General features: G+C 37.4%; 5 protein-coding genes and 2 pseudogenes across 5 annotated transcripts; all 7 read left to right on the forward strand.

The window, feature by feature from the left end:
- Positions 1-1,376: 1,376 nt before the first annotated feature.
- On the forward strand, positions 1,377-2,309 carry LOC102272894 (olfactory receptor 5AC1). Its single transcript, XM_005905421.3, has one exon. The coding sequence runs from the start codon at positions 1,380-1,382 to the stop codon at positions 2,307-2,309; it is 930 nt and encodes a 309-aa protein (XP_005905483.2). The 5' UTR covers positions 1,377-1,379.
- A 17,804-nt stretch (positions 2,310-20,113) lies between these two features.
- LOC102269485 (olfactory receptor 5H2) lies at positions 20,114-21,064 on the forward strand. Its single transcript, XM_005905415.2, has one exon. The coding sequence runs from the start codon at positions 20,135-20,137 to the stop codon at positions 21,062-21,064; it is 930 nt and encodes a 309-aa protein (XP_005905477.2). The 5' UTR covers positions 20,114-20,134.
- An 11,392-nt stretch (positions 21,065-32,456) lies between these two features.
- On the forward strand, positions 32,457-33,377 carry LOC102272608 (olfactory receptor 5H2-like; annotated as a pseudogene).
- An 11,031-nt stretch (positions 33,378-44,408) lies between these two features.
- On the forward strand, positions 44,409-45,335 carry LOC102272321 (olfactory receptor 5K1). Its single transcript, XM_005905420.1, has one exon. The coding sequence runs from the start codon at positions 44,409-44,411 to the stop codon at positions 45,333-45,335; it is 927 nt and encodes a 308-aa protein (XP_005905482.1).
- A 2,416-nt stretch (positions 45,336-47,751) lies between these two features.
- Positions 47,752-50,952, forward strand: LOC102272033 (olfactory receptor 5H1-like; annotated as a pseudogene).
- Positions 50,953-62,999: 12,047 nt separating this feature from the next.
- On the forward strand, positions 63,000-63,956 carry LOC102271746 (olfactory receptor 5H8). Its single transcript, XM_005905419.1, has one exon. The coding sequence runs from the start codon at positions 63,018-63,020 to the stop codon at positions 63,954-63,956; it is 939 nt and encodes a 312-aa protein (XP_005905481.1). The 5' UTR covers positions 63,000-63,017.
- A 4,764-nt stretch (positions 63,957-68,720) lies between these two features.
- LOC102271464 (olfactory receptor 5H8) lies at positions 68,721-69,800 on the forward strand. The gene is made up of 2 exons (XM_070370554.1): positions 68,721-68,930; positions 69,039-69,800. Exons 1-2 carry the CDS (start codon positions 68,763-68,765, stop codon positions 69,798-69,800), a joined length of 930 nt encoding a protein of 309 aa, XP_070226655.1. The 5' UTR covers positions 68,721-68,762.
- The last annotated feature ends 2,289 nt before the right edge of the window (positions 69,801-72,089 follow it).

Consider the following 72,089-nt stretch of genomic DNA (forward strand, 5'->3'; position numbering starts at 1 on the left):
TTAATAACTTTTGACCTAACTATGAAATTTGGAAATATCAATTATAGGTTGAGAGTTGATAAGAAATATAGATAGGGTTAGTCAGAACAAAATGTCCACTTTGGAAGTGAAACAATCTGAATCTGTACTCATTGTCCATATGGCCAGTTTTCAGTGGAGATATATCATTCAATCTTCTTGCTATTTGTATTGTGTTTCCATGTCTCTTTGCAGGTATATACTTTAAAAGATATATTCTTAAAACTAACATTTGTTCATGTAAGTGAAGATGGAAAATAACTAAGATCTATCTTAAGATTAAACTAATACAATTTTGGTAAATAGGTAAATTTTTGTATATATCTTAATCAACAAAAATATGTATATAAATTGTGTTATTTATTTCATTTTGAGAAACAGCTTAATTTTCACACTAAATTATAGGTGGATTTTCCCCTTCTAAGTAATCTAAGAATCTCTATGTTCACTTCCAAATATCTTAGTATCTTTTTTTTGGATTTACTTTTAGGCAAAATTTATATGTCACAGAAGAAAGTATAGTTATTTAAAGATCATGTCAAATATTTCATTTGCATTATTGACAAAAAATTAAACACATCAATATATCCAAAAAGAAAAGTACTTAGTTATAAAAACAAAACCATAAACTTACTGTACTTTATTTTTTTTAAATTTTATTTTATTTCCAAACTTTACATAATTGTATTAGTTTTGCCAAATATCGAAATGAATCCACCACAGGTATACATGTGCTCCCCATCCCGAACCCTCCTCCCTCCTCCTTCCCCATACCATCCCTCTGGGTTGTCCCAGTGCACTAGCCCCAAGCATCCAGTATCGTGCATCGAACCTGGACTGGCAACTCGTTTCTTACATGATATTTTACATGTTTCAATGTCATTCTCCCAAATCTTCCCACCCTCTCCCTCTCCCACAGAGTCCATAAGACTGTTCTATACATCAGTGTCTCTTTTGCTGTCTCGTACATCGGGTTATTGTTACCATCTTTCTAAATTCCATATATATGCGTTAGTATACTCTATTTATGTTTTTCCTCCTGGCTTACTTCACTCTGTATAATACTGTACTTTATACCTAATTTTATTCATTTAGAAAATATTTTTTGAATATTACAAAAGAGAGAGAGAAAGAGAAATCACTCTCAATGGTTGAAGTCAAATATCACTGAAAATATTGAAAAGTGTATCTACATAATCCAAAACAGTTACTGAACTGAAGATATATTTTTACAAATGTCCTGATTAAAGGGGATATATAAACAAGGAAGATGCATTTTTTAAAAAATAAAATAGAACTATTTTCATGGTCTTTTATGACTATGTTCTTCACCTACTCTTTTCACTGCAGTGATAGTCTGAATGGATATGATGGAGGCAAACAAGACTCTGGTGATGGAGTTTGTTCTCACAGGACTCACAGATCTCCCAGGGCTGCAGGTCCCCCTGTTCCTGGTGTTCCTGGTCATCTATCTCACCACCATGGTGGGCAATCTTGGACTGATTTTTCTCATCTGGAAGGACCCCCATCTTCACACCCCCATGTATTCATTCCTGGGCAGTTTAGCCTTTGCAGATGCTTGTTCTTCCTCTTCTGTGACTCCCAAGATGCTAATTAATTTCTTATCTGTGAATCACACGATATCCCTGGTTGAGTGCAACTCCCAATTTTATATTTTTGCTTCCAGTGCAAACACAGAATGTTTTCTCCTGGTGGTGATGGCCTATGACCGCTACGTAGCCATATGCAATCCCTTGCTTTACCCAATGGTGATGTATAATATCTTCTGCACCCAATTAATAGGTGTTTCGTATATTATTGGGTTTCTTCATCCCATGATGCATGTGGGTTTGTTATTCAGATTAACTTTCTGCAAATCCAATGTAATACATTATTTCTACTGTGAAATTTTACAAATATTTAAGATGTCGTGTACTGACCCTAGAGTTAATATGCTCCTGATCTTTGTATTTTCAGTCTTTATACAGTCTTTCACTTTTATGAGTATCATTATCTCTTACACCCATGTTCTCCTTGCCGTCCTGAAAAAGAAGTCTGCAAAGGGCAGGAACAAAGCCTTCTCCACCTGCAGTGCCCACTTGCTGTCTGTTTCCTTGTTCTGTGGCACTCTTTTCTTCATGTATGTGCGTCCTGGGTCTCGATCAGCTGAAAAGCAAGATAAACTATATTCTTTATTCTATACAATCATAATTCCTCTGCTAAATCCTTTTATTTACAGTCTGAGGAACAAAGAGGTTATAGGTGCTTTGAAGAGAATAATAAATAAATAAACAGATTTTAAGGCAAAATTCGAACTGTTCTTTTCAAACTTTGCAAAATCAAGGGGTCTGCCTGCAACTGTTCTTTTCAAAACAGAGGGTTTCTAGCAAAAAGAGGTCAAGAGGTCAGGACATGGATAACCTGCAGTTAAAAGACCTCGCAAGGGCCTACAACCCTTGGGACCTTGGCTTTAAGAGAAGAGCATTTAAACAGACACCCGGGTCCTGGTGTCCGAGTGTGCCCTGGAGGGCAGTGTCTAAGAGTACTGTGTGAGTTTCTGAAATGGCTTGTGGCTGGCTGGCAATCATGTCTCGAATTTTCTGGCAAGAGAACTGTTCAGACGTAGGATCACAGAAAACTAATTTTTAATGAAAAATCTTCTGCCCCAAATCCAGTTTACATTTGAGCCTTGGAGTCAGTTCCCAGGACCACTGCTCCAGAAGATGGGGCAAGCCATCTACAGGAAACTCGTGAGCCTATTATACAGAGGCTGTAGAACTAAGTCCAGAAAGAAAACAGACCCCAGCGAAGGCACCTGGCACAGTATACTAATTTTTAATAAAAATTAAATCCTTTACATTTGAGTCATTTAATGAATGAAACTGGAGCCTATTATACAGAGTAAGTAAGCCAGAAAGAAAAAACACCAATACAGTATACTAATGCATATATATGGATGTGAGACAGACAAAAAGAGACACAGATGTATAGAACAGTCTTTTGGACTCTGTGGGAGAGGGGAGGGTGGGATGATTTGGGAGAATGACATTGAAACATGTATATTATCATTTGTGAAACGAATTGCCAGTCCAGGTTCGAAGCATGAGACAGGGTGCTCGGGGCTGGTGCACTGGGATGACCCAGAGGGATGGGATGGGGAGAGAGGTGGGAGGGGGGTTCAGGATGGGGAAACATGTACACCTGTGGCGGATTTATGTCAATGCATGGCAAAACCACTACAATACTGTAAAGTAATTGGCCTCCAATTAAATAAATTTATATTAAAAAAATAAAACTAAGGATTTAGGGTTTGCAGTGTTTCACTCTGTAAATTCCATCTAAATTAGATACAGTAGTTTGCAATTTACTGTGGCAGACATTTGCATGTTTCTTTATTTGAGACTGGAGTGAGTGAGTGAAGCTAATTCTCTAAGCTTGAATATCAAAATTCTGGCTGTTTCTCAACTGTTCAGAGACTCAGATGAAATGACTTCTTGTAGGAGATTGTCGCTGAAGAGGAAAATTTCTTTGAATGAAGAAAAGGTTTAAAAATCACAGAATAGAAGAGATTGGTGTATTTTACTGGAGAATAATGGAAGTCAGGATAAAATTAAAAACGGACATTGAATTTGGCTCAAATATATGCAGATACATAGTGCATTTTACTGGGAAATTATAGGCAATAGTGATATTCAAGAATTTCCAGATATTACAAGATTTCAGAATATATTTCCTTAGATATTAGTAGTCTACTGTATTAATCTTTACATGTTTAATAAAGTATAAACATAAATTCATATAATTTTCATACTTCTTATACTCTTGTATGTTTACTATTTAAGTAAAAATTATGATGCAATTATACAATGCAACATTTCTTGTGTAAGTGCCAAGCTGGAATGAGTCTCATTTCCAAAATGATTGTAAAACCTGTAATATAATATTTATTGTTCTTTCATTGATCACTCTGTATGGAATGTGTAGTGACTTTCTCTATTGGCCATATTCTAAATTTAATGGAATTCTAAAGTAGTAAATGTAAAATTTGTTTTCACTTATAATAATATTGCTAGCTAACCACTGCTGTTGCAAAATCCTCAGGTGATGACCTGGTATTGCTGATCAATAAGGAAGAATTAAGAGGAAGAAATATGTAGACAGAAAATCTGATGTGTGGATACAACAGGTATGCAGGGTAGGAGGATGCAAGGCTGAGAACTGAAGCCAGCAATGCAGCTCCTCTGCTCTGTCTTAGACTATCTTCAATCTTTCACAGGGCACCGAGAATAAGTGAGCTTAAAATGATTATGTGAATGTAGTCAGCCATCCAAACAGGCAGTGACAAGAAGAATGAATACACCGAAGGCAAATGAATTAGAAAGTTCTACAAATCAAATCAGTACTGATGGTTAGCATATTCTTTAGTACTACCGTTCTTAGGAACTGGGGTGAGGATTGACCTTTTCCAGTCCTGTGTCCACTGCGGGGTCTTCCAGATTTCCTGACATAATGAATGCAAAACCTGCTTCTTGGCAGGAAACCCATGACAAACCTAGACAGTGTGTTGAAAAACAGAGACATTACCCTGCCAACAAAGGTCTGTGTATTCAAGACTATAGTCTTCCCAGTGGTCATGTACAGTTGTGCAAGTTGGACTGTAAAGGCATAACGCTGAAGAACTGATGCTTTCAAACTGTGGTGCTGGAGAAGACTCCTGAAAGTCCCTTGGGCAGCAAGGAGATCAAAACAGTCAATCTTAAGGGAGATCAACCTGAATATTCACTGAAAGGACTGATTCTGAAGCTGAAGCTCTAGTATTTTGGCCATCTGATGTAAACAGACAACTCACTGGAAAAGTCACTGATGCTGGGAAAGATTGAGGGCAGAAGGAGAAGAGGGCATCAGAGGATGAGATGGCTGGACAACATCATCAATGCAACAAACATGCACTTGGGTAAACTCTGGGAGATGGTGAGGGACAGGGGTGTGCTGGCGTCCATAAGGTCGCAAAGAGTCAGACATGACTGAGCGACTAAACAACGACATTTCCATTTTTACTGTCCTACATATGAATACCAGCCTTCAGTTAAAACTTGTGAGACAAATAAGCAAACAACAACAACAAACCAAGAAAGAAACAACCCAGTATCAAAATAGAAAACACTAAAAAGAACTAGTGTCAGATATGACTCAGAAATTGGGATTATCAATCAGGAAATTTAAAATGACCATGATTACTATGTCAAAGTTTCTATGCATTAAGAGATTTTAGAGAGAATTTAGAGAGAGAGAGAGAGAGAGAGATAGCATTTTTTAAAAGTCAAGTGAAAGTGCTAGAAATACATATTTTTTAAAACATGAGAACAAAGGTAAGGATATTTTTGGTGAGCTCATCAGTAAATAAGACATGGACAAATCTATGAACTTGAATATACATCAATGAATATTATCAAAATTAAATATAAATAAGAAAAGAGTAAAAAAAAAAAAACAACCCAGGACATTCACATACCATCAAGTTATCTAATATGTGTGTAACTGGAAACTGAGAAGAAAAGAGTAAGAGTGGAGCTAAAGAAATATTTGAAAACATAATTGTCAAGAATTTTTCAAAGATAGTGAAAGTCACCAAACCAAAGATTCAAGAAGCACACAGAACCTGAGACAGAATAACCGAAACAAACAGAAACCAAATCACAGCAAAATAAAAATGCAAAACAACAATTATATTAAAGCAGCTAAAAACTAGAGATAAAAAGAAAAGTTTGAAGGTAGCTAGAGGGGAAGAAAAAGTATGCAGTCAGAAAATAACTGAGTATTGAGTGACATATTTCAAATTGTGGGGGGGGGAAAGACCTGCCGACTCAGAATTTTACCTAATAAAAAATAACTTCCAAAAACGAATGTGGTCCCAGTCCCCAGTTTGGGGGAATTTCCTCCCCGCTGAGGGACATGCACGTGCTTTTGAGATCTGCCTCTTTACTCCCACAGATGTAGGGGTAGGTTTAGATGATGGGCCAGGAAGCTTGGAGCTGGGTGGGTTGACCCTCTTAACTGGCTGGGCCTCCAACACCCCTCTTCTGTGTCTCCTTCAATACAAACCAGGAATGGGGCAGGGAAGGACAGTGGCTGACGTTTCTGGGTTCCTGGGTACTCACTGCTATGTGAGTTGTGCAGAGGAATGGCATGGTGGGCCCTTTAGGGTGCAATGAAGTTGGAACCTCAAGGCAGCTGGACTTCTCAGCCTGAGGGCTAGTCTGGGGCCATGGTGAGAGTGACTCTGAAGGGGCCACCCCCAAGCCTTAGGCCGTCTTCTTGGCGCAGCAAACAGGACAAGGTGAAGCTGAGGCAAAACCCAGAGGGGTTCCTGGATATCAGAATTTCTAGAAGCTCGGAAGCAGAAGAGGATCACCCTCTGGGAAGGTGTTTTAGGATCTACTGTCTTGAGACTTTGCAGCTCAGTGTCAGTATCTGTGTAGCTGTGTCCCCTGCTGCAGAAGTAGGTGGGGGAAGCTGACAACAAGAAGGATCTTCAGGGGGAGGCAAAGAGGAGTCCTTCCTGTAGCAGGCTCGACAGGGAGAGCAGATGAGCACTGAGAACTAAGCGGCTTGGCATTGACGAGCACGTGGTCTGAGTGTGGCTGTGTACCTGCTGCTGGAAGGAAAGTCAGTCAAGCAGGAGATATGTCCAGTGAGATGCTGCTGAGTCCCCTTTTATTGGAGCACCAGTATGCCCTGTGCACCAGAGCCCATTGCAGTAGCTTAGACTAGGGGCTCCCACTTCACTATTCCGTACTCCTTGGTCACTTTGACCTTTGGGTGTGAAATGGTCCCCTTTGTCCAGGTCACCACTCTGGGTTTTCCCATACTTTCAAACTGAGGTGGGGAAAGAGGAAAGGCAGGGAAACAGGGAACAAGGCCCTGGGATTTGTGCTGGGGCTTTTGGAGTTAGGTTTTTCATTTTATACATGCTACTGCTGCTAAGTCGCTTCAGTCATGTCTGACTCTGTGTGACCCTATAGACAGCAGCTCACCAGGCTCCGCCATCCCTGGGATTCTCCAAGCAAGAACAGTGGAGTGGGTTGCCATTTCCTTCTCCAAAGCATGAAAGTGAAAAGTGAAAGTGAAGTCACCTAGTCATGTCTGACTCTTTGTGACCCCATGGACCACAGCCTACCAGGCTCCTCCATCCATGGGATTTTCCAGGCAAGAGTACTGGAGTGGGGTGCCATTGCCTTCTCTGCATTCTATACATAGGAAACAGTAAATTGGGGACAGGAAGAATGGGGGCAGAGAGTTTTGAGGAAAATGGCTGGAAGGAGGGTAAAATTCATTAACACTCTTGATTTAAAACCCCATGCCAATCATTGCTTTGTTCTTAAACAAAGAAACCTGGGACACAATAAAAAAATAGAATATAAAATAAAAACTTTTGTGACAAAAACTGAAAAAAAATCATTATCTGAAGTCCTAGAGGAAAAGAAAACATTAAAGGAAGTTTTTTAGGCAGAAGGAGTATGATACCTAAGAGAATCTTGGTGGTACACAAAAAAATATTACTGAAAATGGTTAAAATGTTCATATAAAAGGCTCTTTCTTATTTTGGATTAATCTAAGATGTAACTGAATGCCAAAAAAGAGTAGCAATATATCATACTTTTACAGATAAAATATATGACAATATAGCAAAAAGATTAGAGGGAGAATTTGCAAGTATATTCTTGTTAGATTATTACCCTACAAATATAGTGGTATAATAATATTTGAAGGTAGATGTGATTAAAGTAATATATTGTATATCCTAAGAGAATCACAAAAATAGACAATGTATAAATAATCCAAATAAAGATATAAAATGGAGTAATAAAGTTTCTATACTCCAAAAGCAGGCAAGGAAAGAACAGAAGAATAGAAGATAGAATAGAACAGAGAATAGAAGGATTGACCTGAATCTCCTGCGGCTCTCACGGTGGCAGGTGGATTCTTTACTACTGAGCCACCCGGGAAGCTTCTTGAGAATAACTAGATAGCCTGAATATTTGTACACTTTAAAACATTTTGAATTTTTAGTTAAAAGTTTTCAGAAAAAATCCAAGTACATATATTTTATATAAAACAGATAAGCAGAAATAGCTAAATCATCTTCTAGGAATTTTTTGAGAGAAGTATCCAAATATTCTTTTAGACATTCTAGGGAAAGATATAAGTGCAGGGAAAAGACAGCAAAGTAAAATATATAGCTGTCTGAGCTTTGGTCAAAATAAGACAATATTGTGGCTTACACTAGAGGTCCCAGGAATTTTTCTCTATTAAGCTCAATGTGAATATTGATTTCCAGTACTGGAAGAGATGGAGTCAAAGGTGTGCAAAAGTTAACCCTTGGTGCACAAAGCTGGCCTGCATTGGCCAGACCAAAGCCTGGTGGCCAATTTGGAAATGAGAGTGAAGTGGAGTTGGCCATGTTTGGAAAGAAAATCCAGGGTGAGCTTATTTCTCTGGTCAGGAAGAAAAGATGACTAGACGTTTTTAAAGGGAGCATGCCCAAGAACTACTTAGCATTGCTATTAAAAAAAGAGAGAGACAAATCAGACTGTCATAATCAAAGTCCACAGTCTGAAGTTTAGATACCCCTTAAGCCCATATTTGTGGTCCCATCAGAATCTTGTCATTTCATACATCACATTAACATCTCCTTACTTTGGGAGAAGGACAAAGGTAAATGAAAAGGGAATCAGAGTAGGAATTTAAACTCCTTTCTCTAGAGTTACTACTCCAAACATATTAAACAGGAAAAGCAGGTTGCAAAACTGCATAATTTTCTTATCTGCAAACATGCAGATGTATGTGTATTTGTATAATACATGATACAAAAATTTTAAAGATTTATACTAAAATATTAAGAAATCTGTATGCAGGTCAGGAAGTAACAGTTAGAACTGGACATGGAACAACAGACTGGTTCCAAATAGGAAAAAGAGTATGTCAAGGCTGTATATTGTCACCCTGCTTATTTAACTTATATGCAGAGTACATCATGAGAAACGCTGGGCTAGAAGAAACACAAGCTGGAATCAAGATTGCCGGGAGAAATATCAATAACCTCAGCTATGCAGACGACACCACCCTTATGGCAGAAAGTGAAGAGGAACTAAAAAGCCTCTTGATGAAAGTGAAAGAGGAGAGTGAAAAAGTTGGCTTAAAGCTCAACATTCAGAAAATGAAGATCATGGCATCCGGTCCCATCACTTCATGGGAAATAGATGGGGAAACAGTGGAAACAGTGTCAGACTTTATTTTTGGGGGCTCCCAAATCACTGCAGATGGTGACTGCAGCCATGAAATTAAAAGACGTTTAGTCCTTGGAAGGAAAGTTATGTCCAACCTAGGTAGCATATTCAAAAGCAGAGACATTACTTTGCCAACAAAGGTCCGTCTAGTCAAGGCTATGGTTTTTCCAGTGGTCATGTATGGATGTGAGAGTTGGACTGTGAAGAAGGCTGAGCGCCGAAGAATTGATGCTTTTGAACTGTGGTGTTGGAGAAGACTCTTGAGAGTCCCTTGGACTGCAAGGAGATCCAACCAGTCCATTCTGAAGGAGATCAGCCCTGGGATTTCTTTGGAGGGAATGATGCTGAAGCTGAAACTCCAGTACTTTGGCCACCTCATGCGAAGAGTTGACTCATTGGAAAAGACTCTGATGCTGGGAGGGATTGGGGGCAGGAGGAGAAGGGGATGACAAAGGATGAGATGGCTGGATGGCATCACTGCCTCAATGGATGTGAATCTGAGTGAACTCCGGGAGATGGTGATGGACAGGGAGGCCTGGCGTGCTGCGACTCATGGCGTCACAAAGAGTCGGACACGGACTGAGCGACTGAACTAAACTGATTAGTCGTATATATTTTTGTGCTGTAGTGTGCTTAGTCGCTCAGGTCGTGTCCGACTCTTCGCGACCCCATGGCCTGTAGCCCGCCAGGCTCCTCTGTCCATGGGGATTCTCCAGGCAAGAATACTGTAGTGGGTTGCTCTGCTCTCCTCCAGGGGATTTTCTCAACCCAGGGATGGAACCCAGGTCTCCTGCATTGCAGGCAGATTCTTTACTGTCTGAGCCATCAGGGAAGCCAGTATATATTTATAGATGATTATAAAATATTTTATTTTCCTATGTTTATCAACATTTTCAAATATTTCTGCAATGGACAGCTGTATTTGTGAAATAAAATAATTTCAGAGTGAGTGAATGAAAGATACTGATAACGAGTCTGTCATTGACCAAACTCTATTCAGTTTACTTTGAGTTCTTTTTCAACCAGGCTTGATTTTTGAACTTTCATGTTCATCCCTGAATTGTCCAGTTTTAGCAAGAATCCTGCTAAGTCAGTTGGACCAGTACCGCCCCTACCCTTGATATCTGATCATCCTTGATACATAGTTAGGTTCCTTATCCTCCACCATCCCCCAGGTGAAGTCTGATCACTCTAATCTGCCTTCAGCAATACTGTGAAATAGCTTCAGCCAAAATTCCCCTTATTCCTGATGTTTCCTCTTGGTAATTTTTCACCCACTGCCTCCCTCCCCACTCCTTGGCTGTAAGTACTCACTTGCTTATGCTATATTCAGAGATGAGCTCAACATTTCTCCCCTATTGCATGATCCCATTGAAGTGGTCCCTGTATCTATTAAAATGTGCTGTTTCTTAGTTACTAAGTCATGTCCAACTCTTTGCAACCCTATGGACTGTAGCCTGTCAGGCCTCTCTGTCCATGGGATCCCCCAGGCAAGAATACTGGAGTGGGTTGCCATTTCCTTCTCTAGTGCATCTTCCCAACCCAAGGATTGAACCTATGTCTCCTGCATTGGCAGGCGGATTTTTACTTCTGAGCCGCCCAGCCACCCACATATCAACTAAAATATTCTACCCTTGAATAAGGTCTTCCTTATCAGCTTCAGCAAGTGTCATTAAATTATTTTTTCTTCATAGCATCCAGATTGGAGAAGAAGAAATAAATATATTTTAAACAGATGGTTTTTCTTTACTTCTTTGCCTTTCACTAGCAAAATTCTAAGAAAGCAGAATATGGATTAGTGAGTCTATCAAACAATATGCCTTTTTCCCTCCTATGTTGCCAGCCACATTTGAGTTTTTTTAACCTTTTAGATATAAAACCAAGATGTCACAAGTAAGTAAATTAAGGTTTATTATATAATATATAAATGTTCATGGATAATTCTCTCTGTTAATGCACAAAAAGAAAATCTGAACTTGTTACCACTTTGTTTAAACTCCTTTAATAGTCACTGTTTAAGTTGGGGGTGAAGAACAAAGTCCCTCACCTTCCCTCCAAGGCCACATGTTACCTACATGTACCGGCCTCTCTGACCCCACGTGGCTCCTCCTCGCTTCTCTTTTTGTAAACCACATTTGCCATGTTGTGATTGTCCAATTATCTAGGCTCTTTGATAACCTGACAGTCCCTCCAATGATGAAGGCACTGTGGACGGCACCTGTCTACAAGCAATAATCACCTTGCTGCAGATGAATATCCCTAGGCCCCACACAAACCTACTGAAACAAAATCTGCATTTTAACCAGATTTCCAGGAGATTCACAGGCAATAAAGTTTGAAAAGTACTGTCTAGGTCTCCTCCCACTGTGGTCTTTTGTTTTGTTTTTCTTTTGCTTCTCCTCTGAACATTGCTTTGTAAGATTTCTCATCAAATTCCAGCTTAAAGCTAGAGGTTAGGTGTGATTCTGGAATGTGAGCTACAGTTAACACGAGGAGGACAACTTGGGGTTTGCCCCTTAATGGAATCTAGAACTTCAGAATCATTAAAATCATATCTGATTAGCTCAGACAACAGGATACTAAGCAGAGCATCAAAATTTATAGATAAATGGAAATTTTCATAAACGTATCAGAAGCGTTACCTGTGGTGGAAGGTAATGGCATAAAGTATGATTTTTATTGTTAAAACTAGAGCTATCTACAATGATTGACGTTTGTAATTGTAAGGCCTACAATGCTCCATGGGACAACTGTATTTCTCATACATGTCCATGTCCACCATACACAGTAAATGCTTTGTCCTAAAGGAAATCCTTGGGTGGTATCAGGGGAATTTTAGTCCTTCATTCCTCCTTCTTCTGGCAAAAACATACACCTGTATAATTGGTTGACCGTTCTGACCAGAGAAATTAATATCAACCATAATTTCTTGAGCTTGGGAAGTGAAGTATTCAAAATGAATCAGTGTGCAAAGAATTGCTGTCTGTGTTATTGTCATTTCTGTGCTGTTGTAGATTTTTCTACTCTAGAAAGCCAAAGTATTGAAAGGATATCTACAATTTCTCGTAATTTATGGGTAAGAGAGCAATGATTTGTATAATAATAGCTATTCTTTGTATAAAAATACTGTTTAATTTATAATCATTTCAGATTGGGTTCAAAAGATGTCCAAGTAGCCAGGTAGAGAGGAAAAAAATTAATGAATTAATTGTGTATTTTTGTGACTAAAAGTTAGATATGTAAAATAGCTCTTAGAATTGTTCCTTTTAAATTAAATGTTTTATTATTTTTTAACTATAAAGATTTTATAAGGTAAATTTTGGTGAGCCAGAAAGTTAAATAATTTAAAATTAGGTTTAATGTTTCAGGTCATATGTTTCTTATATAAGAAATCATTTTAATGATTCCGACAAAAAGAATCACTCTGATTAATTAAATGCTGATTAAAACTTTTAAGGTAAATCACTTAAACATTAATTCCTCTATTCCTTCACCTACTTATAAGAATAATTTTAATATATATAGTATAGAAATATATATGTATTCAAATACAAATGAAAAATATATATCATATATGTATGTTATAAAATATACATAAATATATGTAAAATGTTTTTACATATGAAAACATATGTAAAACATGTCTTCATATGAAAAATATAAGTAAATCATATATAAGTATGTTATAAAATACATAGACAAAATTTCCCCATTGTGTTTTCTAGTATTTATGAATTAATAAGTACTTGTGGGATGATTCAATGGTAAAAAATCTGCCTGCAATGCAGGAGACACGGGTTCAGTCCCTGGGTTGCAAAGATCCCCTGGAGTAGAAAATGGCAACCTGCTCCAGTATTCTAGCATGGAGAATTCCATGGACAGAGGAGCCTGGCGGGCTGCAGTCCATGGGGTTGCAGAGTTGGACATGACTGTGAGGCTGAGCAAGCATGCAAAGTACCCCCACACATATTAAATTTGATAATTCTCAATTACTTATTGATTAGGATTGAACGAGGAAGGAAATTTTGTATACAAATCTACTTAACTGAAATTATTGGTGATCATTATATTGCCTGTATTCAAGATCCAGTTTTTTGGCTGTTTTTGATTCCCTCTCAAAACTAAATACCCCACAACTGATAGAGAGTAAAGTGCTCTCAAGTTAAATAAACAGGATTTCTAGATAAGGTCAGTTCTAATCACCCTAATAACAAAGAGAAAGCAATTTTCAATATGGAATTTTCTGACAGTACCAATATATTTATGATCAATACAAAATTTGTAAAATAAAATACAAAATTTGTAAAATAAAATTTAAAATTGAAGTCTCTTTTTCATACACAAAGTCTATAGGAAAATAAACTTTGAATAAAAATAGGTTTTCAGGACAGATAGCCTCAGGGCACACCAGTTAAAACACTCACTCCTGAGTCTCTGAACCTTTCTCTTTACAACTTCCCCTCGCTATCCGAAAGTTGAACATTCCTATGAAACCTTTTAAAAGCTGAAATGGCATAAACAGAAGAAGCTATTACCTTAGGACCTAAGATGGACAAAATAAATCAAGATAAAGTACAGATGTTCACAAACACAGTTCAGAGCTATGATGACTTGATGATAAACAGATAAATATAGTTCCCTGAGGAAGGAGCTTGGTGGCATCACTGGCTGCTGGGGGTATGTGTTGTCTCTATAATTGCTTGCTGCAAAAGAAATGCTGAATTTTGTCAAAGGCTTTCTCTGCATCTATTGAGATAATCATATGGTTTTTGTTTTTCAATTTGTTAATGTGGTGTATTACATTGATTGATTTGCGGATATTGAAGAATCCTTGCATCCCTGGGATAAAGCCCACTTGGTCATGGTGTATGATCTTTTAATGTGTTGTTGGATTCTGATTGCTAGAATTTTGTTTAGGATTTTTTGCATCTATGTTCATCAGTGATATTGGCCTATAGTTTTCTTTTTTTTGCATCTTTGTCAGGTTTTTGGTATTAGGGTGATGGTGGCCTCATAGAATGAGTTTGGAAGTTTACCTTCCTCTGCAATTTTCTGGAAGAGTTTGAGCAGGATAGGTGTTAGCTCTTCTCTAAATTTTTGGTAGAATTCAGCTGTGAAGCCGTCTGGACCTGGGCTTTTGTTTGCTGGAAGATTTTTGATTACAGTTTCAATTTCCATGCTTGTGATGGGTCTGTTAAGGTTTTCTATTTCTTCCTGGTCGAGTTTTGGAAAGTTGTACTTTTCTAAGAATTTGTCCATTTCTTCCTCGTTGTCCATTTTATTGGCATATAATTGTTGATAATAGTCTCTTATGATCCTTTGTATTTCTATGTTGTCTGTTGTGATCTCTCCACTGTCATTTCTAATTTTATTGATTTGATTTTTCTCCCTTTGTTTCTTGATGATAAAAACTCTCCAGAAAGCAGGAATAGAAGGAACATACCTCAACATAATAAAAGCTATATATGACAAACCCACAGCAAACATTATCCTCAATGGTGAAAAATTGAAAGCATTTCCTCTAAAGTCAGGAACAAAACAAGGGTGCCCACTTTCACCATTACTATTCAACATAGTTTTGGAAGTTTTGGCTACAGCAATCAGAGCAGAAAAAGAAATAAAAGGAATCCAAATTGGAAAAGAAGAAGTAAAACTCTCACTATTTGCAGATGACATGATCCTCTACATAGAAAACCCTAAAGACTCCACCAGAAAATTACTAGAACTAATCAATGATTATAGTAAAGTTGCAGGATATAAAATCAACACACAGAAATCCCTTGCATTCCTATACACTAATAATGAGAAAACAGAAAGAGAAATTAAGAAACAATTCCATTCACCATTGCAACGAAGAGAATAAAATACTTAGGAATATATCTACCTAAAGAAACTAAAGACCTATATATAGAAAACTATAAAACACTGGTGAAAGAAATCAAAGAGGACACTAATAGATGGAGAAATATACCATGTTCATGGATTGAAGAATCAATATAGTGAAAATGAGTATACTACCCAAAGCAATTTATAGATTCAATGCAATCCCTATCAAGCTACCAACAGTATTCTTCACAGAGCTAGAACAAATAATTTCACAATTTGTATGGAAATACAAAAAAACCTCGAATAGCCAAAGCGATCTTGAGAAAGAAAAATGGAACTGGAGGAATCAACCTACCTGACTTCAGGCTCTACTACAAAGCCACAGTTATCAAGACAGTATGGTACTGGCACAAAGACAGAAATATAGATCAATGGAACAAAATAGAAAGCCCAGAGATAAATCCACGCACATATGGACACCTTATCTTTGACAAAGGAGGCAAGAATATACAGTGGATTAAAGACAATCTCTTTAACAAGTGGTGCTGGGAAATCTGGTCAACCACTTGTAAAAGAATGAAACTAGAACACTTTCTAACACCATATACAAAAATAAACTCAAAATGGATTAAAGATCTCAACATAAGACCAGAAACTATAAAACTCTAGAGGAGAACATAGGCAAAACACTCTCTGACATACATCACAGCAGGATCCTCTATGACCCACCTCCCAGAATATTGGAAATAAAAGCAAAAATAAACAAATGGGACCTAATTAAACTTAAAAGCTTCTGCACATCAAAGGAAACTATTAGCAAGGTGAAAAGACAGCCTTCAGAATGGGAGAAAATAATAGCAAATGAAGCAACCGACAAACAACTAATCTCAAAAATATACAAGCAACTCCTACAGCTCAACTCCAGAAAAATAAATGACCCAATCAAAAAAATGGGCCAAAGATCTAAATAGACATTTCTCCAAAGAAGACATACAGATGGCTAACAAACACTTGAAAAGATGTTCAACATCACTCTTTATCAGAGAAATGCAAATCAAAACCACTATGAGGTACCATTTCACACCAGTCAGAATGGCTGCGATCAAAAGTCTACAAATAATAAATGCTGGAGAGGGTGTGGAGAAAAGGGAACCCTCTTACACTGTTGGTGGGAATGCAAATTAGTACAGCCACTATGGAGAACAGTGTGGAGATTCCTTAAAAAACTGGAAATAGAACTGCCTTATGATCCAGCAATCCCACTGCTGGGCATACACACTGAGAAACCAGAAGGGAAAGAGACACGTGTACCCCAATGTTCATCATGGCACTGTTTATAATAGCCAGGACATGGAAGCAACCTAGATGTCCATCAGCAGATGAATGGATAAGAAAGCTGTGGTACATATACACAATGGAGTATTACTCAGCCATTAAAAAGAATACATTTGAATCAGTTCTAATGAGGTGGATGAAACTGGAGACTATTATACAGAGTGAAGTAAGCCAGAAGGAAAAACATAAATACAGTATACTAACATGTATATGGAATTTAGAAAGATGGTAACGATAACCCTGTATGCGAGACAGCAAAGAGACACTGATGTATAGAACAGTCTTATGGACTCTGTGGGAGAGGGTGGGAAGATTTGGGAGAATGTCATTGAAACATGTGAAATGTCATGTATGAAACGAGATGCCAGTCCAGGTTCAGTGCGATGCTGGATGCTTGGGGCTGGTGCGCTGGGAAGGCCCAGGGGATGGTATGGGGAGGTTGGGAGGGAGGAGGGTTCAGGATGGGGAGCATGTGATTTTTTTAAAAATAAAAAAAAATAAAAAAAAAAAAAAAAAAAAAAAAAAAAAAAAAAAAAAAAAAAAAAAAAGAAATGCTGAGCACTGCTTTTGCCTTTTTATTGGTAATAGCAAAATTCCTCTTCAGATCTCACTCGGTTATTAATATGGTTCTTTCACACAAGAGAAGTGGCAGTAAAGCAAACTTTTGAATAGAGAGGCATACCTGTATTTCCTCTTTGGTCTTTCTTGGATACTGCCTCTCTCAGATACTTCCTTGTCAGCTCTTTGGGTTGTCTTTCCTATACTTATCCATCTATGTCTCTGATATTTTCCATCTATTACCACCTCTCTGCTGTTTTCCTTTCATCAATATATACTGCCTTCCCACTTTTCCTGTTTCTTTTCTCCTCTCAATTCCTTCCTTTCCCATTTTTGGAAAACTTTCATTAAAATGTTCTAGAGAAAAAAGAAAACCCTGTAAGTGTCTAGAAGTACAGAAAAGCCAATGGTTCTCTACCTTTCTTGGGGTACTCCGTACCCTTCCCAGAGAAGGCAATGGCACCCCACTCCAGTACTCTTGCCTGGAAAATCCCATGGACGGAGGAGCCTGGTAGGCTGCAGTCCATGGGGTCATGAAGAGTCGGACACAACTGAGCGACTTCACTTTCACTTTTCACCTTCATGCATTGGAAAAGGAAATGGCAACCCACTCCAGTGTTCTTGCCTGGAGAATCCCGGGGACGTGGGAGCCTGGTGGGCTGCCGTCTATGGGGTCGCACAGAGTCGGACACGACTGAAGCGGCTTAGCAGTAGCAGTCTGTCCTTCATGTAGTTCTCTTTGAGTATCTTTTCTCTCTTTAAGTTCACAACACTCAGCTTTCCAGTTTCCATCCTGCTTTTCGGCTTAGAACTCTTTTCTGGTCTCTCCCTAGTCTTTCTCTGTTGTGAACTAGGACTCTTGGTTACCACAGGAAGTGAGTTAATTGAATGGAAACGGCTCCAGCATAGCAATGCAAGAGAGAATGGAGAAATTGGGTGAAAAAACAATCTGGAACAGAAGGAAGGAAGCAAAGGAGCCAATCGACAGCCAAAATCATGTCCCAACACCAGCTCAATGAGACCTGCTGTCACGACTGTTGAATTTGGAATGCCAGCTGACACAATGCCACGGCCATGGATGCAGGATGCATTTGCTGGAGTCTTGATATTGCTCTTTGCAACCAATATTCTCTTTTGTTCCTGTACCTTTTCTCTTTTATTTCCATATTCTAAATGGAAGTTTTGTGGATTTGGTTTGCCAAATCTAGATCAAGTTCCCTCACTCTGTGTGCAACAGGAATGGAAAAGTCAGATTCTAGCTCTGTTGGCTTCTATTTTAAAATTAAAATTAAGTTTTACACATAGTTGGTTTACAATGTTGTGTTAGTTTCTGCTGTACAGCAAAGTGAATCAGTTATACATATACATAGGCATATACCTAGTCTTTTTAAATTCTTTTCCCATATAGGTCATTATGGCCATCATCTTTTGTCTTCTTGAATGGGTGATACCTCTACCAGCCACCAAGACTATGTGGCAGAAAAATAGATCAGATGTTGGCTATCAAATATATGCTGTGTATCCACTGTGCAACCTCTTTAATATAACTTCCTCAAGTTTCTTTCCATGTCCTTCTTTATGCACACTCTTCAATTGATAGGTTATTAATAAATATACTTTCAGCTACTCCCCAAACTCCTAAGACATTACTTATATTAAGGTATAGTAAGAAAGTTATGACCAACCTAGATAGCATATTAAAAAGCAGAGACATTACTTTGCCAACAAAGGTCCGTCTAGTCAAGGCTATGGTTTTTCCAGTGGTCATGTAGGGATGTGAGAGTTGGACTGTGAAGAAAGCTGAGCACCAAAGAATTGATGCTTTTGAACTGTGGTGCTGGATAAGACTCATGAGAGTCCCTTGGACTGCAAGGAGATCCAACCAGTCCATTCTAAAGGAGATCAGTCCTGGGTGTTCTTTGGAAGGACTGATGCTAAAGCTGAAACTCCAATACTTTGGCCACCTCATGCGAAGAGTTGACTCATTGGAAAAGACTCTGATGCTGGGAGGGGTTGGAGGCAGGAGGAGAAGGGGATGACAGAGGATGAGATGGCTGGATGGCATCACTGACTCGATGGACGTGGGTCTGAGTGAACTCCGGGAGTTGGTGATGGACAGGGAGGCCTGGCGTGCTGTGATTCATGGGGTCACAAAGAGTTGGACATGATTGAGCGACTGAACTGAACTTAACTGAGGCTCATATTACTAAGTACATCTCCTCTTAATGTTCAGAGGATGCTCGCTCCACAAACTGGCCTCTGCAGCTGAGATCTTGATTTCAATTTTTGATGATTATCTAGTCATCAGGACCTAGTGTCTGCACTTTGAATTCTTTTGCATCTATCTCTTTGTCTCTCTCATAACTACCAAAGTTATATTGCCAATGGACTAGGCACTATACATGCATTTGAATCACTTGTGCAGCATTTTTAAAAGTACAGATTGTTAGAACTCCATCTTGATCCACTGAATTAATTTCTACAGTAATATCTCACAATATATATCCTGCATAAAAAGCTCCACAAACAATTCTGGTGGATAATCTGGTTAGAAATCCCCTGGACAATAGCAACTTTTTCCTGAAGAGTATCCCTGACCCCAGCTTCTCCTCCATGACATCTATTTTCTGCACTAATGAAAAACTAAATTAAAATACTCTCCAGTGTCTTTCCCTGTCTTGAAAACTTTCACTACATACATATTACCTGAGGCAAAGAGTTCAAGATCCTTCACATGGTATTCAATTTATTTTATAATCCTGCTTCTTTTAAACATCTGTTCCCTTGACTGATAATCCATATCCCAGACTCAGAATTTCCCTACCACAGTCTATCAAGTCCCCACAAATTTAGCAAATAGTTAGAATGTCTCTTTTATGTAAATGTATTAATTCCCACACATTATTTGAACTGAAATTATTGTACTGACTGGCATCTCTTCAGATCCCCCAAATAGTTTACTATAGTAATATTTTATGAAAGTAAAAGGACATTCTGGTAGACGTATGATTTATTTTGACTCCACTTTCCAAGCTTTCATTTCATGAAACCGTAGTGAATGTTCTTTCTACATTTTTTGCATTTTATTTCAGGAGACTTCCAGTGAAGATATGGAAAAGGAAAATATAACATTGCTGACAGAGTTTGTTCTCACAGGACTAAAGTATCAACCACAGTGGCAAATCCCCTTGTTCCTGGTATTCTTGGTGATGTACCTCATCACCACTGTGGGGAACCTTGGCCTTATTGCTCTCATCTGGAATGACTCTCAGCTTCACATCCCCATGTACTTATTCCTTGGGAGTTTGGCACTTGTGGATACTTCCATATCATCCACAGTGACTCCCAAGATGCTGGTCAACTTCTTCATCAAAAGCAAGACAATATCTCTCTCTGAATGCATGGTACAATTTTTTTCCTTTACAGTCAGTGCAACCACAGAATGCTTTCTCTTGGCAAGTATGGCATATGATCGCTATGTGGCCATATGCAATCCTTTACTTTATCCAGTGATTATGACGAATAGACTATGCATGCGACTGTTGGTCTCATCATTTGTAGGTGGTGTTCTTCATGCCTTTATTCATATAGGATTTTTATTTAGATTAACCTTCTGCAGTTACAACACAATACATAACTTTTACTGTGATATTATGCCACTGTTCAAAATTTCTTGTACTGACCCTTTTATTAATATTCTTATGGTTTTTATTTTCTCTGGTTCAATACAGGTGTTCACCATTCTGATTGTGCTTATTTCTTATACACTAGTTCTCTTAACAATTTTAAAAAAGAAGTCTGTTCAAGGTATAAGGAAGGCCTTCTCCACCTGTGGAGCCCACCTCCTGTCTGTCTCTTTATACTATGGGCCTCTTCTCTCCATGTATATTCGTCCTGGATCCACACAATCAGATGATCATGATATGATGGACTCTCTCTTTTACACTGTCATAATCCCTTTGTTAAATCCAATTATCTATAGCCTGAGAAATAAGAAAGTCATAGACTCATTGACGAAAATTTTAAAGAGGAATATTTAGGTCTCATAATATCTGTTCTCTTTCCATTAAAACAGTCATAAAACTGCAGATCAGATTTTGTTATGTGTCGACTAGTGTCCAATTTTTTGTAGTTATAACTGTCATTATTTTAATGACCTAAAATGTTAGTTTATAATAAATTCCTTAAAATGTCTATAGTTTTTTCAAAAACACAAAGGAATTTTAATTAGGTGTTCATATAATACTAAAATAACTAAAGCAGAAAACACATGAAAACATTTTACATGCTTGTATATTCTTCAATATAGTTTTATAAGTGAATTTATTAAGTATAGTTTAAGCACTAAACTAGTGCTGTACCATTGAAAATTACTTGAGCATGATGTCTTTGATACAATATAGCTGTATGAAAGTGAAAGTGAAAGTCAGTTGTTCAGTTGTGTCTGACTCTTTGCAACCCCAAGGAATGCAGCCTGTCAGCCTCCCCTGTCCATGGAATTCTCCAGGCAAGAACATTGGAGTGGGTAGCCATTCCCTTCTTCCCTTCTCAAGGGGATCTTCCCAACCCAGAGATCGAACCCAGTTTCCCACATTGCAGGTGGATTCTTTACCGTCTGAGCCAGCAGGGAAGCCCAATATATACAATATAGTTGTATAGCCTGGAGACACATATCACATTTAACTCCACAGCAGAGGTGGGCTTGTGTTTGAGTGAACAGAGGCAAATCCCAGGAGTTCTGCTAGCCATCAAAAAGTCTTTTACTCCACTTTATTTGAAATATGTTGAATCTCACTTCTTGTGGGGACCAATTCACCAATTTCATCAATTCCAACCTAATCAGGAACACCCTCACAGAAACACCCCCAAATAATGTTTAAGTAGATATCTGGACAGCCCATGGATTAGTTGACACATAAAATTAACAACTACAAGTTCACTTGCTGTCAGCTTAGTGGCCATACACATATCTTAAAATTATAATCTATTTCTAAATAATGATAATAACAAGGAATAATTCCACCTAACATGATACAACTCTGCTGTGTACAACCAAAATGTATTACCTCTTCCCAAGAGTGGAGGTAAAATCTTTGAGTGAGGTTTACTATTCATTTTCTTTGATATCAGGTAATACAATGTCAAATTAACAACACTTAATTATGATAATATAAAGTCAGTACATCTTATGCCTCATGATAAGGGAATAAGAATGGAAAGAAAACAAACACAAGTGCTGTACAGACACAAATGTATTCATATAAACTAAGAAGGAAATCTCTTGGCAATTACAATCCTCCCATCTATAACTGGACGTGTCATTGTTGTTGGTATTTTAACTAACTTCTTTTACTACCCATTCTGTGTTCTCTTTGCCTTCAGCAAGCACCTGACTCAGGTGGTCATTGTTCTTCACTTGGTTCAGTTCAGTTCAGTTCAGTCGCTCAGTTGGGTCCGACTCTTTGCGACCTCATGAATTGCAGCACGCCAGGCCTCCCATCGATTACCAACTCCCGGAGTTCACTCAAACTCACGTCCATTGAGTCGGTGATGCCATCCAGCCATCTCATCCTTTGTTGTCCCCTTCTCCTCCTGCCCCCAATCTGTCCCAACAACAGAGTCTTTTCCAAAGAGTCAACTTTTCGCATGAAGTGGCCAAAGTACTGGAGTTTCAGCTTTAGCATCAGTCCTTCCAAAGAACACCCAGGACTGATCTCCTTTAGGATAGACTGGTTGGATCTCCTTGCAGTCCAGGGACTCTCAAGAGTCTTATCCAGCACCACAGTTCAAAAGCATCAATTCTTCAGCGCTCAGCTTTCTTCACAGTCCAACTCTCACATCCATACATGACCCTGGAAAAACCATAATCTTGACTAGACAGACCTTTGTTGGCAAAGTAATGTCTCTGCTTTTTAATATGTTATCTAGGCCGGTCATAACTTTCCTTTCAAGGAGTAAGTGTCTTTTAATTTTATGGCTGTAATCACCATCTGCAGTGATTTTGGAGTCCCGAAAAATAAAGTCTGACACTCTTTCCACTGTTTCCCCATCTATTTCCCATGAAGTGATGGGCCTGGATGCCATGATCTTAGTTTTCTGAATGTTGAGCTTTAAGCCAACTTTTTCACTCTCCTCTTTCACTTTCATCAAGAGGCTCTTCAGTTCCTCTTCACTTTCTACCATAAGGGTGTTGTCATCTGCATATCTGAGGTTATTGATATTTCTAAGGGCAATCTTGATTCCAGCTTGTGCTTCTTCCAGCCCAGCGTTTCTCATGATGTTCTCTGCATATAAGTTAAATAAGCAGGGTGACAATATACAGCCTTGATGTACTCCTTTTCCTATTTGGAACCAGTCTGTTGCTCCATATCCAGTTCTAACTGTTGCTTCCTGACCTGCATATAGGTTTCTCAAGAGGCAGGTCAGGTGGTCTGGTATTCCCATCTCTTTCAGAACACACAGTCAAATGCTTTGGCATAGTCAATAAAGCAGAAATAGATGTTTTTCTGCAACTCTCTTGCTTTTTTGATGATCCAGCAGATGTTGGCAATTTGATCTCTGGTTCCTCTGCCTTTTCTAAAACCAGCTTGAACATCTGGAAGTTCACGGTTCACGTATTGCTGAAGCCTGGCTGGAGAATTTTGAACATTACTTTACTAACGTGTGAGATGAGTGCAATTGTGCAGTAGTTTGAGCATTCTTTGGCATTGCCTTTCTTTGGGATTGGAATGAAAACTGACCTTTTCCAGTCCTGTGGCCACTGCTGAGCTTTCCAAATGGTGAATGACATTCACCACATGAATGTCAACATTCATCAATACCACCATTAATGTCAACAGTACCAACATTCTTCACTTGGTAGAATGACCCAAATTTCTAAAGAGTCTGGGCCATTAGAACTATTGTGTGGTTTGGCCTCAAAGTTTTTCATTGACCATAATCATGAGAATAACAATGCTAAGAGATACCCTAGAGGGTGTTGTGTATTCCAGACATACTTTTTATTACCTTTTTGTGGAGGAGTCCAGTTTCCTCTTGTTACTTGCTATCAATCACCTCACCCAACATAGCAACTCATTTCTTTGTCTCATGATTCAAAGAAATGGAAAGTCAAAGGGCCTGAGTGGTAGTCTACTTTCAGACCAATGGAAGCATTGCTGTCTGTCTTGGTGGAACCAGGCTGTCCCGCTAGAAGTTTTTCCCTTCACCATTGTCCTTCCTGAATGTCACAGAGAGGAGCTGCGTGCAGCAGCTCTCCGCTTTCTGATGGTGCCCGCATACCATGCAGAACCATCTGTAGGTCAGGCCCCAGACTTCTTGGCCAACTAATTATAAGGACACAGGCCCCAGCTGGGGCACAGAAGGCTTTGCGGCAGGATTGGAGGCCAATAGCATTGGAACCACTTCTTCAAGTAATGTATTTGTGCCTTCAGGGCCTTTCCTGCTTGATCAAGTGTATGCTGTTTCTATTTGATGAAGGAATGCTTCTGTGCACACTGAAATTTATGGTTAGTGGGTCAGATAACATCCAATTTGTCAAGGGAAGCTCCAGTATCATAGCAAATTAGTGGTCCATGGTTAAACATTCATTTTTTTACCAAGGTTAACTATCAGGCCTACAGCTGTTTCTCTACAGTAGAGTAGTTTCCACAGAGGATGGCAGTGCTTTGCTCAAAATTCTAAGGGCTTGCATTTCGATCTCCCTCCAGAGGCTGATTAAAGGCTCCAAGGAGCTGTCACTGCTGATTCAGGCTCCACTGGATCTGCTGGATATGGCCCGAGAGGCAGAACAGCGTGCACAACGGCCTACACACGGTACAAACAAATCCTTCTTTTGCTCCGAGCTCCACTCAAAACTAGCAATTGGTAACTGGCTGGAATAACACACCCAAATAAGGATATTACTGCCTCCACAGTTCACAGAGGCACATTATGCATTGTGCTTCTCTTTTGGTTTCAACAAGGGCCAGATATAACAACTTACCCTTAACCTTAGAAGGTTTTTTTTTTGACAAGCTCTGTATCACTAAAAGTGAAGTCGCTCAGTCGTGTCCGACTCTTTGCAACCCTGTGGACTGTAGCCCACCAGGCTCCTCCGTCCATGGGATTCTCCAGGCAAGAATCCTGGAGTGGGTTGTCATTTCCTTCTCCAGGGGATCTTCCTGACCCAGGGATCGAACCCCAGTCTCCCACATTGCAGGCAGACGCTTTAACCTCTGAGCCTCCAGGGAAGCCACCAGGTGTCTGTATCACTGGACACCTACAAATTTCACTGAAACAGAAGACCCCTGAACTGTCGTTATATTTATTTTCTACCCTTGTCCTGCAAGTGGCTTCCTACTAAATACTACTTCTTACTAAGACTGATAAGCACAATGTTATTCAGGTAACAGACTAAAATGATATAATATTTACAAATCATACATTTTATAAAAGTCTTGTATCCATAATAGATGAAACAGTCCCAATACTCATAATAAAGACAAATAAAATCAACCTAAAATGGGTGAGATATTTGAACAAACACTCCATCAAAAAAAGATATAGAGATGTCAAAGAAAGATGCAAAAAGACACTATAAAAATTAGTTACTAGGGAAATGCAAATAAAAGTAAAATAAGCTATTATCAAAATGACTAAAATTGAAAAGACCGTCCATACTGGAAGCGGTAATACAGGTATTTGTGCTCAAGGATAGACAACCAAATAAGTTAGGAAGTAATGACCCCAAAATAAAGAAGACAGCATACTGAGGGCAAGTGTTGGTTGTGTTGAAGCTACCACTACACATCACATACCCCACTCTATTCCTCTATGCATTTTTCACATGACTCCTCTCTTCTATGATATTTTTCTCCTCTATTTTGGCTTTCGTCAGCAAAATTCTAAGGAAGCAGATCAATAAGTCTATGATGCTGTTTGCTTCCCCTCATCCAAGTCCGAAGTGGAGATTAAGCATTTTCTTTTGTTACTCAGATGTCACATCAAATTATCAAAAATAAGTAAGTTAACGTTTATCGAATGAATTACACTGACAACTTTCTCTGTTGATGCAAAAAAGGAAAATCTGATCATTGTACAACTATTTAAAAATCCCATAAGAGTTTTCCTTTAAATTGGGATATAGAACAAAGTCTCTGACCTGGTCTTCAAGGTCCTGTGTTACCCACATAAGCTGGCCTCCCTGACCCTATTTGGTTTCTCCTTGTATCCCTCTTTTCAGCTATAATAATTTTGACTTGATTTACAAAATGTCAAATTGTCAGCTGAAAAATGGAAAAAAAAAAGTGAGTAATCTGCATATTTTATTTTTGAGGGTAAAATCTGGATAAGCAAAATAGCTCTAAGAACATAATATACTCTTTATTTAATTATCTGGTTAACATATTTTGGTGAACTAGAACTACAAACAAATGAACGATAGTTTAAGGATTTAGGTCATAATGTTTTCTGGATAAGAAATCTTTCTGATAATTGTGTTCAAAATGTTTATTTGATTTAATTACCCGCATTCTCTAAATCACTTACATAGTAATCTCTATTCTTTCACCCACTTCTGACAATAATTTCGTAAAATATACCTGTACACACACAGACAGAAAAATGCAGAAAATGTTTCTCCAGTGCTTTTCTCAGATTTATGACTTAATAAGTACCCACATTTCAAATTGAGAATTTTTTAATGTTTAGTGATTTGGGATTGAGTGGAAGGATGTTTACTCATAATAAATGTACATTTAACAACTTAAATTGTTAGCACAGGATATTTATATTGCCTTTATTCAGTTCCAGTCTTTGCTCAATTTTATTTCACTAATAAAACCTGTGGAGACGCAAATGCTGTGCATGTAAACCAGAAGGATTTCTAGAGAAAGTCAGCTCTAATCACAATAATAACAAAGTAAAAGCATCTTTTAAAAATGAAAATATTTGTAGACTTTTGGATCGCAGCCATTCTGACTGGTGTGAAATGGTACCTCATAGTGGTTTTGATTTGCATTTCTCTGATAATGAGTGATGTTGAGCATCTTTTCATGTGTTTGTTAGCCATCTGTATGTCTTCTTTGGAGAAATGTCTATTTAGTTCTTTGGCCCATTTTTTGATTGGGTCGTTTATTTTTCTGGAGTTGAGCTGTAGGAGTTGCTTGTATATTTTTGAGATTAGTTGTTTGTCGGTTGCTTCATTTGCTATTATTTTCTCCCATTCTGAAGGCTGTCTTTTCACCTTGCTAATAGTTTCCTTTGATGTGCAGAAGCTTTTAAGGTTAATTAGGTCCCATTTGTTTATTTTTGCTTTTATTTCCAATATTCTGGGAGGTGGATCATAGAGGATCCTGCTGTGATGTATGTCGGAGAGTGTTTTGCCTATGTTCTCCTCTAGGAGTTTTATAGTTTCTGGTCTTACATTTAGATCTTTAATCCATTTTGAGTTTATTTTTGTGTGTGGTGTTAGAAAGTGGTCCAGTTTCATTCTTTTACAAGTGGTTGACCAGATTTCCCAGCACCACTTGTTAAAGAGATTGTCTTTAATCCATTGTATATTCTTGCCTCCTTTGTCAAAGATAAGGTGTCCATATGTGCGTGGATTTATCTCTGGGCTTTCTATTTTATTCCATTGATCAATATTTCTGTCTTTGTGCCAGTACCATACTGTCTTGATAACTGTGGCTTTGTAGATAACTGTTGGTGGGAATGCAAACTAGTACAGCCACTATGGAGAACAGTGTGGAGATTCCTTAAAAAAACTGAAAATAGAACTGCCTTATGATCCAGCAATCCCACTGCTGGGCATACACACTGAGGAAACCAGAAGGGAAAGAGACACGTGTACCCCAATGTTCATCGCAGCACTGTTTATAATAGCCAAGACATGGAAGCAACCTAGATGTCCATCAGCAGATGAATGGATAAGAAAGCTGTGGTACATACACACAATGGAGTATTACTCAGCCATTAAAAAGAATACATTTGAATCAGTTCTAATGAGGTGGATGAAACTGGAGCCTATTATACAGAGTGAAGTAAGCCAGAAGGAAAAACATAAATACAGTATACTAACGCATATATATGGAATTTAGAAAGATGGTAACAATAACCCGGTGTACGAGACAGCAAAAGAGACACTGATGTATAGAACAGTCTCATGGACTCTGTGGGAGAGGGAGAGGGTGGGAAGATTTGGAAGAATGGCAATGAAACATGTAAAATATCATGTAGGAAACGAGTTGCCAGTCCAGGTTCGATGCACGATGCTGGATGCTTGGGGCTGGTGCACTGGGACGGCCCAGAGGGATGGTATGGGGAGGGAGGAGGGAGGAGGGTTCGGGATGGGGAACACATGTATACCTGTGGTGGATTCATTTTGATATTTGGCAAAACTAATACAATTATGTAAAGTTTAAAAATAAAATAAAATTAGAAAAAAAATAAAAATGAAAATAACTTTGAGGCAATGCTAGTATATTTATAAACTAAAAGTAAAATTACAATGAAAGTCTCTAATTCATACACAAATTCCATAGGAAAAAAAACTCGGAATTTTGAGTAAAAGGAAAAAGAAATGTTTCCCTGTGCTGACAATCTTTGTTAAAACCAGAGTTGATAGATATTTACCCCTCAAACCACTGAGACTTTCCTCTTATCTCATCTTCAGGTCTTCTGTGATACTTCCTTTCTTCATTGCTTGTCTTTGCTACAGTTACTGTCTATGCTCCTTAGTCTCTTCCTGTTTTTTGTTGTTCCTTGTTTTCATCCACTCAAATTTCCCATTCCACTTCTCTACCCACTCTCTTCTCAATTCCCTCCTCTCTCTCTCTTTTCAAAACTTTCATAATATTGCTCTATAAGGAAAAAATGCATTTGCCTGTGGGTGGTAAACAAATGTCAACTGTTGTCCACATCTTAAATACTTTATTCCATTCTCCTCACTGCTGTGTCACTTGCTTCCCATTCCCTTCTTATTATTCTCTGATCTCAACTCTATCCCCAAATGGAGACTGCTCCCACTAAAAATCTCTTAATTCTCACACTCAGTGACTTCTGTTCACTTCTTATCCTCCCAGAGAAGTTGTTTTGCTTTAGACACTCTATTTTGCTTTGTCCTTCTTGAGTATTTTCCTCTCTCTAAGTTACCAACACTCAGCTTTCCAATTCCCACCTTCTCTGTTCACTCTGCTCAGCATCCTTTTCTTGTCTTTCCTTTTTTCCTCCTTTGTGAGCCAGAGCTCTTGGTTGCAAGATGAAATGAGTTAACTGAATAAAAACTGGCTTAAACACAGAAATGTTAGGGGAATTGGAGAAATCCACTGGAGAAATTGGCAAGATAAAAAGAAAGAAGTCAGACAGTCAATAGCCAAAAATATGTCCCAGCTCTAGCTCAATAAGATCACTTGTCATTGCCGCTGAACTTGAATTCCACGACTCACTATCGATGGCACTGCTATGTGCACAGGATTCATGTTCTGGTTCCTCAGTTGATTTTGCAATCAAAGCAACCAAAATTCTCTTTGTCCCATGTTTGACCTCTGTCCCCCCTCTCCAAATCCCAAATCCAGGGTAAATGAGTTTTTTTTTTTTTTTTTCCCAGCTATACCAAGTCCCCTCCCTCTAGGTACCATGGATGGGAAAGTTAGTTTCCAGAAATTTTGGCTTCTAGAAAGGATGAGAGCTTTAGTCTCCACCAAGACTAATTTGGTAGAAAAGAGAATCAGATGTCATCCATCCAATAAATTATGTATATTCATCTTTAATCTCTTTATATAACTTCTTCAAATTTATTTTCATTCCTTCCATTTTTTACTTTATGCACACTGTTCAACGTATCAGCCATAGTAACTGCTTTCATTCACCTCAATGACACCCAAGTCATTATTTCTATTAAACACTTGTAGAATCACACTGCTATGTTTATCTCACTCAGATATTCAGAAGATGCCCCTTGCAAAAACTAGCTACTGCATCTGAGTCTTCAGTCTCAGTTTTTAATGAACACCTAATCAGTCACCAAGTGACCCTCTTACTAACCACTCCTTCACATTTAATCTGTCACCGAATCTCATTGATTCTATATTCTGATTTATTTTTAATAATTGTATTTACTTATTTATTTTTGGCTGTCCTGGTTCTTTGTTGATGTGTGGGCTTTTCTCTAGTTGCAGAGAGCAGAGGCTGCTCTGTAGTTGCAGCGTGTGGGCTTCTCATTGAGGGGGCTTCAGTAGCTGTGGCTCCTGGCCTCAGTAGCTGTGGTTCCCAGGCTTTAGAACACAGGCCCAACAGTGGTGGGTCATGGGCTTAGTTACTTGGTGGCACGTGGTATCTCAATTTGTCCCACCCTCTCTTTTCCCTGCTGTGCCCACAAGTCCACTCTCTATGGTATCTTCCTGGCCCAGAGATTGAACCAAGGTTTTCTGCATTGGCAGGTGGATTCTTTACCATTGAGCCACCAGGGAAGCCGTGGTTTATTTTGATCTATGTCTCTGTCAGATGTTCAAGCTGGATTTAGAAAAGGCAGAGAAACCAGAGATTAAATTACCAACATCCATTGTATCATCAAAAAAGCAAGAGAGTTTCAGAAAAACATCTATTTCTGCTTTATTGACTATGCCAAAGCCTTTGATTGTGTGGGTCACAACAAACTGTGGAAAATTCTTAAAGACATAGGAATACCAGACCACCTTCCCTGACTCCTGAGAAATATGTATGCAGGTCAAGAAGCAACAGTTAGAACTGGACATGGAACAAAAGACTGGTTCCAAATCAGGAAAGGAGTATGTCAAGGCTGTATATTGTCACCCTGATTATTTAACTTATATGCAGAGTACATCATGAGAAATGCTAAACTGGATGAAGCACAAGCTGGAGTGCTTGTTCAAGATTACTGGGAGAAATATCAATAACCTCAGATATGCAGATGACACCATGCTTATGGCAGAAAGAGAAAAAGAACTAAAGAGCCTCTTGATGAAAGTGAAAGAGGGGAGTGAAAAAGTTGGCTTAAAACTCAACATTCAGGAAACTAAGATCATGGCATCCAGTCCCATCACTCTTGGCAAATAGATGGGGAAACAATGGAAACAGTGACAAACTTTATTTTTGGGGGCTCCAAAATCACTGCAGATAGTGATTGCAGCCATGAAATAAAAAGACGCTTGCTCCTTGGAAGAAAAGTTATGACCAATCTAGACAGCATATTAAAAAGCAGAGACATTATTTTGCCAAGAAAGGTCTGTCTAGTCAAAGCTATGGTTTTTCCAATAGTCATGCATGGATATGAGAGTTGGACTGTAAAGAAGGCTGAGTGCCAAAGAATTGATGCTTTTGAACTGTGGTGTTGGACAAGACGCTTGAGAGTCACATGGACAACAAGGAGATCCAACCAGTTCATCCTAAGGGAAATCAGTCCTGAATATTCATTGGAAGGACTTACGCTGAAGCTGAAACTCCAATACTTTGGCCATATGATGTGAAAAATTGACTCATTTGCAAAGACCCTGATGCTGGGAAAGATAGAGGGTGAGAGGAGAAGGGGACAACAGAAGATAAGATGGTTGGATGGCCTCACCAACTCAATGGACATGAGTTTGAGTAAGCCCTGGGAGTTGGTGATGGACAGGGAAGCCTGGCATTCTGCAGTCCACTGGGTTGCAGAGTTGGACACAACTGGGCTACTGAACTGAACTGAAGTGACATCTCTGTCTTCTCCCTCATCACCCCAATCACATCACACATGAAGAAGAACTTCACATACTTTTAATCACCTGGGGAGTACTGAAAAATACATGTTATTTGACCACATTCATGATCTTTTGGATCAATTTCTAAAATAGTATCTCAGACAATATTCTGCATGAAAAATTACCCCAAACAATTTGGACATGTAATCTAATTTGGGAATAACTGGACAAGAGTCATAGCTTACTAAAGAGTATTTATGACACAAGACTCTTCTTCCTACATTCTGTTTTCTGCAACCAAATATTTAATTTCAAAAATAACCATTGATGACACGCCACATCTTAAAAGTTTTCAGTGCTTGCCTGATGATTAATGAATAAAATTGAAGATTATTCTTATGATATTCAATTCACTTGATAACCTAGGCCTTTCCAACATTTTTAAAACCTGCATTTATCTCAAACACACGGAATTTCCATATCTCATTAAATAGTTTCCCCATACATTTGTTCATGTTTAGAATTTCCTTTTTCTAAATAAGTTTATTCCTGTACATATTTTGAACTAAAATAATCACATTTTCCAAATATAACAATTTTCCCTAATACTTTTCTCATATTAAAGTACGAGTAAATAAAATCATATTCAGGCTAGTTTATGGTTTTGTTTAAATTAGCCTAACTGTTTTTTTTAATCTTCTGATATATAATCTTCTTTTCACATTTACTGCATTGTTTTTCGAGGCCATCTATTAAGGATATGGAAATGAAAAAAGCAACATTGCTGATGGAATTTTTTCTCACAGGACTTAAGTATCAACTATGGTGATAAATCCCCTTGTTCTTATTCTTGGTGATATACTTCATCACCATTGTGGGAAATCTTGGTCTGATTGTTCTCTTCTGCAATGACCCTAACCTTTACATTCCCGTCTTAATCCTTGGAAAATTGGCCTTTGTTGATGCCTGGATATCCTCCATAGTGACTCCAAAGATGCTGGTCAACTTCTGTACCAAGAGCAAAATTATCTCTCTCACTGAATGCAAGTTACACATTTTTTCCCCTTGCAATCAGTGTAACCACAGAATGCTTTTTGCTGGCAACAATGGCATATGATTGCTATGTGGCCATAGGTAAACTATTATATTATCCAGTGATTATGACAGATAGACTGTGCATCTGGCTATTAGCTTTGTCATTTTTAGGTGGCCTTTCTCATGCCACACTTCATAACACTTTTTAATTCAAATTAACCTTTTGTAATTCCATCATAGTATAGCACTTTTACTGTGATATTATACCATTGTTTAAGATGTCCTGTACTGACCCTTCCATTAATTTTCTGATAGTATTTATTTTCTCTGGATCAATACATGTATTCACCTTTCTCATGTTCTTGTGTCTTATTTGCTTGTTCTCTTTACAATTTTAAAAAAGAAGTCTGTTGAAGGCGTGAGGAAGACCTTCTCCACCTGTGGCACCCACCTGCTATCTGTCTGTTTATATTATGTGCCTCTTTTCATGTATGTGTGCCGTGGATCTGCACAAGCAGATGATCAGGATATGATGGACTCTCTATTTTACATTGTTATAATTCCTTTGTTAAATCCAATTATCTACAGATTGAGAAATAAGAAAGTCATAGATTCACTGACAAAAATGTTAAAAAGAAAAGAGTAGATATCATACTAATAAATGTTCTTTTTTCATTAAAACAACACAAAATGTTACAGGTTAGATGTTGTGACATGCTGATTAGTGTTCAAAGTTTTCTACATTTATAATTGTCCTATTATTTTAATAACTTAAGATGTTAGTGCCTAATAAATTCTTTAAAGCATTTGTTCATCTTATTCTAAAATATATAAGGTATTTAATCAATTGTTTATGTCATAGAAAAGTAATTAAAGTAGAAAACAAATGGAAATATTTCATGTTTGAATGTTCTTCAATGTGTGACTTTATAAATGCATTAAGTACTAAGTTAGTGGAGTTCCTCTGAATAGTTTATCATGTATTTGATACTCACACAACTGTAGAGCCTCATATCACATGTAACTCCACAAGTAGGCAGGTTTGTGTTTGAATGAACAGAAGTATTCCCAGAATTCTGCCTGCCATCAAAAGGTATTACTTTCTACTTTATCTGACTCATTACAAATCTTTAGTAGGGATGAACTCTCATATCACATAGAGAAATAAACAGAAATTAGAAAATAATGAGGAAAAATGGCATTAGAAGTAAGATATTAAGTCAGAGCTACAGTGTAAAAGATGCCCTTAGCTAGTATGCTTTTTAGAGACAGGCAAAGAGGCAAGTTGTGTCTCACTGTCTATGATGCTTTCTAAGGACCTTTCTAGCTTTGTTTGTATTTGAAGGTCAGTCTGAAAAACTTCACTAATTTAGAAAACTAACAGATTACAATGATGGTTTAAGTTGGATAGGCATAGAAAAGAAGAAAAAAAATGGAAAAATAGAAAGAAAATGGTCAATTTTTCTAGAATTAAAAATAGGCAAAAGATTAAGATTTGAAGAACAGTAGTATATTGTTAACAGTTAACAATAACAGTAATTGTTGTTGGAGTGTGTTGTTGACAATGAGGGGCTGTAAATGTATATTTGTTGTTGTCATTGTTCAGGTGCTAAGTCGTATCTGAATCTTTGTGACCCCGTGGACTGAAGCATGCCAGGCTTCCCTGTCCTTCACTATCTCCTAGGCATGTTCACTGAGTTGGTGATGCTATCTAATCATCTCATCCTCTGTTGCCCTCTTCTCCTTTTGCCTTCAATCTTTCCCAGCATCAGGGTCTTTTTCAATGAGTCAGGTCTTCGCATCAAGTGGCCAAAATACTGGAACTTCAGCTTTAGCATTAGTCCTTCCAATGAATAGTCAGGATTGATTTCCTTTAGGATTGACTGGTTTGATCTCCATGCAGTCCAAGGGACTCTCAAGAGTCTTCTCCAGCACCACAATTCAAAAGCATCAATTCTTCGGTGCTCAGCTTCTTTATGGCCCAACTCTGACATCCAGACATGACTACTGGAAAAACCATAGCTTTGGTTATATGCACCTCTGTCGGCAAAGTGATGTCTCTGCTTTTAAATATGCTGTCTAGGTTTGTCAAGCACCTTTTAATTTCATGGCTTCAGTAATCATGTGCAGTGATTTTGGAGCCCAAGAAAATCAAATCTGTTACTGCTTTTACTTCTTCCCTTTTATTTGCCATAAAGTGATTGTATCAGATGCAATTATCTTAGTTTTCAGAATTTTGAGTTTTAAGCCAGCTTTTCACTCTTCTCTTTTAGCTTCATCAAGAGGCTCTTTAGTCCCTTTTTAGTTTCTGCCATTAGAGTGGTATCATCTACATATCTGAGGTTGTTGCTATTTCTCCAAGCAATCCTGATCCCAGCTTGTGAGTCATCCAGCCTGGCATTTCACATGATGTACTCTGGCTTCTCTGATGGCTCAGATGGTAAAGAAACTTCCTGCAATGCAAGAGACCCAAGTTCTATCCCTGGGTTGGGAAGATTCCCTGGAGAAGGGGATGGCTACTGGCTCCAGTATTCTTGTCTGGAGAATTCCATGGACAGAGGGGCCTGGTGGGCTACAGTCTGCAGGGTCACAAAGAGCTGGATATGACTGAGAAATTAACACACACTCTGTGTATAGGTTAAATAAACAGGGTGACAATATATGGTCTTGTTGCACTCCTTTCCCAATTGTGAACCACTCAGTTGTTCCATGTAAGGTTCTAACCATTGCTTTTTGACATGCATACAGGTTTCTCAGAAGAAGGTAAGGTGGTCTGGTATTCCCATGTCTTTAAGAATTTTCCACAGTTTGCTGTGATCCACACAGTAAAAGCCTTTCATGTAGTCAATGAAGCAGAAGTAGATGTTTTTCTGGAATTCCTTGCTTTCTCTATGATCCAATGAATGTCAAAGATCAAATAACTTTGAGATGATACAAGGTTATGTAGCTCAGTGAGCGGATGGGAAGAACATGGAAATAAACAAGAATTTGGATGTTTGTGCCTTCAAGTCCTTAAATGTCCATTTTATCCCACTACATACTCTAAGAATAATAAGTTATTCATCTTCAGCTCCACCTTTCTCTTCATCTCACCACTGACTCTATGTATATTCTTTCTGATACCACTGAGACCTTCACCTTCATAACTACATATCTTTTTGATTTACAAAACTCAAGTTACTTTTCCTCCCATTCTGGGGATCCTGTCTTACTTCCCAAACACAGCTGCCAAATTATTCTTTGTATGCAGAACTCGGAGCAAATCATATATTAGACATTATAAATGTTGTCAGAATATGATTTTTTTAACTTCTGAGAAGATATTAATACCATTTAAATGACACTTATTTGAATGAAATGATTAACAGATTGTCATGATATTTCCTTCTACTTTTCGATATAAAGCAAGAAACTTGCTAAATGTACTGTGAGTATTTGTGTTAACATAGGGTTTTCCAGTTAACAGAACCAATATGATATAAATATATAATTTATATATACATATAGATATCTATCTAAATGTTTACCATATAAAGAGTTTTATTATAAGATATTGGCACATATAATTATAGAGACTGAGAATCTGCCCTCTGCAAGCAGGAGACCCAAGGCAATAGATGTTCATAGTTCAAAGGCCCGAGACAGTAGAATCAATGGTATAGATTTCTGTCCGAGTCTGAAATCTTAAGAACCAAAACCATCAAAGACATGAAAGAGCAATGTCTGAGACAAGTAGAGAGAAAATTCAATGATCCACTGCTTTTTTTGCTGTTGTTGTTAAATTAGGGAGAGGCATCTGCTTTACTCAGTCTATTGCTGCTGCTGGTAAGTTGCTTCAGTCGTGTCTGACTCTGTGAGACCCCACAGACAGCAGACCACCAGGCACCTCCATCCATGGGATTTTCCAGGCAAGAGTACTGGAGTGGGGTGCCACTGCCTTCTCTACTCAGTCTACTAACTCCAAACTAATCAGGTCTGGAAACACCCTCACAGACACACATCCATAGGTAATATTTTTCAAGATATCTGGATATCCCATGGCCCAGAGAAGCTGATACATAAAGTGAGCCATCACAAGTTTACCTGTTATCAATTTGGCATCTATACATAATTCCTTACCATATTTAATCTTCAAATAAAGACAACAAGGTCATAATTCTGCCTAACATGATACAACTATGCTGTGTACAACTGAAAATGCACTAAGTCTTTCCCCAGATAAGAAGGTAAAATCCTTAAGTGATGTTTACTCTTCTCCTCAATATCTGGGGACTTAATACTATGATGTCTAATTAACAATGCTTAATTACAATGATATATAGTTAATACATCTTATGTTATGTGACAAGGGATAAGGAATAATAGTGGAAAGAAAACAAATATATTATCTGTATATGTATAAACATACACACACACGTATTCTTACCAAAACAGAAAGAAAATACATACATGCCAGAGTCCAGCTCCAGCAGCCAGGGGATCAGCCTGAAGGGATGAGGTGTTGGCAGGAAACGATATAGCCTGACAGGAGGTAGGGGACTACATGTTTATTTCAGGCATCAGGTTCTCTTTTATACTTTTTCAAAAGCATTAGGTCAGATGTTTGACATTTTCAGTTCCCCCTCACCCAGATTATTGTTTCATTGTTGCCCTTCCTGCTTCAGCGATTCTCTCAGAATCCTGTTTACTTGTGATTACATTGTAACTCATGCTTATGTCTGGGCTGCATACCACATTCCTCAGTTTATTTCTTATCTTTCTAAATCCTGCTTGCCCCTAGTATCTGAAGCTCACTATCTCCTAAAAAGGCTTCTAGCTATTCTTAATTATTCCTAAACCAAGCTCAGCAAACTTCCTTTGCCATAAACATATCCCTCACAAACAGGTCTTAGATAATAGTCCTTCCCATGGCCTCAAGCTGTGGCCTACCTGCTCATTCTGGGACATTCTTTGTAAAAATTCTTAAACAAATGTCAATGGTTACTTTATAGATTATTTTCTGGGCACAACTGCAGAAGGCTTTGTGCTTTCTCAAGCTTCTCTCAAGAACAATAAGCATCTTAACATTCTTTCCAACCAACTCAACTGAAGAAAGGAAGAAACAAGTCAGAATCACAAGAGCTAACTCCTTCATCCCAGTCTGTGCCTGCGGAATGAGGAGAGTAGGCTGGGGCCGTGCCTCCATTTTGTCAGTAATGCCTAAGGTGGCTCCTGACACATACAGCAGCATTACTGTCTTCATATCTGTAACTAATGACATGGCATTTAAAACTTTATACATTTATACATTCTTCCACTACCAGTCATATTCCCATTGACTTCAGGAAGTACTGAAGCTAATTATTGCTATTTACCTGGTGGGGTGACACAAATCTAATGACCCAAAGTAGCCTGAGGCATTAGAACTCCTGCCCAACTGGTTTGTTAAAGTTTGCCACTGAGCTTAATCATAGGAAAGAACCTCTAAGAGAGGTGCTATAAAATTTTTTATAAGAGCAATAATAATTTAAAAGAAATTTCAATATCTAATATGATCTAAAATCTTAAAATCTAGTATCATTTCTATCATTTAGTCTTATTGTTTTGATTTCCATTTTTATGTTTTATAATATGCATAATATTTTAGCAGTGTGGTATGTCTATCTAATTTATAAATAAAATTTTTATGTTTAGAAATATACCAAATGACTTTACTGACATGAATGTACACCAAAAATGGTTTGGAATCTCTCATATTGTGAAGCAACCAGAAGTTGGAAAATAGGTGAAATACACGAGGAGATGAGACAATCTGGGGGAAATTCTAGAATGAAAGAAGAATGAGATCAAGTATAGAACTCAGGGGAACATTAGTATAATTAAGGAAAAAGAAAGAACCACAACTCAGCATATAATCTGTTCCAGCAGATGGAACAATCAGGAAGATTGAAGCAGTGAGTGTTATCACAGAAGCCAAAAGTTAAGATTTTCAATAGAGTCAAAGCCTACAGTTTGGTTAGAAAGGTAATTAGATGTTCTTTGGAGCAGGCATTTAGAGTTAGTTGTGACTTTACTGAGAAACAGGGTTTGGTAAATTGGAAAGGACAGAAAAAATCAATGGAAAGGAACCAAAACTTCCAATCTAATTCTCCATTCCCTTTATATTACCTGTTCTCTTTATATTATGTATAAGTAAACTTCTACCACTCTAGTTTGCTATTAATCTTTTAATTAGGTCTTGCTTTTTCAAGTTTCTAGGCTTTTAACATTTGATTCCCTCATGCTAATTCTTTCCTCATGTGCTTTGCTTATAAAATCCTAATTTATCTTCAAGGTTCATCAGGAATGACAATTCCACTTAGAAATCTTTTTTTTTTTTTTTTAATTTGTCCAGGTCACAGTTAACTTTGTTCACTATATTTTAATACAGCTTATTTATACTTTTTTATATCACAACCTAAATTGCACGGTAGTTAGCAATGTAAGTGTCTCTGTCATCACTAGGAGATTTTTATCAGAAGCATTTGTAAAACTTGAGAAAGTCTTATCCCCCATGCTCATATTCTGTGCTCACTTTACCCACCATCTTTTCCAACACCATGTCTATTGCAAGCACTTGATTAAGGTTAAACTGAACTGAAATTTTAAAAATAAAAAAGCACATACTGAGGATCTAGCTCAGTTTGTGAATGCAGGTTCCAATTACATATGACACAGTCAGTGACTTGCTGACTTAAGCATATATAGTCAAGACTTAAAATCAAGACACATACAAGTTGTACTTGATCAAGTAGCAAATGCAATACAAAAACAAGTACCATGTATACTTTGGTCACCTGATATGAAGAGCCAACTCATTAGAAAATACTCTGATGCTGGGAAAGATTGAAGGCAGGAAGAGAAGCAAATGACAGAGGACGAGATGGTTGGTTGGCATCACCAACTCAATGGACATGAGTTTGAGCAAGCTCTGGGAGATGGTAAAGGACAAGGAAGCCTGGCGTGCTGCAGTCCATGGGGTAGCAAAGAGTGGAAAAGACTGAGAGACTGAACAGCAACATTCTTGTATATTAGGAAATGAAAAAATAAATTTAAGGACCTAGGAAAGTCCTTAAGGAGGAGATTTGATTTGAGATGAGGATGGTGTAGTTCTTGGAGTAGAGAGGAAGACAGTGTTTTAGATGAGGGAAGCATAAGCAAATTAATTAAACAGGTGCACGGAACAATGAAGGGAGGCACATGGCCGAATGCCCTGAGGTGAGAGGAATAAAGAAAGGTGACAGGGAAAATACAGACAGACTGTGTAGCATCTGAAAAGACAAAAATTTTAAAAAAATGGACTTGTGTGAAAAACCAATGGAAGACCTTGCAACTTCTTGAGTAGGAGAGTATAATTTTTTCATTCACTGGACAAATATTTGTTGAGCACCACAAAATGTCACATATTGTTTAAGATGTTAGAAATATACAGGGATGAACATAACAGAGAAATCCCTTTCCTTTTAAGTCTATATGCTAATGGTGATTGGGTGGAAGGAGTGACCGACTGACTCCTTGTGATGCAATAACAAATAAATACGTAGCATATCGAAGGTAATTAATGGAATGAAGGTTCTTGAGAGTCCCTTGGACTGCAAGGAGATCAAACGAGTCAATCCTAAAGGAAATTAACCCTGAATACTCATTGGTAGGACTGATGCTGAAGCTGAAGCTCCAATACTTTGGGCATGTGATGTGAAGAACCAACACATTGGAAAAGACCCTGATGTTGGGAAAAACTGAAGGCAGGAGAAGAAGGGGATGAGAGAGGATGAGATGGCTGGATGGCATCACTGACTCAATGGACATGAGTTTGAGCAAACTCTGGGAAATAGTTAAGGACAGGGAAGACTGGTATGCTGCAGTCCACGGGGCTCGCAAAGAGTCGACACAATTTAGTGACTGAACAACAGCAAAGTGGAAGGAAGGGGAAAAAATAAGGTAAAAAAGATAATAGCAGCTGAGGGAAACTGAAAAGGTAGGAGAAACATCTCAGTAATTCATATGTAGGAATAAATAATGATATTACAGTTTTCAAAGAGGTTTTTAAAAGATATTGGGACAAATGTAAATAACAGAGTAAAGTTAATGACCCTGGCTGAACCTATCACATCTTTTAGTCTCCTTTCAAAATTCTAATAATCTTTCATAAGGCATATTAATTGTTTCAGTAAAAGGTAAAATTAATATTAGATTGTTTTCAGCTCATTTAAAATTTATGCAGATAATAAACAGCATTTAATAAGAATATATATAATAATTATCAAGGTGATCATCAAACAACTTTAGTCTTATAAGGCATCTATTTATGTGTAGGGGATTGAATCTCCCCACAGAAATACTCTCATGTCTGTGCAAGGAAATCCCTTAGGATTTGATGGAAAATTTTAACTTTGCATTGTAAGGAACATAATTATTGACTCTGACCTCTTTGCAGTCTCCTGATTTTCATTCTTTTAATCCCAAATGTTTTAGAGACCAAAGCTTATATTCTGAAATTCTGTAAGACCTAAGCCAAGAAGGAAACGTGAGGTGCTACAAAACATTCTTAGTGAAATTTAGGTAAGGGGGATATTCTAATTTATTTTTACTTTTAGTATTAACATCCATTTATATATTTATCTGCAATTATTAAGCATTTTTGGTTGTTACTAGGTTTCAACTATGCCATTATCTTTCCAGCTCTTTTCAAAACTGAATTGTGGAAAATTCAGGATGAGATTCAAACTGTTATTCACAATAAGTTTTTCAGACTCAGGTAGAACTTCAAAATATACAGGTAAAGATAAGAACTCTATTAAATAATTCAGGCACTCACATTGAACACTTCTAACTTAGCTGAATAATTAAGTGGATTATTTTTAGTACTTTAAAACAAATAACCAAAATTTTCAGTTGGTGTTTTTACTTTGATGTTTTGATTATGGAAAAATAAAACTATTTTGACCAAAGAATTCATATTAGTAAACCTAACAGTTAACAGTGTTAGTGGATCACTAAATGATAGCTTATTAAGAAGAAAACAAAATTTGTCCTCAAAAATTACATTAAGATTTAAAGGGTTTTCTCTTCTAAGTTTTTGAAAAACTAAAGTATAAAAGCAAGCTTACTATTATTTATTAGCTTTTATTCCACTGTGATATACTTCAGAAAATCTTACACAATTTTTTTAGAGTCCGAAAAATAGCTGATGAGTAGATTCAAATGAAAGGATACCTTCTTTTAAATTAAATATGTATATGGTATTTATCATAAAAACATTATTTAACATATATAACATGCTGATTTGATACGTTTGTATATGGTAATATGATTGTCACTGTAACATTTAGGACTCTGTCATGTCACATAATTGTCATTTCTGTGGTGGGAATAATTAAGATCTAGTCTCAGTACTTTTGATGATTATGGTAAATATTTTTGTCTACATTCACTATACTGTGCATTAGATTCCAGGACTTATTTATCTATTAGTTGCAAATTTGTACCCTTAAACATTACTCCTATTCTCTTACTCCTTATCCCCTAGTAATACCATTTTACTCTGTTTTATAAGTTTTGCTTTTTTAGATCCACATGTGAATTATACCATGCAGTATTTGTCTTTCTAATCACTTAGCATAAGGTCCTCCAGGTCCGTTCATGTTTTCACAAATGGCAGAGTATCATTCTTCCTCGTGGCTGAATAATATTCAATTGTGTGTGTGTGTGGGTGTATGTACACATACATACACACACCACACTATCCACCTTGTCTTCTTATCCATCCATCCTATGATGGACACTAGGTGTCTTGTCTATTGTGGATAATGTTGCAATAAATATTACAGTGCTGCTGCTGCTAAGTCACTTCAGTCGTGTCCAACTCTGTGCTACCCCATAGACGGCAGCCCACCAGGGTCCCCCATCCCTGGGATTCTCCAAGCAAGAACACTGGAGTGGGTTGCCATTTCCTTCTCCAATGCATCAAAGTGAAAAGTGAAAGTGAAGTCGCTCAATCGTGTCTGACCCTTAGCGACCCCATGGACTTCAGCCTTCCAGGCTCCTCCATCCATGGGATTTTCCAGGCAAGAGTACTGGAGTGGGGTGCCATTGCCTTCTCCGATTACAGTGCAGATATCCCTTTTATAACTTGTTTTCATTTCCTTTTGATTATACACCCGGATGTGGAACTTAGGGATCGTATGACAGTTTTATTTTTAATTTTTTTAGGAAAATCAATCTTATTTGTAATGGTTGAACCAATTTACATTCCCACCAATAGTGCATAATGATTCTCTTTTCTTCACATCTTTGCCAATACTTCTTATTTCTTGCCTTCTTGATGACAGGCATTCTGAGAGGTATAGGGTAATTTCTTGTGTTTTTGACTTGCATTTTCCTAAGGATTAGTGATACTAAATACCCTTTCATGTGCTGTTGATTACTTGAATGTCTTCTGGAAGAATACCCTTTTAGTTCCTCTGCCCACTTTTAAATCAGATTTACTTTTACTATTGAGTTGTATGAGTTCCTTATATATTTTGGATATTATTCCCCAATTTTTGAATGATGAGGTTTGAACATTTTTCTTTGTAGACTCTTCTTCAAAATTAATAGACTCAACTTGCAGGAGAGGTCACTAAGGATCACTGATAGGATTCTGAAAACAACTTCACCCCTTCTAGGTCACTGGGATGGAGGTAGGGCTGAAATCAATACTGTTTTCTCCTTGTAGCACAGCACAGCTGTCATAAGTACAAGTCACAGTTAACTTCAAAATGTCTATAATTTAATAAGCAAATTGTGCCTTCAAATATAAAAAGGTAGATTATACATAAGACATTCTAGATTGTGTTGCATATACAAGACATGCTTGAGAGCAGACAAAATGGAGATCAGTGTGATCTGGGGCATTTAGTTAAAACTTTCTTAAATAGCCTTACATGTAAATTATGCTTTATATAAAAAGAGTAAATGATTCAGATACATGGGTAAAAGCACCAGAAATAATCATGGACAGAGTCAGTATTTATGGAAATAGGTATGACACTGGGAAAAGGAATAAAAGATATGCTAATCAATGGATATATAATTCCTTAGCTACCAAAGAATACTGTTGTTTTTTTTTTTAAGAATACTGTTTTTAAAACTGAATAGGGAATAGTCCTCCCCTTAATCTTAGTAATCTTCATGCAACTCCTAAGGCAAAACTTTAACCTGTCTATTGTATTTTTTTTTTCAAACAGGCACTCCATGGGGAGATTGTATGAAAACTTTTGCTCAATGAAAAACATATATATAAAGAAAAATTGATTTAAAATTTATTCTAAAAAATTTTAAATACTAACATTGAACTTATTTGAGGACACTGAAGCAAATATGGATACTTTAAATTTGCACACTGTACTTGTACAATTTCATAAAGACAAACTTTTCCCACTGTAAGCATCCTCCCTGGAATTATCAATACATTCTCATGAACCTGAGGTTTAGATTTGAGGTCATAGAGGCTGACATGTTAGAAGTCTGTGTGCCTGTATCACAGAGACAGTAGGAGAATCTGAAGAAGAAGCTCTTCTCTTTGCTGTAAAAATAAAAATTTTGAAGATAAAATAATACATGCTCTAAATTAGAATCTTATATTTCCATAATTCTTATCTCAACAAATAAGGTAGAGATGGCTGAGAATAACTGCTCCTTGGCAACTGAATTTATCCTCATAGGATTTACAGAACACCCAGATCTGAGGATTCTTCTGTTTCTGGTGTTCTTTATCATCTTTCTGATCACCATGGTGGGGAATCTTGGTCTCGTGGCATTGATAGTAACAGAGCAATGTCTTCATACACCAATGTACATCTTCTTGGGTAATCTTGCTCTGATGGATTCCTGTTGTTCCTGTGCCATCACCCCCAAAATGTTGGAGAACTTCTTTTCTAAGGACAAGATGATTTCTCTCTATGAATGCATGGTACAATTTTATTTTCTCTGTCTTGCTGAAAGTGCAGACTCCTTTCTCCTGGCAGCAATGGCTTGTGATCGCTTTGTGGCCATCTGCAAACCACTGCAGTACCACATCATGATGTCACAGAAACTCTGCATTCAGATGACCACAGGGGCATACGTAGCTGGAAACCTGCATTCCATGATTCACGTAGGGTTTCTGTTTAGGTTAACTTTCCGTGGGTCTCATCAAATCAATCACTTTTTTTGTGATGTTCTTCCACTATACAGACTCTCCTGTGTGGACCCTTATATCAATGAATTAATGATATTTATCTTTGGAGGATCAGTTCAAATATTCACTATTACCATAGTAATAATTTCTTACCTTTATATCATTTTCACAATTTTCAAGATGAAATCTAAAGAAGGAAGAAAGAAAGCTTTATCTACTTGTGCATCCCACTTTCTCTCTGTTTCAATATTCTATGGTTCTCTTCTCTTCACGTACATTCAACCGAATTCAGTTAATGAAGAAGACAAAGATTTACCTGTTGCTATTTTTTATACTCTAGTGATTCCTTTATTAAACCCTTTTATTTATAGTTTAAGAAATAAGGAAGTAATAAATGTTATGAAAAAAATTATGAACATATCATAACATTCTGAAACAATTACCATGCCATGTGGACAGCTGATTGCAATTTGAGAAAACTTTTTTCAAAATCAAAGAATATTGAGAAAATGGGAAATGACAACTTTCAATATAAAATATTAAATTAGTAAAATATGATTAGTTTCTGAGATGAATAAACAAGTTCAGAAATGAGACTTTCTGCTAAAATGCACTCCAAAATATAAGCTACTAGTTTTCATCAGGGATAAACTAAATAATGCTCCTGAGTAACACAAAACTGTGTTCCATTACGATTAGTTCCAACAGTTACGATTAGTTTCAGAGTATAATAGTTACAATATTGCTGGCAAATTTCTGCAATTGGAAGCCATAATCTAACGAACTCCTCATACCTCAAGTTCTCAAAAATTAATTCCTTCTTAGGCAATACTGTGTGACAGAAGTAAGCTATATATTTCCATTTGAATATAAATTTTGAATTTAAGATATTATATTTGAATACGAATTCACATAAAACATGCAATTCATGGGGTCGCAAAGAGTCAGACACAACTGAGCGACTGAACTGAATTGAACTGAACACATATATATGGAATCTAGAAAGATGGTACTAATGAAATTATTTGCAGGGCAGCAGTGGATACACAGACATAGAGAACAGACTTATGGGCATGGAGGTGGTGGAGAAAGGAGAGGGTGAGATGTATGGAGAGAGTAACAAGGAAACCTTCATTATCATATGTAAAATAGATAGACATATAGTAAACAGGAATTTGCTGTATGACTCAGGAAACTCAAACAGGGGCTCTATAAAAGCCTATAGGGGATGGGATGGGAGGGAGGTTCAAGAGGGAGGAACATAAGTGAATCTATAGTTGATTACCAACAAAATTCTGTAAAGCAATTATTATTCAATTAAAAAATAAATTGAAAAAAAGAGGGACAGACTCAGCTCAAAGCCCAGTCCTCCTGGTTCTGATTCAGCAACTTGGGATTATATACCCCTCCCTACCCCCAGAAATTGAGCAAAGAGCAAGTTCAATCTCACAACCAGTGTAGGCTCTAGAAACTACATCTTTAGCCCCACCTTGTACAAAATTACTACTCTGCTTATTTAATTATATGCAGAGTTCATCATATGAAACGCTGGGCTGGATGAATCACAAGATGGAATCAAGATGGCTAGGAGAAATATCAACAGCCTCAGATATGTAGATAATATCATTCTAATGGCAGAAAGTGAAGAGGAACTAAAAAGCCTCCTGATGAGACTCAGAGAGGAGAGTGAAAAAGCTGACTTAAAACTCAACATTCAAAAAACAAAGATCATGGCATGTGATCCCATCACCTCATGGTAAATAGCAAAAAAGTGGAAACAGTAACAGATTTTATTTTCTTTGACTCCAAAAAACTGAAGACTGTGATTGCAGCCATGAAATGAAAAGATGCTTGCTCCTTGGAAGGAAAGCTATGATAAACCTAGACAGTGTATGAAAAACCAGAAACATCATTTTGCTAACAAAGGTGCATATATATAGTCAAAGCTACGTTTTTTCCAATAGTCACGTATGGATGTGACAGTAGGACCATAAAGAAGACTGAGTGCTTAAGAATTGATGCTTTCAAATTGTGGTCCTGGAGAAGTCTCTTGAAAGTCCCTAGGACTGCAAGAAGATCAAACCGGTCAATCCTAAAGGAAATCGATCCTGATTATTCACTGGAAGGATTGTCGCTGAAGCTGAAGCTCCAATACAATGGCTAGCTGATGTGAAAAGTCGACTCATTAGAAAAGACCCTGATGTTGGGAAAGACCGAGGAGAGGTGGGGAAGGGGGCAACAGAGAATGAGATGGCTGGATAGCATTACCAATTCAATGGACATGAATTTGAGCAAATGCCAGGAGATAGTTGGAGGACAGAGGAACCTGGCATGTTACAGTCCCTGGAGTCTCAAAGGGTTAGACAGGACTTAGTGACTGAACACCAATAGCAAAATTTATTTCCACCCTCCAAAACAGACCCCTTTTATTATATTAAGGAGGAAATAAAATTAAGAGAACTCTTAAGTGCAAGGTTTCATTTCAACTCTCTTCCCCCATAATATCACTTTATAATTTCTGACTGCTAGAAGGCAATGGCACCCCACTCCAGTACTCTTGCCTGGAAAAGCCCATGGATGGAGGAGCCTGGTAGGCTTCAGTCCATGGGGTCACTGAGTCGGACATGACTGAGCGACTTCACTTTCACTTTTCACTTTCATGCATTGGAGAAGGAAATGGCAACCCACTCCAATGTTCTTGCCTGGAGAATCCCAGAAACAGGGGAGCCTGCTGGGCTGCTGTCTATGGGGTCTCACAGAGTCGGACACAACTGACTGACTTAGCAGTAGTAGCAGCATTCTTTTCATTTACTCCATGGATCAGACACCACCCAGTGAGGATATGGAAAAAGAAAATGCAATATTACTGACAGTTTATTTTTATTTTCACAGGACTTACATACCAACCAAATGGCAGATCCTCTTGTCATTGGTGTTCTTTGTGATATATCTCGCCACTATTGCGAGGACCTTTGATCTGACTGCTCTGTTATGGAATGACCCCCCACCTTCACATGCCTATGTACTTATTCCTTGAGAATCTGGCCTTTGCAGATTTCTAGATATCATCCACAGTGACCATCCTGCCCCCAGCCAGTTGCTAGAGAATCTCTTTGCCAAGAGCAAAATGATCTCTCTCACTTAATGCAAGATACAATTTTTTCCTTTGCAATCAGAGCAACCACAGAATGGTTTTTGCAAGCAACTATGACGTATGATCACTACGTGGCCATATGCAAACCATTACTTTATGCAGTAAATATGATCAATAGACTATGTAACCGGCTGCTACTTTTGTCATTTTTAGGTAGCCTTGTTCATGCCATACTTCATCGTGTTTTTAAATTCAGATTGTGTGTGTTAGTTGCTCAGTTGTGTCTTGATTCTTTGCAACCCCATGGGACTGTAGCCCACCAGGCTCTTCTGTTCATGGGACTCTCCAGGCAAGAAGACTGGAGTGGGTTGCCGTTTCCTCCACCAGGGAATCTTCCTGACCCAGGGATCAATGTCTCCTGCATTGACAGGCAGATTTTTACCATTAGCACCAAAGTCAGATTAACCTTCTGTAATTCTATAATGTAGTACATATACTGTGACATTGTTTAAGATTTCATGTTCTGACCTCTGCATTAATTTTCTGATTGTATTTATTTTCTCTGGATCAATACAGGTGTGCATCATTCTGACTGTTCTTTTCCCTTATAAAGTTGTTCTGTTTACAATATTAAAGAAGAATTCTGTACAATGCATGTGTGAATCTGTGTGAGTGCACACCCAGTTGTGTCTGACTCTGCGACCCCATGGACAGTAGCCTGCCAGGCTCTTCTGTCCATGGAATTTTTGCTGTTTCCTTCTCCAGGGGATCTTCCTGAACCACAAATCCAATGAGCATCTCTTGCATCTCCTGCATTGGCAGGCAGGTTCTTTACCAGCTGAGCCACCAGGGAAGCCTGTACAAAGCATAAGGAAAGCCTTTTACACATCTCCTAACTATCTCTTTATACTCTGACCCTCTATTCTCCATGTGTGTGCTCCCTGGATCTGCAGAAGCAGATGTTCAAGATACCATGGACACTCTATTTGTGAACTGTCATAATTCCTTTGTTAAATACAGTCATCTAGTCTGAGCAATAAGAAAATCATAGATTCTCTGGCAAAATGTTAAAGAAAAATGTTTAGATCTCATACTAATGTGTTCTTCATTCATTAGAAGTCACATAAGTGTGCAGATTAGATATGTATTGATTAGTGTTCAAAGTTTTTCATTTATAATTGCCCTAGAATTTTAATGACTGAAAGACAGAGTATTAATAAATATATTAAAATATATGAATGTGTGCATGCGTGCATGCTAAGTTGCTCCAGTTGTGTCCGACGGTTTGCGACCCTAGGGACCATAGCCCCCCAGGCTCCTCTGTTTATGGAATTCTCCAGGTGAGAATACTGGAGTGAGTTGCCATGCCCTTCTCCAGGGGATCTTCCCGACCCAGGAATCAAACCTGAGTCTCTTACATCTAACCTGCATTGGTCGGTAGGTTCTTTACCACTAGTGCCACCCGGAAAGACCAAATTATCCCAAAATATCAAAGCCATAGAAAAACTTAATTGAGTGTTCGAGTTAAATTAAAGTAATTAAAGAGGAAAACAACATATTATACACAGATGTTCTCAATGTGGCTTCATAAATGCGTTATGCACTACAATAGTGCAATTGCTCTAGACTCAATTCTCATATTACACAGATAAATCAGCAGAAATGAGAAGATAAAAAGAAAAAATGAGAAAGGAGTTAAATAAATGAAAGTCAGAACAAATTATAAGAGGATGTTTTTAGCCCAGTGGGTGTCCATAAATAATGAGAAGAGGGGAGCTGCCTCTCATTGTCCATGATACCTTGAAAGACACTGTCTAGTTTTCTTGTGTGTTATACAGTAATCTGAAAAGCTTCACTAATTCAGAAAGCTAAGAGATGAAGTTTCAGATTTAATTGATGGGCATAGAGAAGAAAAGTGAAGTGGCAGAATAGGAAGGAAATGGGCTCAACCTTCCTACAATTTAGAAATGATGAAACTGATAAGAAAAAGGAAGTAATATGGAAAAGTTATTGGAATATATTGTTGAGTAACAGAGGCTTCAAATGCATATTACCGAAGTTCAAATAATTGTAAGATGATATGATATCATCTTATCATATCATATGAGTAGCTGGGAAAGATAAAATGAACCAGGAGCTTGCATGATTTGTGCCCCTGAAGTGCTTAAATGTCATCTTTTGTCCGACTTTATACTCTGATAATATGTGATTTATCTTCAGGTCCATTTCTTTCCTTCCAATCTCACCACTGAATCCATACACATTCCTATTGACACCACTGAGGACCTAAAATTACTCACATTTGTCATTTGTAACAGTTTTGTTACTTCTTTTATGTCATGTTGATATTCTCTTACTTCCCAAACATTACTGTTAGATTATTCTTTATAAACAGAATTCTGATTAAATAATATTCCTCTTCAATAACTTTTGATGGATTGCCATTGCCACCAGACTATGCATGTATATATGGTATACATATGCAGAACTTCATATATGAATGTTCAATTTGTTAAGATCTATGCAAAGAGTCGGACATGACTGAGTGACTGAACTGAACTGAACTGAATGTATAGATAACATGATAAACACACACACACACACTACTCTGAATTTGCTGATATTATTTGAGCATTTTTCTTCCAAATTTAACTCTGAAATCTCTGCTTCCACAGTTTTCCTAATGGACCATATGTTATACCAAAATTAATTATTGAAAGTCTCAGGACAAAACTTTCTTTCTGGTACATGTTTTATTTTCATACAGGTCTCTCCACTGAGAATGCTCCCTCTAGGTGTCTATCTTCATCTCCAATTGAAATGGTCCTTCCTTCAAAGTTTAAATGTTACAGTTTTGTTTCCACAAATGATCTTGTGTAATAGTGTAATACTTATTTTTAGCCTATATGTTTTTTTAGATTACAGTTTACAAGTCTCGCTATTCTTTAATCTTTTGTGGTGCTTATTAGCACAACTGTTTACATACATGAAGTCCTAAATAAGCATTTAAGAAATATATGTAAAATTGAAATAAATATTACTTTCAGTTCAGTTCAGTCACTCAGTCATGTCTGACTCTGCGACCCCATGAACTGCAGCACGCCAGACCTCCCTGTCCATCACCAAATCCCAGAGTCCACCCAAATCCATGCCCATTGAGTCAGTGATGCCATCCAACCATCTCATCCTCTGTTGTCCCCTTCTCCTCCTGTCCTCAATCTTTACCAGCATCAGGGTCTTTTCCAATGAGTCAGCTCTTTGCATCAGGTGGCCAAAGTATTAGAGTTTCAGCTTCAACATCAGTCCTTCCAATGAACACCCAGGCCTCATCTCCTTTAGGATGCACTGGTTGGATCTCCTTGCAGTCCAAGGGACTCTCAAGAGTCTTCTCCAACACCACAGTTCAAAAGCATCAATTCTTTGAAACTCAGCTTTCTTTATAGTCCAACTCTCACATCCATACATGACCACTGGAAAAACCATAGCCTTGACTAGACGGACCTTTGTTGGCAAAGTGTCTCTGCTTTTGAATACGCTGTCTAGGTTGGTCATAACTTTCCTTCCAAGGAGTAAGCATCTTTTAATTTCATGACTGCAATCACCACCTGTAGTGATTTTGGAGCCCCCAAAAATAAAGTCAGCCACTGTTCCCACTGTTTCCCCATCTATTTCCCATGAAGTGATGGGCCCGGATACCATGATTTAGTTTTCTGAATGTTGAGCTTTAAGCCAACTTTTTCACTCTCCTCTTTCACTCTCATCAAGAGGCTCTTTAGTTCTTCTTCACTTTCTCCCATAAAGGTGGTGTCATCTGCATATCTGAGGTTATTGATATTTCTCCCGGCAATCTTGATTCCAGCTTGTGCTTCCTCCAGCCTAGCATTTCTCATGATGTACTCTGCATATAAGTTAAATAAGCAGGGTGACAATATACAGCCTTGACGTACTCCTTTCCCAATTTGGAACCAGCCTGTTGTTCCATGTCTAGTCCTAACTGCTGCTTCCTGGCCTGCATACAGGTTTCTCAGAGGAAAGTCAGGTGGTCTGGTATTCCCATCTCTTTCAGAATTTTCCACAGTTTATTGTGATCCACGCAGTCAAAGGCTTTGGTATAGTCAAAAAAGCAGAAATAGATGTTTTTCTGGAACTCTCTTGCTTTTTCAATGATCCAGCAGATGTTGGCCATTTGATCTCTGGTTCCTCTGCCTTTTCTAAAACCAGCTTGAACATCTGGAAGTTCACGGTTCACGTATTGCTGAAGCCTGGCTTGGAGAATTTTGAGCATTACTTTACTAGCATGTGAGATGAGTGCAATTGTGCGGTAGTTTGAGCATTCTTTTGCATTGCCTTTCTTTGTGGTTGGAATGAAAACTGACCTTTTCCAGTCCTGTGGCCACTGCTGAGTTTTCCAAATTTGCTGACATATTGAGTGCAGCACTTTCACAGCATCATCTTTAAAATACTTCAAATGAAGTTAGAGTCTTTTACTTGATATCAATTTTGTAATGAGTTCAGGGGGATCACTTGCCCTGGGATGACTACTGCATGTCAGTTTACCACTCTAAGTTTCTTTCAAGACAGTCACAAGTATCATACACCTAAAGTGAATTAAATATTTTTCTTTTTATCATGAGGATTATTTCCTGGGATATATCAGGAGAAGCTCTTAAGTTAGATGTTTGCATCAAAATATTTACAATAATATTATTGTTACATATTTCTGGAGGTACTCACAAAGTTAAACCAGGTCAACTTCCAAGAGAGACACATTTGTTATCACTGGAAAAAAATTACTTGTCGGGATTATATGATTTTTGGACCATAATTCTCAAAGAAATTTCATATGCAAGCTATTCCTTATGCTGTAATAATATGATGAGAAGGGATGTAAGTCAGCCTCATTTGAGGGTTACAGTTAACAACTGTATCATGATATTTCCATTTATTTTTCAGTATAAAGGAAGAGGTTCACTAAATATACAGTCTTTATATCAATCAGAATTATCCAGGGTAGTACCAACGGTAGGTACACATATATGAAGACAAATATAGAAATGACTTTATATCACTCTCTTCGTAAACCTATATCTACACATACATCTATATCTAAGTATATATATTATTAGATTTTGGTCACCATATTATGGAGGCTGAGAATACCTGTGATCTGTTATCTGCATGGTAGAAATCCAGGAGAGCTGAGGCAGTTATCAGGTTTGAAATCAAAGAACTGATGGTATACATTCTAGACCACGTATGAAAAGCTGAGAACCAATAGCATGGAGGGCAAAATAAGATTCATGTTCTGTCATGAATCAGATTCAGTCAGCCTTCCTCTGCCTTTCTGTTCCATACAGGCCCAGAATGGATGAGATTTCACTCACATACAAAGGGTGCTGTAATCCACTTTACTAAGTCTACTAAGTCAATACTAATCTCTTCTAGAAACACACAGACACACACAAAAATAATGATAACTGGATATCTGGGCAATCTAGATCAAGTCAACGTGACACAAAATATGAACCACCACAAGTTCACCTGTTGTCAGCTTAGTTACCACACATAGCTGATGGTAAAGAATCCGACTGCCAATGCAGGAGATGCAAGAGAAACAGGTATGATCTACAGGTTGAGAAGATTCTTTGGAGAAAAAATGGCAACCCATAACAAACTGTGGAAAATTCTGAGAGAGATGGGAATACCAGACCACCTGACCTGCCTCCTGAGAAATCTGTATGCAGGTTAAGAAGCAACAGTTAGAACTGGACATGGAACAATAGACTGGTTTCAAATTGTGAAAGGAGTACATCAAGGCTGTATATTGTCACCATGCTTATTTAATTTATATGCAGAATACATCATGTGAAATGTCAGGCTGAATGAAGCACAAGCTGGAATTAAGATTACAGGGAGAAATACCAATAATCTCAGATATGCAGATGACACCACCCTATGACAGAAAGCAAAGAGGAACTAAGGAGCCTCTTGAAGAAAGTGAAAGAGAAGAGTGAAAAAGCTGGATTAAAACTCAACATTAAAAAAAAAAGATCATGGCATTGGTCCCATCACTTCATGGCAGAGAGTTGGGGAAACAATGGAAATAGTGACAGACTTTATTTTTTGGGGCTCCCAAATCACTGCAGAAGGTGATGGCAGCCATGAAATTAAAAGACATTTGCTCCTTGGAAGAAAAGCTATGACAAAACTAGACAGCATATTAAAAAGAGGAGATGTTACTCTGCCAACAAAGGTCTATATAGTCAAAGCTATGGTTTTCCCAGGAGTGATATAGATTTGTAAGAGCTGGACCATAAAGAAAGCTGAGCACCAAAAAATTGATGCTTCTGAACTGTGGTGTTGGAGAACACTCTTGAGAGCTCCTTGGCTGCAAGGAGATAAAACCAATTATCCTAAAGAAAATCAATCCTGAATATTCATTGGAAGCTCTGATACTTTGGTCACCTGATGCGAAGAACTGACTCATTAGAAAAGACCCTGTTCTGGGAAAGACTGAAGGCAGGAGGAGAATGTGATGACAGAGGATGAGATGGTCAGATGGCATCACCCACTCGATGCACATGAGTTTGAGCAAACTCTGGGAGTAGGTGATGGATGGGGAAGCCCAGCGTGCTGCAGTCTATGGGGTCACAGACTCGGATATGACTGAGCATCTGAACTAATATTCCAATATAGACTGCTATGTATAAACCTAATGGCAACCACAAACCAAAAATCATAATAGATACAACACATAAAAAGTAGAAAGAAATACAAGCCATAAGGTTATCAAGTCAGAAGGGAAGAAATCAAAGAAGAAGAAAACATAAAAAAAGAAGTACAAAACAACTAATAAAATGGCATTAAGTACATACTATCAATAATTATTTTAAATGTAAAAAGACTAAATGCTTCAACCAAAACATACAGAAAGGCTGAAGGGATACAAAAACAATACCCATCTTTATCCCACAGATACTCACTTCAGATCTAAAGACCCACAGAGACTGAAAATGGAGGGATGAAAGTTATTCCATATAAATGGAAATCAGAATAAAGCTAGGGTGAAGTGAAAGTGAAAGTTGCTCAATTGTGTCTGCCTCTTTGCTACCTGGACTATACAGTCCATGGAATTCTCTAGGCCAGATTACTGGAGTGGGTAGCCTTTCCCTTCTCCAGGGATCAAACCCATGTCTCTAACACTGCAGGCAGATTCTTTACCAGCTGAGCCACAAGGTAGCAATACTTATATTAAATGAAATAGACTTTAGAACAAAGACAGGGACAGGAGACATAGAAACACACTACATAATGATCAAGGGATCATCCAAGAAGATATAACCATTGTAAATATTTATATACTCCACATAGAAGCACAATACAGAAAGCAAATATTGATGAACATAAAGGAAGATGTTGACAATAATGCAATCATAGTAGGGGACATTAACATTCCTCTTACATCAGTGGATGGATCATCCACACAGAAAATCAGTAAGGAAACTGGGCTTAATATATATGTATACAGGACATTCCGCCCCACAACAGCAAGAGCACACTGTTTCAAATGCACATGGAACACTCTCCAGGATACATCACGAATGGCAGCACCCAAAAACAAGCCTTAGGAAATTTAAGAAAATTAAAATCAGATCAAGCATTCTGACCACAATGTTTTGAGACTAAAAATCAATAATGAGAAAAACAAATCCCTGCAGAAAACACAAACATGTGGAAGCTAAATAACACACTACTAAAAATTCAACGGATCAATGAAGAAATCAAAGAAGACATTGTTTTAAAAAAGGGGGAAAAAATGAAAACACAATGATCCTGTAAAGGCAGTTATTAGACGAAAGTTTACAGCTAAACAAGTCTACCTAAGAAATAAGAAAAATCTCATTCCTGAGTAAAAGGAAATAAAACATACAGGTCAAAGCAGAAATAAATGAAAGATATTAAAAGAAAAAAATATAAAAGATTAATGAAACTAAGAACTGGTTCTTTGAAAGATAAACAAAACTGTTAAACCTTTAGCCAGACTCATCAAAAGAAAGAGGATCTGAATCAAAAAAATAAGAAATGGAAAAGAATAAATGACAACCAGCACTACAGAATTACAAAGGATCATAAGAGATTACTATGAACAAACTATATGTCAATAAAAGGGACAACCTAGAAGAAAAGGATAAATACCAAGATATGTACAGTCTCTCAAGACAGACCAGAAAGAAACAGAAAATATGAACAGACCGATTACCAGCAGAGAAATTGAATCAGTAAAGTAACAACAACAACAAACACAACAAAACCCCCAAAAAACAAAAGTCCAATACAAGGTAGCGTCACAGGTGAATTCTATCCAACATTTAGAGAAAAGTTAACACCCATCCTTCTCAAAGTATTCTAAAAATTACAGAGGAAGGAAAGCTTCCAAACTCATTTTACATTGCCAGGATTACCCTGATATAAAAGCTAGAAATACATATATCACAAAAAATTATAGGCCAATATCTATGATGAACACCAAAGCAAAAATCTTCAAATGAATATTAGCAAACCAATTTCAACAATATATTTAAAAGATCACACATGATTAAGTGGGTTTTACACCAAGTATGCAAAGATGGTTCTACAAGTCAATCAATGTGATACACCACAGCAAAAAAATTGAAGAATAAAAATCATATGATCATTTCAATACATGCAGAAAAACCTTTTGAAAAAATTCAACATCAATAAAGTTGCAAGATACAAAATTAATATGCAGAAATCGGATGCATTTCTATGAATTAACAATGAACTATCAGAAACAGATATTAAGGAGACATCTTATTTATAATTAGATTAAAAAATAAAATACCTAGCAATAAACCTACCTAAGGACATAAAATAACTAAGAAAAGTATAAGACACTGATAAAGACATGAAAGCATACACAAATAGATGAAAAGACACTGTGTTCTCTGATTGGAAGAATCAACCTTGTTATAATGACATACTACCCAAGGTAATCTACAGATTCAGTTCAATCCTATCAAAGTATCATGACATTTTTCATGATAGAACAAACAGTACTAAAATTTGTATTGAAAAACAAAATAATTCAAATAGCCAAAACAATCCTGAGACAAAATCACAGAGCTGGAGGTATATATACTCCCTGATTTGAGAATATACTACAAATTAAAGTCATCAAGACAATATGGCACTGGGACAAAAACAGGTGTACAGATAAATGGAACACAAAGGAGAGCCAGGACATAAACCCATAAACTTATCATTATTTAATCTACAGTAAAATAGGAATGACATACAATGAGAAAATTCAGTCTCTTCGGTAAGTGCTGCTGGCCATAAACAGGAGTGAATCTGAGTTAGCTGAACTGAGGTGGATGAACCTAGAGCCTGTTATACAGGGTGAAGTAAATTAGAAAGAGAAAAACAAATATCATGTATGAACACGTATTTATGGAATCTAGAAAAATGGTACTGATGTACCTATTTGTACGGCAGGAATAGAGATGTAGACATAGAGAGTGGACTTGTGGGCACAGCAGGGAAAAGAGAGGGTAGGACAAAATGAGAGAACAGCATTGAAACATATACGTTATCATGTGTAAAATAGATAGCTAGTGGGAAGCTGCTGTATAACACAGGGAGCTCAATCTGCCGCTCTGTGATGACCTAGAGAAGTGGGAGGTCCAAGAGGGAGGAGACAAGCGTGTACCCATGACTGATTCATATTATTGTATGGCAGAAACTAATACAACATTGCAATTATCCAGCAATTCAAAATAAATTAAAAAAATAAGTGCTGCTGGGAAAACTGGATGCTACATATAAAAGAATGAAATTAGAACACTTTCTCACATCATATACAAAAATAAACTCAAAATGGCTTAAAGACCAAAATGTAAGGCCATAAATTCTTAAAGTGGCTTCCCAGGTAGCACTGCTGCTGCTGCTGCTGCTAAGTCTCTTCAGTCGTGTCCAACTCTGTGTGACCCCATAGACGGCAGCCCACCAGGCTCCGCCATCCCTAGGATTCTCCAGGCAAGAATACTGGAGTGGGTTGCCATTGCCTTCTCTAATGCATGAAAGCGAAAAGTGAAATTGAAGTCACTCAGTCGTGTCCGACTCTTTGCAACCCCATGGACTGCAGCCTACCAGGCTCCTCTGCCTATGGGATTTCCTAGGCAAGAGTACTGGAGTGGATCACCATTGCCTAATCCTCAGGTAGCACTGGTGGTAAATAATTCACCTGCTAATGCAGCAGACATAAGAGATGTAGGTTTGATCCCTGGGTTGAGAATATCCCCTGGAGTAGGAAATGGGAACCCAAACCAAAATTCTTGCCTGGAGAATCCCATGGACAGAGAGCCTAGTAGGCCCCAGTCTATAGGGTGGCAAAGAGTCAGACACAACTGAAGTGACTTAGCATGCACAAATCCTTACAAGAAAACATACTTGAACATTATTTGACATAAATCATAGTAATATCTTTTTGGATTTATTTCGTAAGACAGAATAAACATTTTCAATATGATTTGTCATTGGAGGAAATGCAAATTAAGACCATAGTGAGATATCATGACCTACCTACTGAAATGATAAAATTGGAAAGACTGCTTATACTGGAAGCAACAATGCAGACACCTGTTAAATTTAAAAGAAAAAAAAACCAAACTGATAGATTAAAAAAAAAAAGAGTGAAAAGATAGTTACACAATATTGAAGTGGGCAGTATGTTTAAGGCAAGGGTGGGTTATCTTGAAGCCTCATATTATGTGTGTTGATGCACATTTGTTACTTCATCTGTCTGCTGAGTTTTCACAGTGACTTCTCTTTATCTATATTTTCTTTTTCACCTCCTTTTTAGCTTTCACTAGCAGAATTTGACTGAAGTGACTTTGCAGTAGCAGCAGCAGAATTCTAATTACATAGAAGAATTGAAAAATGACCCAAAAAATGTCCTTTGCTTTACCTCTAATTTCCAATCAAATCCCAAGTAGAGGTTAAACATGCCTTGTACACTTCAGATATAAAAACACATCACAATTGTCATATTATAATATTTTGATGTAAATAATGCCATTATTTTCTTCAGTGATGCTCAATGGCAACTTTGTTTATACTTAAAGGCAAATCTGAACATGTGACCACCATGTTCAAAATCCCTCAACAGTTTTCATTTAAGTTGGGGTATAGAACAAAATCTCACCTACCATGAGATCTGATGTGACCCCACCAATGCTGGCTTCCCTTGACCACTCTGACTCCTCTTTGCTTTTCTTTTTATATTTCTGCTACATCTGCAAAATTTTTTGGTTTATTTCTCTAATTATCTGGTTTTTTGATAAGGTAGGCCTGCAGATGATGAAACTGAAGAAGGCAAATGTCTGGAGATAACCCTGTATTAGAAATGTAGACACACAGTCATCACTACTTAAACAGAATTTGCATTTTAAAATAACCTCTGGAATATTCATAGGGATTAATGTTTGAGAAGCACTAACCTAGGCCACTTCCCACAGTGGTCCCTGGTTTTCTTTTTCCCTTTTCTCCTCCTGCGAATTTTGCCTAGTAAGGTGTCTCACTAGTTTTCAGCTTAAAGTAGGAAGTCAGGTGTAGTTGTGGAATGTGAGCCATGGTCTGCACAAGAAGGAAAAATTTAGGAGTTGACTGCTAAAGAGAATCTGTAACTTTGGCCTCACTGAAATCATGTGTGATGAGCTCAGACAATACTGTACTCAGCAAAGAAGTAAGACTATCAAATTTATAGATAAACTGGAGTCTGCATAAACATTTCAGAAGTGCCTGTGGTGGAAAGAAGTGGTATGAAGTGCAATTTCAATTGATATACCTGGCAACTGTCTACAATGATTTGATGTTTATGATTTCAGTCTGTAATGCCCAATGAGACAACCTGGATTTCTCATACATGTCCAAGTCCAAAATGCCCAGTAGACCAGCTTAGCTTTGTCCTAAAGGAAATCTTTGGGCATTATCAAGGGAATTTGAGTTCTAAGCTCTTTCCTCTTCTGACAAAAGCACACAACTGTACAACTTATTGACTCCGTGTTAAAGACAAATTCATATAAACAACAGTTTCCTGAACTTGGGAAATGAAGCCTTCAAAATGAAACAGTGTACAAGAACTGTTGCCTGTGTTATTGTCATTGCAGTGCTCTTGTATTATTTTCTACTTCAGAAAGCTAAACTCTAAAAGGATCTTGAAAACTTCTTAGTAGATATTGGTAAGAGAGAATGATTTCTATAATATCATTATGTTTTTACTGAAAACAAAGAGTCGGACATGACTGAGCAACTGAATTGAACCGAAAGTTAAAAATACTATAAAACTTATAATTTGATTTGGTTTACAAGATATTAAAATAGCAAGGTGAAAATGAAAAACAAATAGTGAATAATCTGTATATTTTATTACTGCGAGTAAATATGGTTAAGCAAGATAGCTCTAAGGCCACATTGTAATCCTTAATGATATTTAATTATTTGGTTACTATAAGTATCATGTAATTATTCCATAAGATTAGCTTTGGTAAACTGGAACATTAAATAAATTAACAGTGGGTTGAAATATTTAGGCCACAATGTTTCCCATGCAAGATCTTCCTGACAATTGTATTCAAAATATTTATTCTATTTAGTTAACCTACATTCACTACTTTTCCATGTATTTCTTAGGTTATTTCACTGAATATGTAAATATATCATCTATCTATCTATTTATATATCTTCTGAAATGGTAAAAATACCCCTCTAGTCTCTTTTGATCTTTAGTAAAATGTAGGCCTTAAGTCTGGAGAAGGCAATGGCACCCCACTCCAGTACTCTTGCCTGGAAAATCCCATGGACAGGGGAGCCTGGTAGGCTGCAGTCCATGGGGTCGTGAAGAGTCAGACACGACTGAGCCACTTCACACTCACTTTTCACTTTCATGCATTGAAGAAGGAAATGGCAACCCACTCCAGTGTTCCTGCCTGGAAAATCCCAGGGATGGCGGAGACTGGTGAGCTGCTGTCTATGGGGTCACACAGAGTCGGACACGACTGAAGCGACTTAACAGCAGCAGCAACAGGCCTTAAGTACCCACACACTGAATTAAGAATTTCTGATTATTTATTAATTTGGGATTGCATGGAAGAACTGCAATTACAGGTACATTGCCTTTATTCAGTTTTAGTTTTTAGCTCAATTTGATTCTGCTACTAAAAGTTGTGGAGAAGCAAATGCTATAAAGAAAAGCTGAATTTCTAGATAAATTCAGCTTTGACTACAGTGATAACAATGATAAAGCATCTTTTAAATATGAAAAGAACTTTGAGGCAATGCTAGTATATTTATGAACAATTTTAAAATAAATTGAAAATGCAATACTATTTCATATATAAATTCCATACGAAAATAAACTTGGAATTTTGAATAAAAGTAAAAGAAAGGTTTCCCAGTGCTGCCAACTTTTGATGAAACCAGAGTTAAGACAAATATTTGCCACCACTAAGCCCCCAAACTCTGAGACTTTTATTTCATCTTCAGCCTTTCTAATACTTTTCTCTCTCCATTTCCTGATCTTTCCTATGTTTATCCATGGTCCTTAGTCTCTTTCTGCTTTTTGTTCCTTTTTGTTTTCTTTTCACTCAGTCAAATTTTCCACTTCACTTCTCTACCCATTCTTATCTCAATATCCTTGAAAAACTACATGATATTGTTCTACAGGAAAAAAAAAATTCACATCTGTCTTCCGGTGGTTCAGTTCAGGTTCAGTCAGTTGCTCAGTCATGTCTAACTCTTTGCGACCCCACGAATTGCAGCATGCCAGGCCTCCCTGTCCATCACCAACTCCCGGAGTTTACCCAAACTCATGTCCATCGAGTCGGTGATGCCATCCAACCATCTCATCCTCTGTCGTCCCCATCTCCTCATGCACCCAATCCCTCCTAGCATCAGAGTCTTTTCCAATGAGTCAACTCTTGGCATGAGGTGGCCAAAGTATTGGAGTTTCAGCATCAGTCCTTCCAATGAATATCCAGGACTGATCTCCTTTAGGATGGACTAGTTGGATCTCCTTGCAGTCCAAGGGACTCTCAAGAGTCTTCTCCAACACCACAGTTCAAAAGCATCAATTCTTCGGTGCTCAGCTTTCTTCACAGTCCAACTCTCACATCCATACATGACTACTGGAAAAATCATAGCCTTGACTAGACGGACCTTTGTTGGCAAAGTAATGTCTGTGCTTTTTAATATGCTATCTAGGTTGGTCAAGAAATGTAAACTGTTCTCAACATATTAGATACTTTCTTTCATTCTTCTCACTGCTGTGCCACTTCTCATTGTTCTCTAACTCAACTCTGTTTCAATATGAAAACTGCTCTCACTAAAGCCACTGCTGCTGCTGCTAAGTCACTTCAGTCGTGTCCCACTCTGTGCGACCCCATAGACGGCAGCCCACCAGGGTCCCCTGTCCCTGGGATTCTCCAGGCAAGAACACTGGAGTGGGTTGCCATTTCCTTCTCCAATGCATGAAAGTGAAAAGTGAAAGTGAAGTCACTCAGTCGTGTCTGACTCTTCGCGACCCCATGGACTGCAGCCTACCAGGCTCCTCCGTCCATGGGAGTTTCCAGACAAGAGTACTGGAGTGGCGTGCCATTGAGTTTATTTAGTATCCCCTAAGTTTGCTCATCTTCAGAATGTCTTTCTTCTCTTCTAAATTTTCTTCTTTCTGTGCAAAGTTTTAAATGACATAATGCTTTTCTGTGTTCTAAATCTGCTCACTTCTGAAAAAAATTTTAAATGATGAAATTGCATTATTCTAATATAACTTTTCCACTACTAATTTTCATGTATGATAGTAAGAGTAAATAAAATAAAAAATATTCAGGTTAGTATATGCTTTTATTTCAACTACACTCAGCAGATTCTGTTTTAAAAATAAATGATGTCCTTTTTCCATTTATTACATTGCATTTCAGAGGTCATCTATTAAGGATATGGAAACAAAAAATGCAACGGAGCTGAGAGAATTCATTCTCACAGGACTTACACAACAACCAGAGTGGCAAATTCCCCTGTTTCTGCTGTTCTTTATGATATATCTCATCACCATCATGGGAAACACTGGTTTGATTTCACTCATCTACAATGACCCTCAACTTCATATCCCAATGTACTCTTTTCTTGGGAATTTGGCCTTTGTGGATACTTGGTTATCATCCACAGTGACCCCCAAGATGCTAGTCAACTTCCTGGTCAAGAGTAAGACAATCTCTCTCTCTGAATGCAAGGTACAATTCTTTTCCTTTGCAATCAGTGTAACCACAGAATGTTTTTTGCTGGCAACAATGGCATATGATCGCTATGTAGCCATTTGCAAACCGTTATTTTATCCAGTGATTATGACCAATAGACTATGCATGCAGCTGCTAGTCTCATCATTTGTAGGTGGCCTTATTCATGCCTTAATTCATACAGGTTTTTTATTCAGATTAACCTTTTGTAACTCTAACATAATACTTCATTTTTACTGTGATGTCATGCCACTGATTAAAGTTTCTTGTACTGATCCTTCTATTAATATTCTGATGATATTTATTTTCTCTGGCTCAATACAGGTGTTCACCATTCTGATAGTTCTTGTCTCATATACACTTGTTCTCTTTACAATATTAAAAAAGAAATCTTTGCAAGGCTTAAGGAAGGCCTTCTCCACCTGTGGGGCCCACCTCCTGTCTGTCTCTTTATACTATGGGCCTCTTCTTTTCATGTATGTGGGGCCTGGATCCACACAAGCAGATGACCAAGATATGATGGACTCTTTATTTTACACTGTCATAATTCCTTTCTTAAATCCAATTATTTACAGCCTGAGAAATAAGAAAGTTATAGATTCCCTGACAAAAGTGTTAAAGAGAGATGGTTGTATCTCATAGTATTATCGGTACTCTTTTCATTTAAATATTAACGAAATTATGTGGTTTAGATGTTGCTATGTGATAGTGTTCAGTTTTTTTTGGATGTATAATTGTTCTATTATTTTAGTGACTTAAGACATTAGTAACTAATAAATCTCATAAAATAGATTTATATTCTTATTCAAAACACATAAAAATTTAATCCTCTTTATAGAATACTAAAATAAAGCAAAAAACCCCAAATATTTTCTATGCCTGTATGTGCTTCAATGTGGTTTTAAAATGCATTGAATATTAAAACAGAGCAGTTCCTCTGAAGGAGACTTGTTTATGATGTCTTTGACACTTATAAGTCAATCACATTTAACTCCAAAGTGGAGGCAGATTGGTATTTGAATGAAGAGAGGCAAACCCTAGGAATTCTACTGGCCATCAAAAGGTCTTACATTCCACTTTATTTGGTGCATGGTGAATTTCATGTCTCATGGGAATCAACTTTCATATCACAGAAAGAAATAGGAAAGCAATGAGAAAAAAAAAAAAATGACAGGGCATCTAAGATAATGAAGACAAAGAGCTAGACTATGAGAGATGCTTTTACCTTAGTGTGCTCCAAGAGAGACACAAAAGGCAAGTTATCTCTCACTATCTTTGATGATTTCTAAAGTCCTTTCTAGCTGTGTATGTATTTGTAGGTCAATCTGGAAAACTTTTCTAAGAAAGTTAATAGATAAGTTGAAGGTTTAGGATGGATAAGAATGAAGAGGCAGAATTGGGAAATAATGGTCAATAGTCCTAGAATTTTTTTTAAGTGACATTAATTAGAAAAAGAAATAGTCACATGTAAAGGTTATTGGAATGTGTGGATGACAATGAGAAGTTTTGCATACTAACATGCATACTAACAAAGTTCAAATAATGTTAAGATATGATACCATACTGCCCAGTGAGTGGCTAGCAAAGACATGAATAAGAGTTTGGATGTGTGTGCTCCAGATGTTCATTTTCATTCCATACTCTAAGACTAATGAGTGATTCACCATCAGGTCCACCCCTTGTCTTCCTCTCACTATTGATTCTAGGTATATTCTTGCTGATACCACTGTGACCCTCACCTTCATAACCACCTACCTCTAAAACTCTAATTACTTGTTGCCTCCATTCTGCTGATTCTCTCTTATGTCCCAAACATATCTGCCAGATTTTTCTTTGTAAAAAAAACTGAGATTAAATCATATAACTCCTCAAGGATTTTTAATGGACTCTCGTTATTACTGAGTTTTCCAAATTTGCTGACATACTGAGTGCAACACTTTAACATCATATTAGGTAGTCATTAAGGGAATCAATGGTGTTATCAGAGGAATTTTATTTTATTATTCCTTCCTCTTCTGGCAAGTGCACATAGTTAAAATGTATATAAGCAGCATTTTCCTGGGCCTGGAAAATTAAGCCTCCAAAGTGAATCTGTGGAAAGAACTGTCACGTTACTGTCATTCTGGTGCTCTTGTATTATTTTTTGCTTCTGAAAGCCAAACTCTCAAAGAATCTCAACAATTTCTTAACAGATATAGGTAAGAGAGGATGACTCTTATAATATTCATTTTAAATAGAAATTTAAAATACTTTTAAATTTATAATAATTTTGATTTGGTTTACAAGATACCTGAACAGTCAGTTGAAAATTGAAAGTAAATAGTGAATAATCTGTTTATTACTGTGAGTAAATATGAATAAGCAGAATAGTTCTAAGGCTACATTTTACCATTTAATCATACTTAATAATCTACTTAGCATAATCACAAGACTCCACAAGATAAGAGTTGGTAAACTAGAACATTAAATTAAAAGTTGATTTAAATATTTAGGTCACAATGTTTCCTGTGTAAGTAATCTTTCTGATAATTGTGTTCAAAATATTTATTCCATTTAATTAACTACACTGGTGGATTAAATTTTAAGTTATATCACCTAAATAGTAACCCCTCTATCCTTTCATCCACTCCTTAATTATTTCATTGAATATATCTGTGTACATATATATGCAAAAGTGCTGGAAACGGCCCTCAATCATTTTGACCTTTATTACTTCATAAGTACCCATACACTGAATTGAGAATTTTTCATTATTTACTGATTTGGGACTGACTGGAAGGAAAGCATATTTCAAATAAATACACAGTTAACAGCTGCAGTTATTGGCACTGGTTATTTATATGACCTTTATTCAGTTCCAGTCTTTGGCTCAATTTTATTCTGCTAATAAAACCTGTGGATAAGCAAATACTGTGACGGAAAACCAGAAGGATTTCTAGAGAAAGTCAGCTCTAATCTCTAATAGCAAAGGTAAAGTATCTTTCAAACATGAAAAGAAGTTTGATGCAGTGTTAGTATATTTATAGGCAATATACATTTCTGAAGTCAATTTATTTCAATTAAACACTGTCATACACAAATTCCGTAGGAATAAAAACTTGGATATTTGAAGGAAAAAAAAAAAAGGAAAGTTTCCCAGAGTTGAAAAATTTCAAGGAAAACTACGGTTAATATAAACATAAACCCCCAAACCGTTGAGACTTTCCCCTTATTTAATCTTCAGCCTTTCCCTGATACTTCCTCTCCCTCCTCATTTCCTTCTCTTTTTACACTTATCCATCTATGCTCCTCCCTCTCTTCCTGCTTTTTGTTGTTTCATGTTTTCTTTCCACGCACCTACACTTCTCATTCTACTTCTCTACTCACTCTCATCTCAATGCCCTCCTCTATCTCTTTTGAAAAATTTCATGACATTTTTGTACAAGAAAAAAAAAAAAATCTCATCTGTTCTTCACATCTCAGATACTCTGTTTCATTCTCCTCACTGCTGTGCCATTGGCTTCCATTCACTTTCCAGTGTTCTTTGATTCAGTTCTATGACAAAATGGAAACTGCTCTCACTAAAGCCACTAAGAATCTCTTAATTCCCACACTCAGTTATCTCTGTTCACTCCTTATCTTACAAGAGCGGTTACTTCACTTTGGGCACTCTACTTTCCTTTGTGCTTTTAAAGTATTTTCCTCTCTTTGAGTTCCCTACATTCAGCTTTCCAACTCCTTCCCTCTTCTCTGATCACTCTGCTCAGTAGCCTTTTCTGGTCTTTCCTTTTCTCTTTTTTTGGGTGAGCTAGTACTCTTGGTTCCAAGAGGAAAACCGTTAATTGAATGAAAACTGAATCCAACAAAGAAATGCTAGGAAAGTTGGAGAAACCCACTGGAGAAATGGGTAGTCAACACTCCAAATCATGTTCTAGCTCTAGCTGAATAGCCCTGATGTCATTGTTGCTGAACTTAAATACCACAAATCACACTGAAAATGCCATTGTGATGGGCACAGGATTCATTTTCTGAGGACATGATACTGTTCCCTTGGTTGAATTGGCAACCAAAATTCTCTTCTGCACACATCAAGTCTTTGTCATTCTCTCTATATATTCCAAATTCAGTGTATGTGCAGTAGCATTACTAGCAGTAGATCAAGCTCCTTTACATTAGGTTCAGGAAAAAGTCAGTTTCTAGAAGTTTGGTTTCTAGACTTACTAGATAGAAAATAGGATCAGGTGCTATGTATCTTAAATTATGTATATACTTATACACACACACACACACACATCCACTTTTAAATCTCTTTAAGTTTCCTCAAATTTATTTTCATGCTTTATTTCCCTTTACCTTATACACATTTTCCAATGAATAGATCATACTATATTTTAGCCACTTCTATGACTCCCAAGTCATTGTTTTTTATTTTTATTAAGGTTTTGTAGAATTATATTTGTAAAATTATATACCTGGGTGTTCAGAGGATGCTCATTGCAAAAACTGGCCATTTCATCTGAGCTTTCAAACATCAATTTTTGAAAACTGTTGGTGATTTAGGATTTTTTGAGCTGAAGCCACCCATTCTCCTTGTTAGTCCCTGCATTATACCTTTCTCTACTCCAAACTAAGATATTTTGGTTTGTTTGACCTCACACTACATCAGGGACACAAACCTGCATTCAGCAACACAAAGGAGTCTTCATTCTGATCTATTTCGGTCTCTCACTTTGTCTTCTTTGTCACTCCTAATGTCATATCACACATGAAATAAGAACTTCCCATACATTTAAATCACCTGGGGAATATTTATACAATATATATTATTAGACTTCATTCAAGATCTACTGATCCAAGTCTACAGTAATACTTCAGAATCTATAATTTGAACAAAATTTTCTCAGACAATTCAGATGTGTAATCTAGTTTGAGAGTCACTGGACAATAGCCACAACTTCCTGATTAGTATTTATGACACAAGTTTCTCTCCCTGCAGTCTATTTTCTGCAGTCAAATATTTAATTTCAAAAATAACAGATGTTGTCACTTCCTGTTTTATATGTTTCCATTTCTTGCTTATTTCTTGAAGAATATAGCTCAAGATCATTCATATGGCATTCAATTCATTTTACAAACTGGGTCCTTCTAACATCTGTACTTAGATGCTGCATCCATGTCCTACACATAGAATTTTTTGACCTCCTTCTATAGCATCCCCTAATTTTGCCCAGAAAGTCTTCTTCTCTTCTAAATCTGTTCATTTTGGTGCAAATTTTTAAATGTTGTAATTGCACTGTTTTAACATAATTTATACAAGTAATTTTTATGTATGATGTAGTAAGATTAATAAAAAGCATTTAGATAGTATATGGGTTTATTTCAATTACATTCAACAAATATTGGTTTTAAAATTCTTGATAACTTTTTTTCCATTTACTGCACTTGTTTCAGAGGCTATCTATCAAGGATATGGAAACAAAAAATGCAACAGAGCTGACAGAGTTCATTCTCACAGGTCTCACACATCAACCAGAGTGGCAAATCCCCCTGTTCCTTCTGTTCTTGATGATATATCTCATCACCATCATGGGGAACCTTGGTCTGATTGCTCTCATCTACAATGACCCTCACCTTCACATCCCCAAGTACTTACCCCTGTTCCTTCTGTTCTTGATGATATATCTCATCACCATCATGGGGAACCTTGGTCTGATCGCTCTCATCTACAATGACCCTCACCTTCACATCCCCATGTACTTATTCCTTGGGAGTTTAGCATTTGTGGATGCCTGGGTATCATCTACAGTGACCCCCAAAATGCTGGTCAACTTCCTGGGCAAGAGTAAGATGACCTCTCTCTCTGAATGCAGGGCACAATTCTTTTCCTTTGTCATCAGTGTAACCACAGAATGTTTTCTTCTGTCAACAATGGCATATGATCGCTATGTAGCTATTTGCAAACCATTACTTTATCCAGTGATTATGACCGATAGACTATGCATGCAACTAGTAGGCTTATCATTTTTAGGTGGCCTTATACATTCCACAATTCACACAGGTTTGTTATTCAGAGTAACGTTTTGTAACTCTAATATAATACATCACTTTTATTGTGACATTATGCCACTGATTAAAATTTCTTGTACTGATCCTTCTGTTAATATTCTGATGGTATTCATTTTCTCTTGTTCAATTCAGGTGTTTACCATTCTCATTGTTCTTATCTCTTACTCACTTATTCTCTTTACAATATTAAAAAAGAAGTCTATACAAGGAATAAGGAAGGCCTTCTCCACCTGTGGAGCCCACCTTCTGTCTGTCTCTTTATACTATGGGCCTCTTCTCTTCATGTATGTGCACCCTGGATCTGAACAAGCAGATGATCAAGATATGATAGACTCTCTATTTTACACTGTCATAATTCCTTTCTTAAATCCAATTATCTACAGCCTGAGAAATAAGAAAGTCATAGATTCACTGACAAAAGTGTTAAAGAGATATTCTTAGATCTCATAATAATATCTGTTTTTACTAAAGCATTAAGTAAATTGTATAGTTTTGATCTTGCTATGTAATGATTAATAGTCAAAATTTTTTGTACTTATAATGTCCTATAATTTTAGGACTTATGTTAGTACCTAATAAATTCCCTAAATAATTTTTACTTCTTATTACAAAAATTTTAATTAACTGTTTATAGAATACCAAAACAAAGCAAAAAACAAAGGCAAACAATCATTTTATATGCTTTTATGTTCTAGAACATGACTAAAAATGCATAAAGTACTAAAATAGTAAAGTTCCTCTAAGGGGGAATCGTTTATGATATCTTTGATACTTATAAACCATAAACCTAGAGACAGAGACTCTTATTACTTTTAACTCCACAGTGGAGGCAGGTTGGTATTTGATTGAACAGAGGCACATCCCAGGAATTTCGTCTGCCATCAAAGGTCCCATATTCCACTTTATTCAGGCTATGGTAACTTTCATCACAAGAAACACTGGACTGGAGGAAACACAAGCTGGAATCAAGATTGCTAGGAGAAATATCAATCACCTCAGATATGCAGATGACACCACCCTTATGGCAGTAAGTGAAGAGGAACTAAAAAGCCTCTTGATGAAAGTGAAAGAGGAGAGTGAAAAAGTTGGTTTAAAGCTCAACATTCAGAAAACTAAGATCATGGCATCCGGGCCCATCACTTCATGGCAAATAGATGAGGAAACAGTGGAAACAGTGTCAGACTTTATTTTTATGGGCTCCAAAATCACTGAAGATGGTGATTGCAGCCACGAAATGAAAAAACGCTTACTCCTTGGAAGGAAAGTTATGACCAATCTAGACAGCATATTAAAAAGCAGAGACATTACTTTGCCAACAAAGGTCAGTCTAGCCAAGGCTATGGTTTTTCCAGTGGTCATGTATGGGTGTGAGAGTTGGACTATAAAGAAAGCTGAGCACTGAAGAACTGATGCTTTTGAACTGTGGTGTTGGAGAAGACTCTTGAGAGTCCCTTGGACTGCAAGGAGATCCAACCAGTCCATCCTAAAGGAGATCAGTCCTGGGTGTTCATTGGAGGGACTGATGTTGAAGCTGAAACTCCAATACTTTGGCCACCTGATGTGAAGAGCTGACTCATTGGAAAGACCTTGATGCTGGTAAAGATTGAGGGCAGGAGGAGAAGGGGACGACAGAGGACGAGATGGTTGGATGGCATCACCGACTCACTGGACATGGGTTTGGGTGGAGTCTGGAAGTTGGTGATGGACAGGGAGGCCTGGTGCGCAGTGGTTCATGGGGTCGTAAGGAGTCGGACACGACTGAGTGACTGAACTGAACTGAACTGAACTTTCACTTCTTGTGGTAATCACCTGTCATATCACAGAAAGAAAAGGAAAACAAGAAGGAAAAAAATGGCATGGGAGTAAGACAGTGAAAACAGAGCTACACTGCAAGAGATGCTCTTAGCTTAGAGTGATGCTTAGGAAAAGGCAAAGAGGCATGTTTCCTTTCATTGTCTATGACTTCTACAGTCCTTTTTGTGTCTGTATTCTATTGATCAACTTGAAAAGCTTCATTAACTAAGAAAGCTAGGAGATTAGATTGAAGATATATGCTGTATTGCCTAATAGAAGAAGAATGAAGGGGTAGGATAGAAAAAAATGGATCAATATTCTTTGAATTTTTAAAAAGTGAACCTAGTAAGAAACTAGAAACATGTAAAGATTATCAGATTATCAGGATGTGTGGTGGACAATGAGGAGATCTAAATGCATCTCATCAAAGTTCAAATAATGTTAAGATATGATATCGTGATGCCTGTGGGGTGGCTGGGAAAGAAATGAAAATGAACAAGAGTTTGCATATTTTTGCCCCAAAGTCCTTAAATGTTCATTTTCATCACACTCCATACTCTAAGAATAATGAGTGATTCACCTTCAGGTCCACCCCTTCTCTGCCTCCATCACTCATCCTAGGTACATTCTTACTGATACCACTGTGACCCTCACTTTCATAACCACCTACCTCTGTGATTTACAAAATCCCAGTTACTTATCCACTTCATTCTGCTCATTCTCTCTTATTTTCCAAACATATCTTCCAGATATTTCTTTGTAAAAAGAAGTCAGATTAAATCATATTACTCTTCAAAGATCTATAATGGATTGCCATTACCAGGTTTTTTGTGTGGTGTGTGTGTATGCATACACACAACATACATACTTTAGCATGTATTTATTTATACATGTGCATGTTCAGACTATATGATGTCTATATATGCATATATCTAT

Source organism: Bos mutus, chromosome 1, assembly GCF_027580195.1.
Source record: "Bos mutus isolate GX-2022 chromosome 1, NWIPB_WYAK_1.1, whole genome shotgun sequence".
NCBI classification, from domain to species: Eukaryota; Metazoa; Chordata; class Mammalia; order Artiodactyla; family Bovidae; genus Bos; species Bos mutus.

Coding starts and splice junctions, on each gene's coding strand:
- LOC102272894 (XM_005905421.3), top strand. CDS start 1,380: ATGGATATGATGGAGGCAAACAAGACTCTGGTGATGGAGTTTGTTCTC.
- LOC102269485 (XM_005905415.2), top strand. CDS start 20,135: ATGGAAAAGGAAAATATAACATTGCTGACAGAGTTTGTTCTCACAGGA.
- LOC102272321 (XM_005905420.1), top strand. CDS start 44,409: ATGGCTGAGAATAACTGCTCCTTGGCAACTGAATTTATCCTCATAGGA.
- LOC102271746 (XM_005905419.1), top strand. CDS start 63,018: ATGGAAACAAAAAATGCAACGGAGCTGAGAGAATTCATTCTCACAGGA.
- LOC102271464 (XM_070370554.1), top strand. CDS start 68,763: ATGGAAACAAAAAATGCAACAGAGCTGACAGAGTTCATTCTCACAGGT. Junction 68,931..69,038: donor ACAATGACCCTCACCTTCAC/ATCCCCAAGTAC, acceptor CCTCACCTTCAC/ATCCCCATGTACTTATTCCT.